Source organism: Eleutherodactylus coqui, chromosome 8, assembly GCF_035609145.1.
Source record: "Eleutherodactylus coqui strain aEleCoq1 chromosome 8, aEleCoq1.hap1, whole genome shotgun sequence".
Taxonomy (NCBI): Eukaryota; Metazoa; Chordata; class Amphibia; order Anura; family Eleutherodactylidae; genus Eleutherodactylus; species Eleutherodactylus coqui.
The window spans coordinates 157,447,801-157,519,889 of record NC_089844.1 but is presented as its reverse complement, the minus strand read 5'-3'; the positions used below and the strand labels follow the sequence as shown (position 1 = coordinate 157,519,889).

Sequence of the window (72,089 nt, the reverse complement as noted above, 5' to 3'; positions counted from 1 at the left end):
GTGGTAAAGTTCAACTTCCTCCATTTAGAGACCTACCCATACTTCTTAATTCCCTATTCATAGGGGAACATCCTGAAAGTGAACACTTTTTAAATTCAATCCGAAAATACAACAGTGCTTTCCAAATGACTTCTTTTGGAGCTAAGCAGGTTGTGGAAGGAAATTTCATGTCTACCTTGAAAGTTCAAGGACAGGTTTACCACTTAATAGGTAGCTTATTGCCATCTCCTGAACATCAGCATACGTTTTTACAAATTTATTTTGTCGCTGATGAAGAAGAACAAATTAATATAAGATGTAAAAATGCATCTGTTGTCAATCCTAATTTGATTCGACAGCTTCAAAGAATGCTTCATGACTGCAACCCATGCATTAAAGACTTTAAATCTGCAGTGGAACGTCTACCCAGTGACGACAAGGATCAGTTTCAAATAGTCATTCATGCTGAAAGAAATCCTGTAAATGCTCATAAGGGCTGTTTTAACAAACCTACAGTCAATGAAGTTGCAGTCATCATAGTAGGCCAACCATTTGAAAAAAGGGATATTGTGTTACAAGCTACAGACAGCAAACTTCATAGAATCAGTGAAATTCATCAATCATATGATGCTTTACAGTACCCATTATGTTTTGCTATGGAGAAGACGGCTATTCCATATCTCTGCCTCAGGTACATCCTACCACGAAACAGCCACTTAACAAAACAATCTCAGCTTTGAATTTTTATGCGTATCGTCTAATGATAAGACAGGATAAACAAAATCACATATTCCACTGTAGATCTTTGCTTAGCCAGTTTTTGGAGGACATGTATGCAAAAATAGAAACAGAGAGGTTAAATTTCATCCGAAATAACCAGAAAACATTGAGAGCAGAAAGTTACATTCACCTCAAAGACGCCATTGATAAAAATGATGCAGACATCAGACAGTTGGGCCAGGCTGTTATCTTGCCATCGTCATTCACAGGAGGACCACTGTACATGCACGAACGTACCCAGGATGCGATGACCTATGTGCGTCACTATGGCCGTCCAGACTTATTCATTACCTTTACGTGTAACCCAAAATGGACAGAAATTACAGAAGCTCTACTGCCCAGGCAGAAACCACAGCATCGTCATGACATCACAAGCCGAGTTTTCCATCTTAAAGTTAAAAAGATCATGAGTTTGTTAACCAAAGGGAGTCTTTTTGGAAAGCCCAGATGTTACATGTATTCTGTCGAATGGCAGAAACGTGGTCTCCCTCACATTCATATTTTGTTATGACTTGAAAATGCAATCACACCAGACCGGATTGACAATATAATTTGTGCAGAGATACCAAATCCAAAAGAAGATCCTATTCTGTACAACATTGTTAAACGTAATATGATACATGGGCCATGTGGAAACTTCAACACACATTTCCAGTGCATAAAGGATGGCAAGTGCTCCAAGAGGTACCCCAAGCCATTATTCAGTGAGACCCAGACTAGTGATGATGGGTATCCGAAGTACAGAAGAAGATCGCCAAGTGAGGGTGGGTTCACAGTAACTATTGAGAAGGCTCAAGGGACTTGGGTACTTGATAACAGCTGGGTAGTTCCTTTTAATCCTGCTCTTCTCCGCACCTTTAATGCACACATCAATGTTGAGTACTGCAATTCTGTCAAATCCATTATATATATTTGCAAGTATGTGAATAAAGGTAGTGATCAGGCCACATTTGCAGTGGAGAATGAATGTGATGAAATAAACATATACCAGACAGGTCGCTATATTAGCAGTTCTGAAGCCATTTGGCGTATTTTTTCTTTTCAAATCCATGAAAGATTCCCTTCTGTAATGCACCTTGTGGTTCATCTGGAAAATGGGCAAAGAGTCTGTTTTACTGCAGATAATGCAATAGATAAAATTAACACCCCTTCAAAAACTACTCTTATAGGATTTTTTGAACTGTGTAAGCTTGATGGCTTTGCAAGAACCCTCCTATACCACGAAGTTCCTTCCTTCTATTTATGGAAAAAAGATAGATTTGTTCGAAGAAAACAAGGAACATGGTTATCGGATATCCAGGAGTGAAAAAAGACACAGTTCTTGGTAGAGTTTATACAGTGCATCCAAATAACTCTGAATGTTACCATTTGCGACTACTACTGCATGAGGTTCGGGGCCCCACATCTTTCAGTCATCTAAATACTGTTGACGGTGTGCTTCATCTAACATTCCAGTCAGCATGTAAGTCACTCGGCTTACCTGAGGATGACAGTCATTGGAACAAAACATTGGAAGAAGCAGCTTTGTCTGATTCAGCAGTTAGGTTGAGGGAATTGTTTGCCATCATGGTGGTCTTTTGTCAGGTGTCTGAGCCATTGCTGTTGTGGGAGACTCACAAAGACAATTTCTCTGAGGATATCATGCGGCAAGTGCAGAGACATAATCAAGAAATAAACATGCAAAATAAAGATTAGAGATGAGCGAGCACCAAAATGCTCGGGTGCTCGTTACTCGGGACGAAATTATCGCGATGCTCGAGGGTTCGTTTCGAGTAACGAACCCCATTGAAGTCAATGGGCGACTCGAGCATTTTTGTATTTCGCCGATGCTCGCTAAGGTTTTCATGTGTGAAAATCTGGGCAATTCAAGAAAGTGATGGGAACGACACAGAAACGGATAGGGCAGGCGAGGGGCTACATGTTGGGCTGCATCTCAAGTTCACAGGTCCCACTATTAAGCCACAATACCGGCAAGAGTGGGCCCCCCCCCTCCCAACAACTTTTACTTCTGAAAAGCCCTCATTAGCAATGCATACCTTAGCTAAGCACCACACTACCTCCAACAAAGCACAATCACTGCCTGCATGACACTCCGCTGCCACTTCTCCTGGGTTACATGCTGCCCAACCCCCCCCCCCCCCCCCCGCACGACACAGTGTCCACAGCGCACACCAAACTGTCCCTGCCCCCTCATGCCACACCACCCTCATGTCTATGTATAAGTGCGTCTGCCACAGGAAAGGCAGGCACACACTGCAGAGGGTTGGCATGGCTAGGCAGTGACCCCCCCATAAAAGGGGCGGGGCGATAGTCCACAATGCTGTACAGAAGCAATGAGAAATCCAATCCTGTGCCACCTCCATCTGGAGCTGCACATGTGGGCATAGCAATGGGGAACCTATGTGCCACACACTATTCATTCTGTCAAGGTGTCTGCACACCCCAGTCAGACCGCGGTTTTTTATAAATAGTCACAGGCAGGTACAACTCCGCAATAGGAATTCCGTGTGCACCCACAGCATGGGTGGCTCCCTGGAACCCACCGGCGGTACATAGAAATATCCCATTGCATTGCCCAACACAGCTGAGGTAGTAATGTCGTGCTTAATGCAGGTGGGCTTCGGCCCACACTGCATGCCCCAGTCAGACTGGGGTTCCTTTCAAGTGTACAGATGTAGTAAAAACTCCGTGTGCACCTACAGCATGGGTGGGTGCCAGGAAGCCACCGGCGGTACATAGAAATATCCCATTGCATTGCCCAACACAGCTGAGGTAGTAATGTCGTGCTTAATGCAGGTGGGCTAAAAATTTATTTGATTACACTGTAGGCGAGGGCCCCCAAAAATTGCTGTATCAACAGTACTAATGTACCTGAAAAAAATTGGCCATGGCCAACCAAGAGAGCAGGTGAAACCCATTAATCGCTTTGGTTAATGTGGCTTAAGTGGTAACTAGGCCTGGAGGCAGCCCAGTTTAACAAAAAATTGGTTCAAGTTAAAGTTCCAACGCTTTTCAGAGCATTGAAACATCTAAAAATTGTTTAGAAAAATTATGAGTGAGCCTTGTGGCCCTAAGAAAAATTGCCCGTTCAGCGTGATTACGTGAGGTTTCAGGAGGAGGAGCAGGAGGAGGAGGAGGAATATTAGACACAGATTGATGAAGCAGAAATGTCCCCGTTTTGGATGGTGAGAGAGAACGATGCTTCCATCCGCGGGTGCAGCCTACGTATTGCTTACGTATCGCTGCTGTCCGCTGGTGGAGAAGAGAAGTCTGGGGAAATCCAGGCTTTGTTCATCTTGATGAGTGTAAGCCTGTCGGCACTGTCCGTTGACAGGCGGGTACGCTTATCTGTGATGATTCCCCCAGCCGCACTAAACACCCTCTCCGACAAGACGCTAGCCGCAGGACAAGCAAGCACCTCCAGGGCATACAGCGCGAGTTCAGGCCACGTGTCCAGCTTCGACACCCAGTAGTTGTAGGGGGCAGAGGCGTCACCGAGGATGGTCGTGCGATCGGCTACGTACTCCCTCACCATCCTTCTACAGTGCTCCCGCCGACTCAGCCTTGACTGGGGAGCGGTGACACAGTCTTGCTGGGGAGCCATAAAGCTGGCCAGGCCCTTAAAGACTGTTGCACTGTCTGGGCTGTACATGCTTCTCGATCTACGCACCTCCCCTGCTACCTGGCCCTCGGAACTGCGCCTTCTGCCACTAGCGCTGTCGGATGGGAATTTTACCATCAGCTTGTCCGCCAGGGTCCTGTGGTATAGCAACACTCTCGAACCCCTTTCCTCTTCGGGAATGAGACTGGGAAGGTTCTCCTTATAGCGTGGGTCGAGCAGTGTGTACACCCAGTAATCCGTAGTGGCCAGAATGCGTTGAATGCGAGGGTCACGAGAAAGGCATCCTAACATGAAGTCAGCCATGTGTGCCAGGGTACCTGTACGCAACACATGGCTGTCCGCACTAGGAAGATCACTTTCAGGATCCTCCTCCTCCTCCTCCTCCTCCTCCTCAGGCCATACACGCTGAAATGATGACAGGCAAGCAGCATGGGTACCGTCAGCAGTGGGCCAAGCTGTCTCTTCCTCCTCCTCCTCATCCTCCTCATCCTCCTCCTCCTCCTCCTGAACGCGCTGAGATATAGACAGGAGGGTGCTCTGACTATCCAGCGACATACTGTCTTCCCCCGGCTCTGTTTCCGAGCGCAAAGCGTCTGCCTTTATGGTTTGCAGGGAACTTCTCAAGATGCATAGCAGAGGAATGGTGACGCTAATGATTGCAGCATCGCCGCTCACCACCTGGGTAGACTGATCAAAGTTTCGAAGGACCTTGCAGATGTCTGCCAACCAGGCCCACTCTTCTGAAAAGAATTGAGGAGGCTGACTCCCACTGCGCCGCCCATGTTGGAGTTGGTATTCCACTATAGCTCTACGCTGCTCATAGAGCCTAGCCAACATGTGGAGCGTAGAGTTCCACCGTGTGGGCACGTCGCACAGCAGTCGGTGCACTGGCAGATTAAAGCGATGTTGCAGGGTGCGCAGGGTGGCAGCGTCCGTGTGGGACTTGCGGAAATGTGCGCAGAGCCGGCGCACCTTTACGAGCAGGTCTGACAAGCGTGGGTAGCTTTTCAGAAAGCGCTGAACCACCAAATTAAAGACGTGGGCCAGGCATGGCACGTGCGTGAGGCTGCCGAGCTGCAGAGCAGCCACCAGGTTACGGCCGTTGTCACACACGACCATGCCCGGTTGGAGGCTCAGCGGCTCAAGCCAACGGTCCGTCTGCTCTGTCAGACCCTGCAGCAATTCGTGGGCCGTGTGCCTCCTATCTCCTAAGCTGAGTAGTTTCAGCACGGCCTGCTGACGCTTGCCCACCGCTGTGCTGCCACGCCGCGCGACACCGACTGCTGGCGACGTCCTGCTGCTGCTGACACATCTAGATTGCGAGACAGAGGAGGAGGAGGAGGAGGGTGCTTTAGTGGAAGAAGCATACACCGCCGCAGATACCACCACCGAGCTGGGGCCCGCAATTCTGGGGGTGGGTAGGACGTGAGCGGTCCCAGGCTCTGACTCTGTCCCAGCCTCCACTAAATTCACCCAATGTGCCGTCAGGGAGATGTAGTGGCCCTGCCCGCCTGTGCTTGTCCACGTGTCCGTAGTTAAGTGGACCTTGCCACTAACCGCATTGGTGAGGGCGCGTACAATGTTGCGGGAGACGTGGTCGTGCAGGGCTGGGACGGCACATCGGGAAAAGTCGTGGCGACTGGGAACTGAGTAGCGCGGGGCCGCCGCCGCCATCATAGCTTTGAAGGACTCCGTTTCCACAACCCTATACGGCAGCATCTCAAGGCTGATAAATTTGGCTATGTGGACGGTTAACGATTGAGCGTGCGGGTGCGTGGTGGCGTACTTGCGCTTGCGCTTCAACACTTGCGCTAGCGACGGCTGGACTGTGCGGTGCGAGACATTGGTGGATGGGGCCGAGGACAGCGGAGGTGAGGGTGTGGGTGCAGGCCATGAGACGGTTGTGCCTGTGTTCTGAGAGGGAGGTTGGATCTCAGTGGCAGGTTGGGGCACAGGGGGAGAGGCAGCGGTGCAAACCGGAGGCGGTGAACGGCCTTCGTCCCACCTTGTGGGGTGCTTGGCCATCATATGTCTGCGCATGCTGGTGGTGGTGGCTCCCCGGCTGATCTTGGCGCGACAAAGGTTGCACACCACTGTTCGTCGGTCGTCAGGCGTCTCTGTGAAAAACTGCCAGACCTTAGAGCACCTCGGCCTCTGCAGGGTGGCATGGCGCGAGGGCGTGCTTTGGGAAACACTTGGTGGATTATTCAGTCTGGCCCTGCCTCTACCCCTGGCCACCGCACTGCCTCTTGCAACCTGCCCTGCTGATGCCCTTGCCTCCCCCTCTGAAGACCTGTCCTGAGTAGGCGTTGCACACCAGGTGGGGTCAGTCACCTCATCGTCCTGCTGCTCTTCCTCCGAATCCTCTGTGCGCTGCTCCCTTGGACTTACTGCCCTTACTACTACCTCACTGAAAGACAACTGTGTCTCATCGTCATCGTCCTCCTCACCCACAGAAAGTTCTTGAGACAGTTGGCGGAAGTCCCCAGCCTCTTCCCCCGGACCCCGGGAACTTTCGAATGGTTGGGCATCAGTGATGATAAACTCCTCTGGTGGGAGAGGAACCACTCCTGCCCAATCTAAGCAGGGGCCCGAGAACAGTTCTTGGGAGTGTTCCCGCTCCTGAGCAGGTGTCATTGTAGTGGAGTGAGGAGGCTGGGAGGAAGGAGGAGCAGCAGACAGAGGATTCGGATTTGCAGCAGTGGACGGCGCAGAACTGTGGGTGGATGATAGCTTGCTCGAAGCACTTTCTGCCATCCAGGACAGGACCTGCTCACACTGCTCATTTTCTAATAAAGGTCTCCCGCGTGGACCCATTAATTGGGCGATGAATGTGGGGACGCCAGAAACGTGCCTCTCTCCTAATCGCGCAGCAGTCGGCTGCGACACACCTGGATCAGGAGCTCGGCCTGTGCCCACACCCTCACTTGGCCCTCCGCGTCCTCGGCCACGTCCACGTCCACGTCCTCTAGGCTTACCCCTACCCCTCAGCATGCTGTATTACCAGTGATTTGATTTCCCAGGCAGGAAATAAATTGGCGCAAGCCTGCAGGCCAAATATAATGTTTTCGCTTTTTTGCAAAGGGAAGACCCCACTGCGTATATTCAATGAAAAACAATACGTTTAATATCTGTGGTGTGGCCCTCAAAAAGTGTCACACAAGTATAGTGTAGCAGAGTTATTAACTCTAGCAGAGCAGGTATTTGCCAGTCAGGAAAGACAATGGCGCAAGCCTGCAGTAAAGCGTAGCTGGTTGCGTCTGATTTTTGTACGTTGTACACGCAGCACACACGTACACGGAGACCTTAGGACTGACACAGGCAGGCCAAATATAATTTTTTTCCTTTTTAGCTTAGGGAAGCACCCACTGCGTGTATTCAATGAAAAACAATACGTTTAATATCTGTGGTGTGGCCCTCAAAAAGTGTCACACAACTTTAGTGTAGCAGAGTTATTAACTCTGGCAGAGCAGGTATTTGCCAGTCAGGAAAGACAATGGCGCAAGCCTGCAGTAAAGCGTAGCTGGTTGCGTCTGATTTTTGTACGTTGTACACGCAGCACACATGTACACGGAGACCTTAGGACTGACATAGGCAGGCCAAATATAATTTTTTTCCTTTTTAGCAAAGGGAAGACCCCACTGCGTATATTCAATGAACAATAAATGTCTTCTGGCCCTGCCTACACAATTCTATCCCTGTAGTATTAATGCCGGGTGCAATGCTCTGCACAGCCGGTTTTGAGAAAAAAAAAAAAAAATGCAACACTGCTAACAGCAGCCTGGACAGTACTGCACACGGATAGAAGTGGCCCTAGAAAGGACCGTTGGGGTTCTTGAAGCCTACACTAACTCCTAACACTCTCCCTGCCTAACCCCCACTTCTGTCCCTATTGCAGGGCGCAATGCTCTGCAGATCCAATTTTGGACAAAAAAAAAATAAAATACTGTGCTAACACAGTACTGCACACTAGTAGATGTGGCCCTGAGAAGGGCCGTTGGGGTTCTTGAAGCCTACACTGACTCCTAACGCTCTCCCTACAGCAGCACCAGCAGCAGCACTTTCCCTCAGCTAAGTCACAAGGCATGTGTGGCGAGCCGCGGGAGGGGCCGATTTTTATACTCGGGTGACATCTGATCGCCCCAGCCACTCACCGCAGGGGGGTGGTATAGGGCTTGAACGTCACAGGGGGAAGTTGTAATGCCTTTCCTGTCTTTCAATTGGCCAGAAAAGCGCGCTAACGTCTCAGAGAGGAAAGTGAAAGTAACCAGAACACCGCGTGGTACTCGTTACGAGTAACGAGCATCCCGAACACGCTAATATTCGCACGAATATCAAGCTCGGACGAGTACGTTCGCTCATCTCTAATAAAGAACATATTTATAACAAGACCTTGATTTTGCTGGAAGACATCATTCTGTCTTTGGGAGGTCGAACCTTACAAGAGTATAGCTTACCAGAATCAATACGAACTGATGACATTTTGGAAAACCGAGAATATCTGAAGCAAATTAATTACGATGTTGCAATACTGAAAGACGCAGTGACAAAACATGAAGCATGCCTTACTGATGACCAAAAGATTGTCTACCATAAAGTACTACAAAGTGTTGAGTCTAATTCCAACAAAGTCTTTTTGGATGCATCAGGAGGAACTGGAAAAACCTATTTGATAAATTTAAAGAAAATGGAATGTCAGAAAAAATCCGCGCTCAAAACGGAGTAAACTGAGGACAGATTCACATATGGGTAATGGTTTGGTATAACACTTACTTGGAAGGAGGGGGGTATGGTGTACAAATGCCCCCTCCTCAGAGTGTCCTCCACAAAGTATAGAGCTATGCTCCAAGGTGCATAATATTGATCCAGAAGTTGTAGTCAAACGAAACTTTTAATAAGGCAACGCGTTTCGGTGCAAAACAAGGCACCTTTCTCAAGCCATACATATAAAACATACAGTACATACATTTATACATGATAAAAAGAAAAAGACATACCCTTCCCATGCTTGTCAGAGCCGTGTGTCCGGCGTCCCAGGGGGTGGGCGTACATAGATGACGTCAACAGCATCATGTGATACGGGGGCGGTGCTCCATGACGTGTGTAGCGTTATCATGCATCACGATCCCTAATTGGGACTACCTTGGGGCTAAATTAAGATGATCTTGGTGAGTAAACTATAAAGATCTGCATTACTATTAAAAGGGGAACCCCCAGGTGGCAACGGCATAGTCCGGTAGCCGGGCGGTGGGGGAGGAGCCTTATGACGCGTTCAGCGTCACTGTATCACGTGATATTCAGCAATGCCGAGGGGGGGGGGGGGGGGTAAGGATTCATGACGTGTGGAGTCACCTGATCGTGAGGCAAACGCCTCCAAAGGTAATATACCTTATACATTAGTTATATTCTAACGGGATTGATGTATTTACATGTAATATGCATGCCTCAGTCGTTCGGATGTTGAAGTGGGGGCAGCGCGGCAATACTATGTGATTCAATAATGGGAACTCACATAGAAAAAAAAATATATATATATATAATGAGACATGATTTAAAAGCTGTGTTTGATCCATAACAACTGTAAAGGGTGGCTTCCTGTGTTCTAAAATAACGGCCCGCTTGTTGTTGCCGTTGGCAACTAAAATGTATTGCTATGACATCCTGTGTTTTAAACTCCCGGGCAGCTTATTGCCGGCCGTAACAAACTTCTCTAAAACTTCATTGAGGCCATTAGGTGTTAGTGTTTTCAATTTAAAGATCCAGTACATTTCTCTGGTTTTTAGATGTGTAGCTGAGCCTGTTTTTATCTTTTCCAGTGGTGTAACTCTGAGGCCTGAGGGGTCCTTATTATGTTTCTCTAGAAAATGTCTTGACACGCTATGCTTTGAGAAGCCATTGAAGATGTTACAGCGGTGCTTATTCAGACGAATACGTAGGGGGTTTGTGGTACGACCTATATACCTGAGACCACAAGGGCATTCAAGGAGGTATATAATATAAGAGCTACTACAATTCAGAAAAGAACCAATCTTATATGGGGGTTTATCCGGATTAATCAGGATTTCTCTCCTCGCATGCATGATGGACTGACAGCATTTACATCGGGAATGGCCACATTTATACGACCCCTTTAAATCGTTTATATCTAGAAATTTGGACTTTTCAATATTGAGTCCTTTCTTCCTGAATGGACAAGATGGAGCTACCATATTTTTTATAGTTCTATTTCTCCGGAAGGTGATGCATGGATTAATGGGAAGAATCTTCTGAAGGAAAGGGTCTTCCTTCAGAAGGTTCCAATGTTTATAAAGAATTTTCCGTATGGAACTGTGCTGACTATTGTACTTGGTAATGAATCTGATCATTTTACTACCTTTCTCGTCCATTTTCCCTTCCATGTTTTTCTCCTTTTTTCCATTTTTTGTTGTTTGTGCATTATATATGCAAGCTTTTTCATAGGCTGCTTCAACGAGGCTCGTTGGATATCCTTTCTCTTTAAAGCGCCTCTTCAGGATTAATGATTGTTTTTCAAAATCTTCAGTTTTCGTGCAATTTCTCTTTACCCTTATAAACTGTCCAAAGGGGATGTTATTTTTCCACATCTTGGCATGACAGCTCTTATAATCCAGATAACTGTTCATGTCGATTTTTTTGAAGTGTGTGGTCGTCTGGATTTGATCATCATTAATGGAGATGTCAATATCCAGGAACGTCGCGGAAGTTTCACTGAAGTTGGTCGTAAACTGTAAACCGCTCTCGTTATTATTTAATTGGGAAATAAACTGTACTAGGTCTAACTCATTCCCCTTCCATATGAGGATAATATCGTCTATAAAGCGTTAGTAAAACATGATGTTACGTTTGTCTATATTCTCTTCGAATGCCCCCATGAACAGATTCGCGTACGCCGGCGCGAATTTGGTACCCATCGCGGTCCCCCTTTCTTGGATATAAAACTGTCTGTTATACGTAAAATAATTATGATCTAAAATAAACTTAATACCCTCCAGAATAAAATCCTTCTGTCTGGTGGGCATTTGATCTTCTTTAGTGAGAAATGAACCTACTGCTGCCAATCCAGCCTCATGTGGGATGTTTGAATAAAGTGATGTCACGTCTAAGGTGCAGAGGATGTAACCTGGTTTCCACGAGAACTTTTTCAATTTTTCTAAAAAATCCCCCGTATCTTTCAAATAAGCGGGTAAAGCTATCACTATTTTCTGTAGTATATGATCGATGTATTCAGATAAATTGCACGTAAGGGACCCTATCCCTGATATTATGGGTCTTCCTGGTGGTCTTGTTTTGTCCTTATGCACTTTCGGTAAAAAATAAAAATAAGGCACTTCAGGTTGTTTAGTTAATAAAAAATATTTCTCATCTTTAGTCAGACATTTTCTTTCAAAAGCGTCCTCCACCAGGTTCTTTAGCTCTATTGCGAACTTCTGTGTCGGATCCACATCGAGTTTTCGATAGTATCTTCCATCACTCAAGATACGTTTTGCCTCTAAATTATAATAATCGCGGTCCATTATCACGATGAATCCCCCTTTATCTGCACTCTTTATAACGATCTCATTATTACTAGCCAATTTGTTGATGGATTCTGTGAATTTTCTTTCTCCCCACGGGGTTACTCTCTTTAGTTCGCAGATATCAGTTAGATCCCCCAAAACTTTATGATAATATGTATCTAAAAAATTACCCTTACTAGTTGTTGGGTAGAAGTTATTTTTAGGTTTAAAATTAGTGTGGATTATATCTACAGGGTCATCTATGTCTTTTTGCAAATCGATAGTGGTATCCGTACTGTTGAATTTCTTGATTTCAAAATGACGGGCTATAGTAAGTTTTCTTATGAATTGATTCAGATCGACATATAATTCAAATAATTTTGCATTGGTCATAGGGCTAAAAGAGAGACCTTTCGCTAGGGTCTCTAATTCCCTTCTGGTAAACAAATATTTGGAGATATTAAAAATCCCATGTTGTTCTTCTTCTTCCGTCGTTATTTTCTGATCAGGATGTTTCCTTTCTGTTTTTTGGCGCTGTTTTTTGCCTCCTCTCCTGCCCCTTCTCCTTTTTGTGGTCCTTTTGGGCTGATATGTTGGGTCCGAGACATCTGATAGAATTGTGTGATCCTTGTTCTCGGAACTGGGATAGGTTTTACAGTTCTGGAGACTAGACTCCTCGTTGTCATGGGGCTTGGCTGTTTGGGTGGCTCCTTGACAAATCTCTTTGGAGCCACAGTCTCCTCTACCCCTGGTGTTCGGGGAGTTACCGTCATTTGCGTCAGATCTAATCCTGGACCCAAATTGGCTGTTTGACTTATACCTATGTTGAGCCCTTCCTGGGTTGCACATATTTCCCCTATAATTTTCTGGGGGACCAGTTCGTGGGTTCGGGAGTTCTGGGGAGATACTGGTCCTTTCCCTAAAAAAGACGGTGGAGATGACCCCGTGGAAGATCCCAATAGGTTCGTCTCCAGGGTTTGGGGGGAAATAATGGAATCATTGGCGATATTATTAGTGCTTGTTGTATTTTCCATCGGCCTCTGTTTTTCTATGTTTAAATTCAACCTTACATTGGGACCTCTGGAATGGGTTCGATTGGAAAAAGTGGCCCACTCCCTCCTTCTATTGTATTGATTTTTATAATTGTTTTTATAATTGTAATATGGAGGATGAGGATAACCCCAATGGTTATTCTGAAATCTATAGGGTCTCCTTTCAGGGGCCCCATAGTTAGTACTCCTGAATCTAAACGTATTGTTGAACCTGTTCGGGTAATTCACGTTGTTCCTCATACCACCACGGGGGTTGTAGTTATTATTATTCCACCCCTGATATTGAGGGCCATTCATAAAGTCATTTTTATGCGAATAATCATTATAGTGGTGATTTCTTTCATGGCTATTTGGGAACATTCTATTGTTATAGAACGTTCTAGGTCTAAAATAGGCATTAACATTAGGCAAAATCTGTTCGCCTCGGGGATCGATTCCCTGTTGGAGTCCAGATACTTGGGGGTGTCTCTGTATATCATCCCCGGATGCTTGTTCGGGTTGACCACCCTCTGTTGATGTTTATTTGATAAATTTGTTGTTGGCCAAAGTAAAGAGCACAAAAACCATTGCAATCGCTGTAGCATCCTCAGGCATTGCTGCTACACTACTACAGGGAGGAAAAACATCACACGCCACCTTCACGCTGCCATTAAATTTAAATAGAGTTGAAGCCCCAGTCTGCAGCATTTCGAAGCAGAGTGACATTGCACGAGTACTCCAAGACTGTAAACTTATAGTGTGGGATGAATGTACAATGTCGCATAAAGCCGGAATAGAGGCAGTTGACCGCACTCTTCGAGATCTCCGTAACAGCAACAAACTTATGGGAGGAGTCACAGTGTTGTTCTCAGGAGACTTGAGGCAAACTTTACCTGTCATGCCCCGAGGTACTCGTGCTGATGAGGTCAATGCTTGCCTCAACAGTTCCTTTCTTTGGCCAAAAGTAGAAAAATCATCTCTTTGTACAAATATGAGGGTTCATCTGAGGGGTGACATCAATGCCGGCGAATTTGCTGATCTTCTGTTAAAAATAGTCAATGGAGATCTTAACATCCATAGCATCCTTAAGATCCCACCAAACCTGTGTACTACTGTCAACTCTGTAGACAGTCTCATAGCAGAAATATATCCTGACATTAAACACCTCAGACAGAAACCTGCCTCTTGGCTACGAGAAAGAGCATTGTTAACGCCTACAAACGCTTCTGCCTCTGAGTTAAATCATTGTTTGTTGGAACGTCTTGGTGGCAGTGAGACTGTTTACAAGTCGATTGACTCAGTTCTGAACAGTGATGATGCTGTCAACTATCCTGTTGAGTTTCTTAATACACTGGAGCCGCCAGGAATGCCAGCTCACCGCCTTACTCTCAAGGTTGGAGCACCCATAATGTTGTTACGGAATTTGAACCCTCCAAAACTGTGTAATGGAACAAGGCTGCAAATAAAGACATTGCGGCCGAATGTTATTGAGGCGACTGTGTTCACAGGCTGTGGTGAAGGCGAAACAGTGTTTATTCCACGGATACCTATAATCCCTTCAGACTACATTTTTGAATTTAAGCGGTTTCAATTTCCCATTAAATTATGTTTCGCCATGACTATTAACAAGTCGCAGGGGCAGTCACTGACAAAGGCAGGTATAGATGTGAGACAGGGCTGTTTCTCGCATGGACAGTTCTATGTGGAGTGTTCCCGAGTCGGCCAGCCAAGTAACCTGTTCATACTGGCTCCTGGGGGTGAAACTGCCAACATAGTATACAAAGAGGCCCTCACCACTTAATACCATTATTTGTTTTCTATTTGTAAAATTGATGAAAAATGTGAAGTTTTAAATGTTTCTTTTAAGCAAAGTTTTAACCTTACCTATGATGAGAGTTAGATTCCTAAGTTTAGTATTTTACATTCATATTTGTTATTTACAGCAAAAAACTACCTTTTTAGTTTTAACGAGGAATTATTATTTCCTTTTAAAATTCAATTGTTTTCTTATTTGTTTTTCACAAATCTTTTTAATTTTATTTTTTATTTTATATAAAGGAGACGTTGCATGGTTACCTCCACGTGGTGTTTCCTGGGTAACGCAAAGAACCATGCAAAATGGTGAACATAATTTTTTCCTCGGTATCTCTAAAGTAACCACGACTTCATAAGATTTTCCGTGTGAACACCAGATAAACACCAGTACCAAATTAACTCGGGCGAAGCCGGGTATATCAGCTAGTAATATATATAGTTAATCCAATCAATATTTTTATTAATTGTGCATCAAGGACAAAAGAATGATTCGATTCCTCCTGTAATCTGGTTTTTGACTTTAAACTCATTTGGCCTCCCCCGGGTACCCCTATTTCATCAATATAAATACCTGCATTAAAAGACCCACCTTGTAGATTACATGGCAGTCCACACAGAGATTGCCTATGTCCTGGTGGGGGTGTGATTATGTGTCCTGTCCATCCAGCTGGGCACAGATGAAAGGGGAGAAGCACTTTTGTAGGTGCGCACTTACCTTTCCAAAATTTGGGCAGGGTTGCACATATCCCACCATCACCACAAATCCACCAGACATCCTGCAGTGCAGTTAACATATTTTCAAATTAACCCTGTAATTGCTGAGGAAAGAATAGGCCTAAACGAGGTGCTGAACCAAACAGGATCTCATAAGGACTGAGACCTCTCTGTTGGGTGGGCATGTGTCTTATTGATAAGAGAGACAAGGAAAGACACTCCGGCCAAGGTTTGTTCAATCCAGTCGTTGCTTTCAAAATTTTGCTTTTTATGGTCTCATTTAGCCTTTCTATTCTCCCACTGGTTTGAGGATGGTAGGGTGTGTGGAATGCCTGTTCTATGCCTAACATCCCTGCCATCTCAGTCATGACTGCTGATGTAAAGTGAGTCCCATGGTCATTCTCAATGGTTTTTGGGACACCAAACCTACAGACCACTTCAGAAAGAAGCTTTTTGGCCTTATTTTTGGCATTAGCTGCAGAAACGGGGTAGGTCTCCAGTCAGAGAGGAGATGGGTGTGTCCAAAACTGCTGCGTCATTGACTGCTCTGAGATCCTGCACCATTCTGTATTGGGCAGGTTGTCCTTTCTCAATTTTCTTTTTGACCGGAAACAGAGGGATGTTACAAGGTGGCTCCATTGGAGTTACTGCCCCATTTTGCAGTAACTAATAGTACTGAATGCCTGGAAATAATCCAGGTTTAAAGATACTGAATTTGAATTGCCATAAGGAAAATGAACCCTTTGGTATTAATTCTAAATAAAATATAAGCCTTTATTATAACGTAGACGGACAAACCCCTATATTTAAAAACTGAGTCTGCAAAGGTCAGTCCATAAACATGGCCCCTTCTGGATTTGCTAACTTGCAAAGGGTAGATGTCATCAATGAGCACAGATACTGGATTGCCTGTTTCCTAATTGTCAGAGGAGGAAAGTCTGGGTTTGGACTGTCCATTCTGAGCCTTAGGAGGTGTCCTACACTGTCTATGCATGTGGCCCTGTTTGCCACAATTGTAGCAAGTGATAGGCTTCCGGGATTCATGATTGCCCTGGTTTACAAGTACCGTTGTACAGGAGCCTAGCTCCATACCGCGGACAACTTGGAGAAGAGCCTTAGCCTCTAGAGTACTCCATTCAGGACGGGCGGCTTCTAGTTTGTCCTGGAGCTTCTTTTTAAGACCTCCCACAAAGACTTGTGTAAGAAGTTGGGCATGTGCAAGGACATTAGGACTGTATCCCAAGTCCCTCCACGCTACCAGAATCCTAGACTAAAAATTTTCTGCTGTCTTCTCATGCCTAACATCATGCAGAGTCATTCCTTATATGCTTCGAAGCCCAGTCTTTCAGATGACGTAGGAAAGTAGCCCCCGAATCTGACACCTTAGGGTTAGGTGGTGGAATAAACTCCTCAAGGGGAAGTGGACTTATGTCTGGCCACTTCTTGTAGGTCTTTATAACAACAGTGATAAACTCTTGCTAACTGTAGGCAAGCTCTGTAGAACTGGTTACTGCTTGTTTCTCAGGATCGGGCATTTTCAGTAATATATTGTCTTTCTTATTCTGCTCTTACTGACACAATCATTTTCAATTCTTTCTTCTATCTTTCCTTTAGCGACCAGGTGGGCACATCTGTCCCAACCTTCAGCTGCCTCCAGGAGTTTAGCAGCTTAAAAACTGCCTTTATATTCTATCATTGCATTTGACCACAGATGGATACTAATCGTCCCATTTCTGGTGTCTTATTTCATGATAGACATCTAAGCATTGCATTATTTAGCTATCTCTTTACATTCCATAATCCTTACTATGTTTTTGGCCATTATCCATTCTGACTCATCTGAGGTGGCTTAGACCATCCGTTACCCATGTTTCACTGGTAATCTATATGTGTTTTTAATAACCTTTTTCCTACTTAGTAGAGGAGAGGGTAACTCCATCTGAGGATATTATGTGAACTATGACAAGAGATTTTTGTCACAAGTCAGACACTTGTCCTACAGACGATATACAGTACAGGTGTTCCCGCTGTGTGACCTAAAAACTCAGGCTTCACAGTGCAGGACCCACCTAAACCATCGATCCCTCGTCAGGGATCCAGAACAAGTTACCAGTAGATTAGGGAACTTTAGATCATAGAATAGCCACACTAGGACAATTAACCAACCTATTGATACTATTATGGCCTTCAAACACACTGAGTTACACATTCATTCAAACCTAGACAACAAGTCAGCTAATTTGACAGGGTTCTTTGTCATAAAATGGACCCAGTTTAGACCTTAAATGAACTACTCAATATAAGTGAACGCACGTACCCAAGGAAATAGCTGCAATTGGGGTATTATCTCATCATGGTTTTATTTCTGTTCACTAACTATGTCTTTAGCTCAATACAGTTTAGTATTGCTAATTTTTCTGTTGGTTTCTCTTATCTTATGATCCTTGATTCTGGTACTACAAAGCATAGGTTTAGTCTTCTATATAAGGGTCAATAGTCCAATCAGATAAGAAATACATACACTTATTGCATTCTAAAACCTAACAGTTTATGTGCCATGACAATGCCACTTCTGAAAAATAATATCAAACCATAGCTTCCTTATGGATTAGTAGTCCTGCCACGTCTTGAGTGTCACTGACCGGGACAACAGCTGATAGTTCAGTCCCATATCAGACCCCAAAGATGAACTGGACATTCCGCGCCCATTAGGTCTCCAAATGTTGCTGCTTTCCAAAACCACTGCATTTGTGTACTAGAGAAAGTGTCAGCGATCACGTTTCTACATCCGCTCACATGTGTCGCCCTCAACAAAATGTTCAACTGAAGGTATACGAATACAACTTTATAACCAGATCACATTTCGTAGACAAACAATTGATTGCAAAAACGACCCCCTTGTTATCAGTCTTTAAAAATATCTGTATTTTCGCAGATGATTGACCCCAAAGAAGCACATGCACCACAACTGGAATAATTCCAACGACACTTATTTCCTCATAAAACTTTTTAATACCCAGGAAATGCGTGACGGCTCTGCTGACCAATGCCCATCCCAGTAAACACCATAACCGCAAGAACCTAATGCATCAGAAGCTTCAACAAAATCAGCTTGCCACAGCGAATCACCAATAAAATCAGTTGAAAACCCCAACCAAATCGCTAAATCCTCCTTCAGACTCCAGATCAGCCTCACATGTGAGAATGGGTATTGAAGACCCTTCGTGGCACTAAACAACCTCCTGGAAAAAATGGGACCCACTGGGACAGCTCTTGTGGCAAAAACTAACTGCCCTGGGAGAGACTGCAACTTCTTCAGCATTACTTTCCTGCAATGCAAAACCATGTTCAACACACTACATGATCGCAACAACCTTCCTTGTGTCAAACGAAACTCTATTAAGCAACTATCAATCGTAATTAGAGATGAGCGAGCAACAAAATGCTCGGGTGCTCGTTACTCGAGTCGAACTTCCCGCGATGCTCGAGGGTTCGTTTCGAGTAACGAACCCTATTGAAGTCAATGGGCGACCCGAGCATTTTTGTATATCGCCAATGCTCGCTAAGGTTGTCATTTGTGAAAATCTGGGAAATTCAAGAAAGTGATGGGAACGGCACAGAAACGGATAGGGCAGGCGAGGGGCTACATGTTGGACTGCATCTCAAGTTCCCAGGTCCCACTATTAAGCCACAATAGCGGCAAGAGTGGGCCACCCCCCAACAATTTTTACTTCTGAAAAACCCTCATTAGCAAGGCATACCTTAGCTAAGCACCACACTACCTCCAACAAAGCACAATCACTGCCTGCATGACACTCCGCTGCCACTTCTCCTGGGTTACATGCTGCCCAACCCCCCTGCACGACCCAGTGTCCACAGCGCACACCAAATTGTCCCTGCGCAGCCTTCAGCTGCCCTCATGCTACGCGCTGGCCTCATAGCCACACCACCCTCATGTCTATTTATAAGTGCGTCTGCCATGAGGAGAAACCGGAGGCACACGCTGCAGAGGGTTGGCAGGGCCAGGCAGCGACCCTCTTTAAAAGGGGCGGGGCGATAGCCCACAATGCTGTACAGAAGCAATGAGAACTCCAATCCTGTGCCACCTCCGTCAGGAGCTGCAAACGTGGGCATAGCAATGGGGAATCCATGTGCCACACAGTATTCATTCTGTCAAGGTGTCGCATAGCTCAATCCCCACTGCAAGGGGAAAGCCGTCAGCGCTCTGCTCCCTACCCAAGTCAGTCAGTGCCTTTGTGCCAGACAGGTCAAACACCGCAATGGGAACTAAGTTTGCACCAACAGCATAGGGGGGGTCCTAGGAAGCCCAAGACATGAACCAAAAATTGATCTGAGCGGCCAAACATGGCAGACTTGCACCGTGCCCACAGCATAGGCCTCAGCCCACAGATTCAGCAATCCTAGGCTGGAAGCGGACTTTCACTGCACCCAGGACATAGGCCTCTGCACAAACCCTCAGCAATCGCGTGCCTACAGCGGACTCCAATGCTAGCGTAGCTGTGCACGTCTCATTAGCGCTGTATTGCTCCTGTAGTTTGTCCCAATGCAGTGCCCCGGATAGTAGAGCTAACGTCAGATTAAATGCAGGTGGGCTTCGGCCCACACTGCATGCCCCAGTCTGACTGGGGTTTTTAATACATAGACACTGGCAGGTACAAATCCATAATGTGAATTCCCTGTGGACCCACAGCATGGGTGGCTCCCTGGAACCCACCGGCGGTACAGAAATGTATCCCATAGCAGTGCCCTGCTCAGCAGAGCTAACGTCAGATACAATACAGGTGGGCTTCGGCTACCAGTCAGAGTGGTAATATGTACCTTAACAGTAACTGCGTTGGTAGGAATGTGGTCGCGACTGCGGACCTAGTAGCGCGGTTTTATTTATTTGGTTTTCGGAATGTGGACAGGATTAAGTGGGCCGTGGCGGGGGGATGTTGGGGGGGGCTCTCTTGTTGTGTCGTTAAAGGTGAAATTCTTGGACTGCCACCAGACGGACCAATGCAAAGGTATTTGCCAAGAATGTTTTCATTGTTGGAGGAGGAGGGGGATGTTTTTGAGGCACTACGTGTCCTCTCCATGTGTCCGTGGTTATATGCACCTTAACAGTAACCGCGTTGGTGGGAAATGGCCTCACCACCATCATGTCTTTGGGAAGCCTCCGTTTCCACACCCCAGTGACATAGCATTAGCAGCGGTATAGGCAGAGCCCAGAATTAGTAACATTTCAGCGGTAGCATTAGGGACAGGCCCCAGTAACATATTACTAGCAGCAGTATAGGGGGAGCACAGTATTAGTTCCATTTCAGTAGTAGTAGCAGTCTGGACAGGCCCCAGTAACATATCACTAGCAGCAGTATAGGGGGAGCACAGTATTAGTTCCATTTCAGTAATAGTAGCAGTCAAGACAGGCCCCAGTAACATATCACTAGCAGCAGTATAGGGGGAGCACAGTATTAGTTCCATTTCAGTAGTAGTTGCAGTCTAGACAGGCCCCAGTAACATATCACTAGCAGCAGTATAGGGGGAGCACGTCCTGTAGGCCTACCCCTACCCTTCTGCATGGTGTATTACGAGTAGAGCAGAAACAGAACGCTGTAATTAAAGGTGCCGCTTATTGGCCTGTGGTTGCAGGCTGACTTCGCTTACGGAGCGCACAGCAGAGCCAGGAAACAATTATGCGCAAGCCTGTAGTGAGACGTAGGTGCGTATGACTGAGCTACTGAAATTCACAGGGCAGAACCAGTCAAGTGGCCAAAGGCCAGTGGTAGGCCTTAAGTATTTTGCTTCAAATGTTTAAAATGGTGAGGTGAAAAACCAGACAGACACCGTATGTAGCGTATATGTGTATACTGTTTCCTTCTGGCGGGATGGCGGCGATCATGTAACGGACACAGCAGAGCCAGGAAACAATTATGCGCAAGCCTGTAGTGAGACCTAGGTGCGTATGACTGAGCTACTGTAATTCACAGCGCAGAACCAGTCAAGTGGCCAAAGGCCAGTGGTAGGCCTTAAGTATTTTGCTTCAATTTTTTAAAATGGTGAGGTGAAAAACCAGACAGACACCGTATGCAGCGTATATATTGTATACTGTTTCCCTGTGGCGGGATGACGGCGATCATGTAACGGACACAGCAGAGCCAGGAAACAATTATGCGCAAGCCTGCTGTAACGCTTAGCTGGGTAATAATGAGCGACTACTAGTACCCCCAGCAGACACGCAGTAAACTGAAGACGGTCACAGGCAGCCCAAATATTGTATTTTTTTTCCAATTTTGGGGAAAAAGCCCACTGCCTATATAGCCTATATATGGATTTCCCTGTTGGAGGATGACTGTGGTTATTGAAAGCACAGTGCAGCCAGAAAAAAATATGCGCAAGGCTGCAGTAACACCTAGCTGGGTAATAGTGAGCGACTACTACCCCCAGCAGACATGCAGTAAACTGAAGACGGTCACAGGCAGCCCAAAGTTTTTTTTTGCAATTTTTTTGAAAAAGCCCACTGCCTATATAGGCAGTATACCTCTTTCCCTGTACAACTGTCCCTGCCTCACCAGTACTGCCCCTATACTCTGTAAAATGACTGCAGACTGAGGACACTATGGTCTGCACGCCCGATATACAAAAAAAAAAATTTGCAAAACTGCTAAAAGCAGCCTCAACAGTACTGCACACGGTCAGATGTGGCCCTAAGAAGGACCGTTGGGGTTCTTGAAGACGAATATAACAGCCTAACACTCTCCCTATAGCAGCTACAGCAAGACGGCATTTTCCCTAATGTACGGCAGAAGTACGCTAGGGGACTGAGGCCTCATGGAATCTGGGGGCGGAAAGGGTTAATAACTTTAATAAAAGGTAGATGGATATGGTTTGAGTTGGGGATGGGGGGGGGTTCTAACCTGTTTTTATTAAGTCACTCTAGGGTCAGCTATAATATGAGGAGTCTGCTATGGAAGCTGGGAAGCCTGGCGACAGAGAATGATTGGCCAAGAAGATAATGGCAGTGACCTATCAGGAGAGAACGTCTCTGTGAGGCAAAGGCCTAGCAACAGGCTGTGATTGGTGGAGGTTTGAGCGGGAAGAAGAGAGGAGATATCATTAGGAAAAGCTGCAGAATCCTGTCACAGTTTTCCTTACAGCATCCAAGGTTGCCCCGCCCACCTGCCCAATGTTTTTTCGTGATGTGAATGCTTTGTCGCGGCAATTTAAATGGGGGATGTCGCCCGCCTCCTGCGGGTGGACAGAAAGGTTATTAAAAGGACTTTGGTGCTGTAGACTGGAGTATGCAAGACTAAGTCTACAGGTTATATTTAGAGATGAGCGAACGTACTCGGCCACGCCCCTTTTTCGCCCGAGCGCTGCGATTTTCGAGTACTTCCGTACTCGGGTGAAAAGATTCGGGGGGCGCCGTGGGTGAGTGGGGGGTTGCAGCGGGGAGTGGGGGGGAGAGGGAGAGAGAGAGGGCTCCCCCCTGTTCACCGTTGCTACCCCCCGCTCCGCCACGCCTCTCCCCGAATCTTTTCACCTGAGTACGGAAGTACTCGAAAATCGCGGTGCTCGATCAAGTAATTACTCGAAACGAGTAGGTTCGCTCATCTCTAGTTATATTATATTTGATTTATTATATTTGGTAGACTTGAGGTGGACGGACTAAGTCTACATTTTATATATTTTATGAGATTTAATATGTTTTAACCCAGTTTAAATAAATGCCGCGGCCTTTTAATCCAGATTCAGATTTTTGTGTATGTTATTTTCTTGGTAAGATAAAAGATATTTGTAGCCTAAGATTCCATGTCTCTCAGCGTGCATCTGTGGCGAGCCGCGGTCGGCCCCAGTTTATATACTCGGGTGTCACCTGATCTCGCCAGCCACTCACTGCAGGGGGGTGGGATAGGGCTGGAATGTCACAGGAGAAAGTTGTAAGCCTTCCCTGTGTTACTATTGGCCAGAAAACGGCGCAAAATGTTCTGGGAAGAAAATGGAAGTGACTCGAACACCGCGTGGTGTTCGTCTCGAGTAACGAGCATCTCGAGTACCCTAATACTCGAACGAGTATCAAGCTCGGACGAGTACGCTCGCTCATCTCTAATCGTAATGCGTAAAACCTCAAGACAAGTACATGGCATAACAGTTCCTCATTCGCTAGCGAAGCCCAAAAAAACTCAGCAAACTTACAAGAGCCTTGACACATTCTGCAATATCTGAATGACCAAAGAAAAGGAAGTCACATACATAATGCATTACACCAGATAAGGAAATTTCCTGTGATACTGCCCATTCCAAAAATGATGAAAATGCCTCAAAATAATAACCCCAAGGAGTTAAAAGCGGAAGGCAAAACACACACCTTTCCGAAAGTTGCCTGATATTCAGCACCAGAAGACTAAGATTTAATATTGGACTGTGGCCTTTGGGGAAGCATGAGGTTTAACCACTGGCTGCATCTGTCACACCCCATTTAACATTGGGATGCACATTAAATGTTTTACAAAACATCGTCACATGAGAATGAGGACAGCCCGCTGAAGTGACATTGTGCCTCCAAGAAGACCAGAAGTGCTGACCGGCGCCGCTTCACAAAGCGTATTTTAGAAAAAAATGTAAAAGTGGCTTGCAGCCAAACATTGCTGTTTTTTTCCACCTTGTCCTCTGTTTTCTTGTCAGGCTTAGACAGATATTCCTTTGCCAATAGCAGCAAAGATAGCAAATCTACAAATTCTCCCTTCCATATCTTCCCCTTTGTACTCTAAGGGAGATGCAAACTGAAAGGGACATCTCACAAGTAAGTAACCCTTTCATACACACCTGACTGCTGCTCCCCTCTCCAAGCTAGGACTGCCAGTAACCATGTACTCCCACATTGGACCAAGTCCCACACCGTCACATCAGGTTCACTAACCCTAACAGCTGCGGCACTACCAGACCCCATATCTGCACTCCCTTGCATCAACCTAGACAACAATAACAAAATATTATTCGAGGCTGTAACATCTACATTACTGTTATGAAACACAGGATTATGCACAGTGTTGTCAGAAGCAGAGACTGACTCTGACCGCCAGGACTCTCACTCTCCTGGTGCTGTTCACCCGGTCCATGCTGCCACAGCACAATCGGCCCTCTTGTGCTACTCAGCCACCATTGGTGAGGACTTCTGCTCCACTCCTGCCTGGGATAGGAGGTGGGGAGTAGCATCCATTTACATCCTCTTGCCCGGGCACACTGTACTCTACTCAACTTCCTGTTCCAGACCCATATTGGTTTTCCTGTGGTGTCGCTGGTCCTCCCGGCACCAGCTTCAGTAACTTCCTGTGTCTACAACAATAGGGAAAGCTCTGCCAAATACCGCCGCTGCCACTCCTCTCTGCCACTCTGTTCCACTCGGAAAATCAACTGCCTTAGAAAATGCTCTATGATGGTGGTTGCTGCTCCGTGTTCACATACAGCTGAATGCTGAAGTCCTGCTCAGCCTCTTTTTATCACCTTTCTGGCTTCCCACCAGCCGATGATCAGATAATCCAATGCTATCCCCAAGCCACCTGATGATCCAGAAGACTTTCTAGAACCTAGTTGTGGACTCTCCACAGCTGACCCTATAATAATTTCCACAAGCACATGAGATACTACAAACCCCCGGTAAGACAGAAACATGTACCATTAAGCCTTTTAATACCAGAATCCCATGTGGCCCCTTTTTCTTTGGGTCCTGTTGGCCTTACAGGGGGTCTGAATTTAGGGGGTTTATTACTTATCTTGTACTGATGCCAAGATATGTACATGCAGTTCAGTTCCAGGTGTACATGGGGTGAAAGGAGCATCTGGAGAAGAGTCATATTATTCCCCTTGTCTACATCTTCCACACACAGAGCATATTTACTGGAATTACCCAGAGTCCCCCTAAGTCTCAAGCATTTGCCCAGGTTTATATGGTGATGAGGATGCCCCCTGTATGTGTCCATATGTATTACAGGATTAATATACCTACATAGTGATAGGATATATACTGTAGTCTAATATTTAGGCTGGTTGCTTAAATGAAGTGATGCAGATCCAGGAGGCCATTGAGCGCCCTGAATGTAACATCTGTGTCAAGTGTGTTATCTCTTAACCTTTGGTCACAACTGACACACCTACATCTGTACTTTATACTGAACTTTGATTAAATTTTATTTCCTTCTTCTCTACAATGGCGTCTGCTGACTTGCGTGACGAGCTGAACTGCTCCATCTGCCTGAGCCTCTATACAGATCCCGTATCCCTGAGATGTGGACACAACTTCTGCCGCTCGTGTATTGTGAGTGCGCTGGATGCACAGGAGGCAGCTGGAGTGTATTCCTGTCCTGACTGCAGAGAAGAATCCCCGCAGCGTCCGACCCTGGAGAAGAACAGGAAGCTGGCGAATATAGTGGAGCGTTTCTTATCTCGTCCGCCTGATATGGAGAGCAGAATCTTCTGTACTTACTGTATAAAGTCTCCTGTCCCGGCTGTGAGGACATGTCTGCTCTGTAAGGCTTCATTCTGTGAAGAGCACTTACCTAGACACAGTAAGTCACCAGAACATACTCTAGTTGGACCCACTGTTACCCTGGAGGAGAGAAAATGCTCCACACACCATGAGGCCCTGAAATACTATTGTCCTGTAGATGGCGCCTGCATCTGTGTGTCCTGCTGGGTGGCCGGAGATCACAAGGGACATGATGTGCAGCTACTGGATGTGGCCTGCGAGAAGGAGAAAGAGAAGCTCAAAACTGTCTTAGAGGAGCTGAAGTCTGAGAGAGAAGAAGCTGGAAGAAGAGTCCAGAATCTAAAGGATCATGAGACAAAACAAAGAGAGACATCAGCCGCACTCACTGAGAGAGTCTCTGGTCTGTTCACTGATATCAGGGAGAAGCTGGATGGTCTGGAAAAGAGAATCCAGGATGAGATTACCGGACAGCAGGATCAGGTGTCACTCTCAGTGTCTGATCTGGTCAGACAGGTGGAGCTACACAAGGATGAGCTGACCAAAAAGATTACTCAACTTGAGGGATTATGTAATATCTCTGATCCATCGATCTTACTACAAGAAGATTGTGGTGACATCAGTGGTAGGAGCTGTGATGTCATCAGTGAGGTAGGAGATACCCAGTGTCTGGATGAAGATGTAGTCTCACTGCTATTACACAGCGGACTGTTATACTTTGCCGATAGTCTGATTGATATGAAGATAAAAAGAAAGTTCTCAGTGATGGAAAAGTCTAACATCTTACTGGATATAGACACGGCTAATAATAACATTATTATATCAGAGGATCTCAGATCGGCTTCTTATACCGCTACATCACAGAACAGACCTGCTGGGTCCAAGAGGTTCACATCTCGTCATGTGTTCAGTTCCCGCAGCTTCTCCTCCGGGAGACATTACTGGGAGGTGGATGTGAGTCAGGCGGAGAGATGGCTGATAGGAGTGGCTGGGGAAAGTCTGGAGAGGAAGTGGGTGGGTAACAAATCTTTTATTGGTTATAATAACAAGTCTTGGGCTCTATCTGTGAATGGTGGTTTTAGAGCAAGTCACAACAATGTTGAGCAGCATGTGGTATCGGACTCTCCTGTGCAGACTGTCGGCATCTATCTGGATTATGAGGTCGGACGTCTGTCCTTCTACCAGCTGTGTGACCCCATCAGACACTTACACACCTTCACCGCCTCCTTTACCGAGCCGCTTTATGCCGCCTTCTATCTGTATGCAGATTCGAGCATCAGAATTATGAAATAATTACAACTAAATGACGACTCAAAAGCCTTAAAGTGAAACTTTTTACAATTGTTAAATTTTTTGGTCTAAAATTTTGAGCTGATTTTTTTTTTTTGCATATCTTTCCAGTGATTTTCTGATGCAGAGCGAGGAATCCCCCACAGACACAGATGTAAATGATATAATTATATCTACCTGCAACGACAGCTAGGGGGAGCTGTCTGCATAATGTCTTATAACTGACTGCACATGCCTGAAGGGGTGGAGCCCCGAGACGTTGCTGTGTTTGGCAGGGATGTGTGTTTTACTCCGCTGCCTCTGACATGATCCCCGGCTTGTTATGGAAGACTTGGTGCCCTTGGGTGACATGCAGGTATGATGTTATATAAACCAAACCAGCTAATGAGTCCCAGCGGCCGGCGATCCTGCCTGCTTGTAATTACAGGTGCTGGCCGCTCACATCCCTGACAGACAGCGGATCCCACTGGTCAGTGCTTGTAATTACAGGTGCCGGCCGCTCACATCCCTGACAGACGGTGGATCCCAGTGGTCAGTGCTTGTAATTACAGGTGCCGGCCGCTCACATCCCTGACAGATGGCGGATCCCACTGGTCAGTGTTTGTAATTGCAGGTGCTGGCTGCTCACATCCCTGACAGATGGCGGATCCCAGTGGCCAGTGCTTGTAATTACAGGTGCCGGCCGCTCACATCCCTGACAGATGGCGGATTCCAGTGGTCAGTGCTTGTAATTACAGGTGCCGTCTGCTCACATCCCTGACAGACGGTGGATCCCAGTGGCCAGTGCTTGTAATTACAGGTGCCGGCCGCTCACATCCCTGACAGATGGCGGATTCCAGTGGTCAGTGCTTGTAATTACAGGTGCCGGCTGCTCACATCCCTGACAACGGCGGATCCCAGTGGCCAGTGCTTGTAATTGCAGGTGCTGGCCACTCACATCCCTGACAGACAGCGAGTCCCAGTGGCCAGCGCTTGTAATTACAGGTGCCAGCCACTCACATCCTGACAGTTGGCGGATCCAAGTGGCCAGTGCTTGTAATTACAGGTGTGGGTCGCTCACATCCCTGACAGACGGCGGATCCCAGTGGCCAGTGCTTGTAATTACAGGCATTGGCCTCTCACATCCCTGACAGACAGTGGATCCCAGTGGCCAGCGCTTGTAATTACAGGTGCCGCCGCTCACATGCCTGACAGACGACAGATCCCAGTGGCCAGCGCTTGTAATTACAGGTGCCGGCCACTCACATCCCTGACAGACAGCGGATCCCAGTGGTCAGTGCTTGTAATTACAGGTGCCGGCCGCTCACATCCCTGACAGACGGCGGATCCCAGTGGTTAGTGCTTGCAATTACAGGTGCTGACCACTCACATCCCTGATAAATGGTGGATCCCTGTGGCTAGCGCTTGTAATTACAGGTGCCAACCGCTCACATACCTGACAGATGGCGGATCCCAGTGGTCAGTGCTTGTAATTACAGGTGCCGGCCGCTCACATCCCTGACAGATGGCGGATCCAAGTGGCCAGTGCTTGTAATTACAGGTGTTGGCTGCTCACATCCCTGACAGATGGCGGATCCAAGTGGCCAGTGCTTGTAATTACAGGTGTTGGTCGCTCACATCCCTGATAAACGGCGGATCCCAGTGGCCAGTGCTTGTAATTACAGATGCCGCCGCTCACATGCATGACAGACAGCAGATCCCAGGGGCCAGCGCTTGTAATTACAGGTGCCGGCCACTCACATCCCTGACAGATGGCGGATCCCAGTGGTCAGTGCTTGTAATTTCAGGTGCCGGCCGCTCACATCCCTGACAGATGGCGGATCCCAGTGGTTAGTGCTTGTAATTACAGGTGCCGACCGCTCACATCCCTGATAAATGGTGGATCCCTGTGGCCAGCGCTTGTAATTACAGGTGCCGACCAGTCACATCCCTGACAGATGGCGGATCCCAGTGGTCAGTGCTTGTAATTACAGGTGCCGGCCGCTCACATCCCTGACAGACGGCGGATCCCAGTGGTCAGTGCTTGTAATTACAGGTGCTGGCTGCTCACATCCCTGACAGATGGCGGATCCCAGTGGCCAGTGCTTGTAATTACAGGTGCCGGCCGCTCACATCCCTGACAGACAGCGGATCCCAGTGGCCAGTGCTTGTAATTACTGGTGCCGGACGCTCACATGCATGACAGACAGCGGATACCAGTGGCAAGTGCTTGTAATTACAGGTGCCGGACGCTCACATTCCTGACAGACGGCGGGTCCCAGTGGTCAGTGCTTGTAATTACAAGCAGACTCCGTAGACACAGAACATACCCCTCACTGCAGAACCTGCTCGTCAGACCAATGGGTTTTGGAACTACAGGAAGAAAATGAATAAAAAAATTTAATTTATGCAAAGTACAAAACTTTTGCGTAAAAATACATTGATTTATTTAAAAAAAAAAAATGAATGAAGGCATCCGGGGTCTTTATATCTGTTGTTGCAAGGAATTCAGTAAAACAGCTTTGTCTGCTATAATGATATATTACGCTATTAAACCCTTCAGCCTGGGCTCACACGGCCGTATGTGGAAATTATATATACATATATTTTTGTTTTCAAGATATATATATTTTCTTATATAGTATCACAAAACCCCTAAAATACATGTGGAATGGTTGTGATTGTACTGAGCCACAGAGCAGGATGTCATACCAGTTTGGCATCAGTGTGCACGCCGTAAAGTCCATACTCCCCCCCCCCCTCCATACAAGATGGCAGATTGCTTTCTTTTATTTCACTCCACTTAGACATTATTAGAAGTTCTTCAGTACATTAAAAAAACCGCTGAAAAATACAACTCCTGCCCCAAAAAACAGCCCTCACATATAGTGACGGAAAATTAAGAAAGTTATGATTTTTTTGAAAGTCGGGAGCAGAAAAGTCAAAAGAAATGAAAACAGGTAAAAAATTCTGGGCTTTTTTCCTTTGATTTTTCTGCTCCCGACTTTCAAAAAAATCAAAAGAAAAAAAGCCCAGAATTTTTTACCTGTTTACATTAACCTGTACCGCGCCGGCACACATGCTCAGTACAGATTATGAGGCGCTGTTGCTTGGCAATGACGCAGATCCTGCAACCTTTCCGCAATGATGATTGGAAGCCATCTGCACGGAAGCCGCAAAGAATCGCAGCATGCTACAATTTTCCTCCGTGAGCGGAAAATCGCAATCGATTTCCACTCCTGGGCAGGAAATCACGTTTTGTCATAGTATGCTATGGGCGATATTTGCTGTGGGATCCGGAGGCATACGCCCGCTCCAGATTCTGCAATGCAAATCAACCCGTGTGCAGGCGGCCTATATTGTACTAGTTGGGAATAGCTGATTAAAAAGTCCCTATATTTGTGTATACAGCTCTTGTGCAGACATGTGTTTCCATGGTAGCAGACAGTAAACGAACCATGTGTAGTCTGACCCTGCAGTCACTCCCCTCCATCTGTCTCTTCTTGCTGATGGATCTAACGTAGAGTAGCAATAATCAGAGGACAGATGGAAGGGAGTGACTGCAGGATCAGACCACACAGGGGGCTCTAAATGTCTGTTACCATGGAGATACATAGGTTTGTATAGGAGCTGTGCACACAAAACAACAGACTCTTAATCAAGATTTATTGTTTAGATGGTTTGGGGACAATAACAAATATTTTGTAGTGAAGGTGAAAACAGGATTTATTGTCTAACAGCTGAAATAATTTACAAAATGTACTTTATATTCTGAAATTTCAAGAAAATCTGATGATCCAGAACTGCAATAAAATGTGTCTCACAAGATGAGAAGTAGAACCAATGAGGAACTCTGGTCTAAAGAGATGAGTTATATAGATTTCTGTGTCCATCCGATAATCCAGAATATGTTCTCATCTGGTCCCGGATTGCAGGAATGTTATTATCTATATGCTATAATTACGGGGAGGCTTCAGCCGGATCTGACTGATGGATATCTACTTTGTATCATGTGATTACTTTTCTCCTTCACTGCTAATAAAAGATAAGACGCTGATCTGTCCGTTTGTTTCTGGAGACGACCAATGAAATCCGATCGCTGGAACTGCTGATGACCCTTCACGGAACTCCCCCTCATGTCAACAGTGAGTGACGGGACACGTGCAGAGATGTCACCCCAGAGCCCTTCACGGGGGGATATTAGAGCAGCGGGTTGTGACAAAATGGGAGTGGCCTTTCCAAGGGGTGTGGCTCATATAAAAGGCTGCAGACCCTACATTAATTTTAGACCTCAGACCAAACCCTTAAAGGGGTTCTCTGGGGACATAATATTCTGTTAAACCTCTCAGCCTGCAGTATTATAATAGATTACATACTCACCCTGCCATGCTTCCCCGCCGCTGCTGTCTCTCTGGTCCATGCTGAACTTCACTTCCTGAAGACAACCCAACACCAGGTCATGTAATCGCCGCAGCTATTCACCAGCTGAAAGGAGCCAGTGATTGGCTGCAGCAGTCACATGGCCCTCTTGCCGGGATCATAATCGGCGGTTCCATGCACTTGGTAGTGTAGAACAGCAGCGACCAGAGAGCTGGCTAGAGACGGCAGAGGAGCACGGAAGGGTGAGTATGTAATCTGTTATAATACTGCAAGCTGTGAGGTTTTACAGAATATTATGTCCTCAGAGAAAACCTCTAACTTTATTTATACCCAACATAACCCCCATAAATAGTATTCAGCCCCAGACCGGACTATATACTTACCGTCCTCGCTCTCGGCTCTTGTACAGCCCTGGGCACTACAGTACTGGGTCCTGACGCCGTCCAGTATCAAGATGTTGCCTCTGGATACTGGTTGGTGTCGGTGCCCAGTGCTGTAGTGCCAGGACCAAAATAAGGGGGAGTAAAAATACGGGCAGCTAATGGGCTAATCCAATACATAATGGCTGATATTATTTTCTGTTTTTGTTGTTTTGCTGCATCAGCGCCTATTTTTACCTCCCAACAACAGGGTGAAAATCATTTATTACAGGGGGACTGAGGGAGGCTGAAAATAGGGTGACTCTATGTAAAACCAGGTGAGTTGTCATGTCTGTGTGAGAGTCTAGGGTCGTCCCCAGTGATTCAGGGTGGACTGAATGCCTACGTCACTTCCTGCTCTGGTTGTATCAGGGGTTCCCTGGGTGGCTCTGTGTGTGGGGGTCGTGGTGGTCCGTGCAGGGGGTGGGATCTATCTGATGGCACTGTGTGTGTGAGGGTCACAGGGGTTCATGCAGGGGGTGGGATTTATCTGATGGCACTGTGTGTGTGGGGGTCATGGTGGTCCGTGCAGGGGGTGAGATTTATCTGATGGCACTGTGTGTGTGGGGGTCATGGTGGTCCGTGCAGGGGGTGGGATTTATCTGATGGCACTGTGTGTGTGGGGGTCATGGTGGTCCGTGCAGGGGGTGGTATTTATCTGATGGCATTGTGTGTGTGGGGGTCATGGTGGTCCGTGCAGGGGGTGGGATTTATCTGATGGCACTGTGTGTGTGGGGGTCATGGTGGTCCGTGCAGGGGGTGGGATTTATCTGATGGCACTGTGTGTGTGGGGGTCATGGTGGTCCGTGCAGGGGGTGGGATTTATCTGATGGCACTGTGTGTGTGGGGGTCACGGTGGTCCGTGCAAGGGGTGGGATTTATCTGATGGCACTGTGTGCCAAGGTCTCAGCATCAGGACGTTCTCAGTTGTGGCAATCCAGATGGTTTAGAGGACGGCAAGCTGCAGAAACGAGGAGAGGTAAGCCGCTGTAGGGTCTCATCCGGTGTCTGAATTTATTTAACAGGCTTTCACGCGGAATGGAATTGTCCGCAGGACGCAGCGCAGATTTTGTCACCTGGTGAGGATTTTGTTGCGTTTATATTGAATGTGTTCTGCAGAACATTTGCAGAATTTCGTGCCTTTTTTCCTGCAGACTTGAATTGCAGAATTCCATCTCCTGTAAACTAGAAATCCACAATAACAATTTCACAAAACATCGTTAAATCTGCAGCAGGAAGCTTTTCCACCTCGCAATCTAATCTCGCTGTATTAATAAGGACACAGATTTTAACAGGCGCAGAATTCAAGCCCCACAGGGTTAATATTGTGACGCAGAGAGGTCCATGTGGACTAATTCCACCCCAAGTGAAAGGTCCCTGAGGGGTCTCCTCTGGGTGTGAATTTAGGGGGTTTATTAGGTGGGGTTCACATGGGGTGGATTTGCTGCAGAATATCCATCCGGCATTTACAGTAGCAGCAGAGTGGATGAGATTGTGAAAACCTCATCCACAAACTGCGGAAATGCAGTGCGGAATTCAATTCCGCATTATGGCAATTTTATTGCCATTTATGCAGAATCCACCTCTTCTCTATGAGGGGGTGTATTTTGCATGGGAATTTGTGATAAAACCTGCATCAAATGGTGTGAGTTTGGAGTCAGGCTCTCCGCGCCTAATCTGCAACAGAATGCTCGTTGCGGACACTCCACTACAAATCAGCCCTGTGTGACCAGCCTTACTCATCTCGTAGTGATGCTGAGATATGTACCTTCGGTGTTGGCTTCGGATGTATGTGTGATGAGAGGAGCGGGGACAGAAACATATTGTACCCTGTTAACACTGAAATTACCCAGAGTCCCCCTAATCCATGAAGCTTAGGCGTTGGTGCAGTTTGCGTGGTGATGACATGTGCTGTATGTGTCCACATGTATTACAGGGTTAATATAACTTTGTAGTGATAGAATATAAATGGGGAACTTTATCGACCGGGTTTTGGCACCAAAAAGTCACACACTGATCTGTAGCTTATTTATGCAGGGCAGGCAAAATCAATCTACACGCTGCAGCTCTGACTGTCACCGGAGCTCCTGGCCGGCGTGTCTGTGCTCTGTCCTTAGCGGCGTAGCTGTGCTAGGTTGCGCGCCGCTTCTGTCTGACGTGTCCCGGCTGCTCAGTCCATGCTGCCGCCTCTCTGTTGCGTCACACCCACTGCCCCACTCACACTTTCTGTCCATGCGTCAAAGCCACAGATGCTCCTGGTGCCACAGTCCTCAGAATAGCACTTCGTGGATGAAACACTCCCCCAGCCAATCACAAGCTAGGGGCGTTAACATTTTTGACTCTGCTGTATTATGTCACCACCCCTAACTTCCGGTGGGGACATAATATAACAATACCTCTAATGCATCATGGTATAGATGTGAGACTGAAAGTAAAAACTCTCAGCATCAGATGGTGGCTGATAAGCATCAGACATGGGGCTGCACTGCATGGAAGTGACTGCAATACACAGAGGTAACCTCCAGAGTGTGATGGGTCATCAGTGAGGGGGGCAGGGATGAAGAAATGTGTTTTCACCAGAGTGGCCCTTGAAGATCAGCATTTCATATAAATGTCCCCCATAGTGTATTGTATAGGGGACATTTCAGACTCCGGCTTAGTATAATATCCCCTAGTGCAGCACAGACCCCGTCATGTATTCAGCGCTTCCCGGCACCTCCATGCACCTTCTTAGAAATGTAAGACACGTCCGACCTGCTGTACATTCCTGGCAGTTTCTGGCGTAAATTATACATAAAGCTGTCATGGTGGCCACGCCACCTCCTGACCAGCCCCACCCACTTCTTAGGAAACAGAAGCTAAAAAGTCACACATTTTTGTACAAATACCTACCAGAAACGGGCATAACACGCTTATGTTCCTCATAGACTGTTTGACTGATACAGACCCATGATGTGTAACATCATCTGTCATATGTTATCTCTTCACCTTTGGTCACATCTGACACAACTGCTTCTGTACTTTATACTGAACTTTGCTAAGAGTTTCTTTACTTCTCCTCCATGTTGGCGCCTGCTGACCTGTGGGACGAGCTGGACTGCTGCATCTGCCTGAGCCTCTATACAGATCCCATATCCCTGAGAGGTGGACACAACTGCAGAGTCCACAATGTGACTTCAGTCTGTCAGCGGGGCAAATTCACTTGCATCACAAGATGATTTGAAGGATCTGCACTGTATGAATGCTGCATGGATCTGCACAGCATTCAGAAGCTTGTTAAAGCGGTGCAGATTCCATCATGTGAATGAGATATAACACGTTACCAATATACAGATTTATATAGGTAGTCAGAAGACTGCGGCGTCCAACTAAACCAAAAACAATGCAATTGACAGACAGCAGGTAATGGAACTCCCCCCTCCGGTCCCTGGAGAGGATTTCGTCCCAGGACTACAGGGTTGCTTTAAAACAGTATGCAGTAAGCTCCCCCTAGTGGTGGCTGAAAAGAATCAGAATATTAACCCCAGGGTGTTTTGGGCCTACAGGACCAAATACTTTTTAGCGATTTTACTCATGTGGTTGCTTTACTGCCTTATCTTCTTTCTTTAGCTATAAAAAATTTTTCAGCTTTTTTTTTCTGTGACATATAGGGCTATTTTTTTGTATCTGTTTTCACTGACTGTTTTTCCTTTTATTAGCTTTATTAGAGAGAAAAAGCTAAAAAAAAGTATAGTTTTTAATTTACACTTAAAAAAAAAATAAATTAGCATATTTACGCTAAAATAAAGTATGTATATATTTTTATCTTATTCTGCAGTTTTTTTTACTGTTGTAACTATTTTTTTTAACATCCCTGTCCCCCATGTTGTCATATAAGATTTCTGGGGGTCAATCACATTGTCTTTTTTTGTTTGTTTTAATTTCACATTTTTCCTCTACAACAGAGGCATCCAGGGGAGCTCCAGTTACAGAGAAAAACATCCCCTTGTAGTGACAATAGTCACTAACAGAGCTGACCCTGCCACTCTGCTGTGACAGGGAAACCTGGCAGTCACTTGATTGATGGGCCAAATAGCAAACTAACTTCACTTTCTCTCTTTAGTACATAGCACTCATTGAGCACTATGTAGCCTCTAGAGGAGAAGGCAGAAGTTGGTCAAAACCGCTTCTCCCTACTCTTTCATATCCTTGGCTATGTCTGACAGCCGAGGACCCTACCATTTCCTGCTTGATTGCTATCAGACAAGAATAAAGCTCAGGGCTGTATATGGCCTTGCCGTGGCCCATCAGCTTATGTGTTTTGCCCAAAATGCAAATCTAACACCCGCATTTATCATTATTTTTTGCATGTATTTTGCTATAGATTTTGGGGGAGCCCAGGATGTCAGCCAGTGTGGCGCTCTGTGGTGATACAGGGGAATTCATTGCTTTGCCAGTGGTTGTTGCAATTCTGTATGGTGTGGCGCACCTATCTGTGGCTGGCATCCTCAGTTCACATGTGCAGACTATGTTTCTTAGTCGTCACCCCTTCCCAATCTGGGCTGGGTTGAGGTGAGTAACTGCACATTAGTCTGCACGGAACAAGTAGCTCCTGTATATCATAAGCTGGCTCTCTGCATTCTTCTAGGGTTTATGGCAATTAAGATTGCCCTGCAGTCTATCAGGTGGTGCATTATTGGCTCCTTTTTCAGTAAGCAATGAGATCCAGTACCAATAGATCTTGAAGATTGGAGAAGCTGTTGTCATCAATGACCGTAATATCATTACGCTGAAGAAAGAGCCTCTTCAGATTCGAGAGGCCCAAGAGCATGTGAGGCTTTATTCTACTGATACAATTGTTGTCCACATGCAAACTATGAAGCTTTTCAAGACCTCGGAAGGAATGATCGTAGCGTGTCTTGAGGCAGTTCCCGGACAAGTTCATCACTGCCATGCTGAAAAGTCCTGTGAACGCTCCCGGACGGATCTCCTGAATGTTGTTGTTATTTAAAGACAAAAATTCAAGTTGTCCAAGGCCTTCAACGAGAGTCTGAAGCTTTTGTAGCTCCTCTAGAAACTGTAGATCATTGAACACTCTAGGTTTTAAGCTGGTAAGAGAATTGTAGGACAATCTAAGAACGTGGAGACATAGTAAACCAGAAATGGCAGTCAGACGGTTTTGTGACAGATCCAAGCATCGGAGGGACTTCATGCCAAAGAAAGCTCTAGAAGCAACGGCGGAGATAATGTTGTGGTTCAGATACAACTTCTGAAGTTTGTGTAATTTGAGGAAAATGTTAGCTTTCAACCCCCATAACATATTCCGACTGAGGTCTAGTTTTTAAAGGTCCACCAAGCTGACAAACAGCGCAGAATGGATATAAGGCAGATTGCTGCTGGCCAAAATAAGCTCTCTCGGTTAGGTAGGTTGTGAAACAGTGTCTGGCAGGGCCAACAGTGAGTTCCAGCCCAAGTTTAGGTACCAAAGATTTGAAAGGTCTGCAAATAAGCCATCTTCAATTTTTGTTAAGTGATTGTTGTTGAGTCTCAAGGAAACTAAGTTCTGGGTATGAAGGAATGTGTTAGGCGCCAAGAATTTCAACGTGTTTTTTTCAAAGTGCAAGTGATTTAAAGCCTTGAGGCCATGGAGAGCGTGCAGCTCCAGACTAGTCAGGTGACTGCTCTGCAGGTTAAGGAAGTCAAGCAGGGATATGTTTTTGAAAGCTTCGATGGGCACGGTACTGAGTTTATTGCCATCCAACCATAAGGCTCGAGCATTTGTTGGCAGCAGATCTGGAATACGAGAGAGATTCCGCAAGCTGCAGAAGACACTGTAGTCTTCATTGTAGTCATAGCTGCAGAGACAAGATGTTGGACACTTGGGTTCTGGAGATGATGGAATTGTGTCTCCTTCGGAAGCTCGAGACTTAGAGGCCACACTATTTGTTGTCACGAAACTGCAGAGAAGGATCACAGCTGCAACCTCTGTGGAGGAAGAAAATAGGAAATGAAATAAGACAAGTAAGTGTCCCTCCTCTATGCTGTACACTGCAGCAGTGGTGTAGCGAGGTCAGGTGGTACCCGGTGCAGAAAAGTTTTTCATTACACCCCCCAATTTGGAAATTATTAAAAGAAGGAAAAACAAGATACTTACAGCTGCAAGTGTAATTCTATGGTGTATTTACTTAACATTGTGGGCATAATTTTGTCTTCTAATTTTGTTCTGTGCAAATTTTGAAATCACATCATCAAAATCAATTAGTTTTGCTACTTTGTTGTCAATTGACAAGATGGCTAAAGGCCCACTTATACACAACAATTATCGCTCAAGCGATCATCGTTGGGTATAAATGTGCCCATCTTTCAGTTTTCTGTCGAACGATGATTTTCAGTTCTGCTTGAACGGCTGATAAGCAGAACCGCACGCTGTGTTCTGCCCAGGGACCGCTGATAACAGCTGATTACATTCTCTCAGCTGTCAGACCCATGGCAGATCAAAGGGAATATAATCAGGGAACAGTGGGAGGTCTGTTCCCTGATTACAACACCCAGTGGCTCACAGGCTACTAATTGCTACTATTAGGCATTAGTACCAAGTAGTAGTTTATGTAAAATGATCACTCAAAAGCCATCTTTCCTTAAGGTGCAGTGTAAATGCACCTAAAGCCAGAGAGCCGAGCCTGACTCATAGTGGACCTAAGATCACTCTTAAATAGAGATGAGCGAACGTACTCGTCCGAGCTTGATACTCGTTCGAGTATTATTGTGTTCGAGATGCTCGTTATTAGAAACGAGCACCACGCGATGTTTGGGTTACTTTCACTTTCATCTCTGAGACGTTAGCGCGCTTTTCTGGCCAATTGAAAGACAGGGAAGGCATTACAACTTCCCCCTGCGACGTTCAAGCCCTATACCACCCCCCTGCAGTGAGTGGCTGGCGAGATCAGGTGTCACCCGAGTATAAAAATCGGCCCCACCCGCGGCTCGCCACAGATGCGTTCTGACAGAGATCAGGGAAAGTGCTATCTTGTTGGAGCTGCTATAGGGAGAGTGTTAGGAGTTATTTTAGGCTTCAAGAACCCCAACGGTCCTTCTTAGGGCCACATCTAACCGTGTGCAGTACTGTGGAGGCTGCTTTTTGCAGTGTTGCACATTTTTTTTTGGTATATCGGCCGTGCAGAGCATTGCGCCCTGCAGTAATTAGATATAGTGCAGGGCCAGTAGTGGTGAGGCAGGGACAGAAGACATATATTGTGAGGCAGGGACAGAACACATATATTGGGAGGCAGGGACAGAAGACATATTGATTGAATATAGGCAGTGGGCCTTTGCGAAAATATTTGGGGAAAAAATCTATTTGGGCTGCCTGTGAGTGTCCTGAGTGTTCTGGGTCTGTGCTGGGTGTAGTAGTTCTCCAAATTCATACGCAGCCAGCTAAGTTACAGCAGGCTTGCGCAAAATTATTTCCTGGCGTTCCGTAAACGAAGTCAGCCTCCAACCACAGGCCAATAAGCGGCACATTTAATTACAGCGTTCTGTTTCTGCACTACTGGTAATACAGCATGCTGAGGGGTAGGGGTAGGCCTAGAGGACGTGGACGCGGGCGAGGATGCGGAGGCCCAAGTCAGGGTGTGGGCACAGGCCGAGCCAGTGCGGTGGCCAGGGGTAGAGGCAGGGCCAGACCGAATAATCCAACAACTGTTTCCCAAAGCGCCCCCTCGCGCCATGCCACCCTGCAGAGGTCAAGGTGCTCTACGGTGTGGCAGTTTTTCACAGAGACGCCTGACGACCGACGAACAGTGGTGTGCAACCTTTGTCGCGCCAAGATCAGCTGGGGAGGCACCACCACCAGCATGCGCAGGCATATGATGGCCAAGCACCCCACAAGGTGGGACGAAGGCCGTTCACCGCCTCCGGTTTGCACCACTGCCTCTCCCCCTGTGCCCCAACCTGCCACTGAGATCCAACCCCCCTCTGAGGACACAGGCACTACCGTCTCCTGGCCTGCACCCACACCCTCACCTCCGCTGTTCTCGGCCCCATCCAGCAATGTCTCTCAGCGCAGCGTCCAGACGTCGCTAGCGCCACTGTTTGAGCGCGAGCGCAAGTACGCCGCCACGCACCCGCACGCTCAAGCGTTAAACGTGCACATTGCCAAATTGATCAGCCTGGAGATGCTGCCGTATAGGCTTGTGGAAACGGAGGCTTTCAAAAGCATGATGGCGTCGGCGGCCCCACGCTACTCGGTTCCCAGTCGCCACTACTTTTCCCGATGTGCCGTCCCAGGCCTGCACGACCACGTCTCCCGCAACATTGTACGCGCCCTCACCAACGCGGTTACTGCCAAGGTCCACTTAACAACAGACACGTGGACAAGCACAGGCGGGCAGGGCCACTATATCTCCCTGACGGCACATTGGGTGAATTTAGTGCAGGCTGGGACAGAGTCAGAGCCTGGGACCGCTCACGTCCTACCCACCCCCAAATTGCGTGCCCCAGCTCGGTGGTGGTATCTGCGGCGGTGTATGCTTCCTCCACTAAACCACCCTCCTCCTACGCAACCTCTGTCTCGCAATCAAGATGTGTCAGCAGCAGCACATCGCCAGCAGTCGGTGTCGCGCGGCGCGGCAGCACAGCGGTGGGCAAGCGTCAGCAGGCCGTGCTGAAACTACTCAGCTTAGGAGAGAAGAGTCAGACGGCCCACGAACTGCTGCAGGGTCTGACAGAGCAGACCGACCGCTGGCTTGCGCCGCTGAGCCTCCAACCGGGCATGGTCGTGTGTGACAACGGCCGTAACCTGGTGGCGGCTCTGCAGCTCGGCAGCCTCACGCACGAGCCATGCCTGGCCCATGTCTTTAATTTGGTGGTTCAGCGCTTTCTGAAAAGCTACCCACACTTGTCAGACCTGCTCAGAAAGGTGCGCCAGCTCTGCGCACATTTCCGCAAGTCCCACACGGACGCTGCCACCCTGCGGACCCTGCAACATCGGTTTAATCTGCCAGTGCACCAACTGCTGTGCGACGTGCCCACACAGTGGAACTCTACGCTCCACATGCTGGCCAGGCTCTATGAGCAGCGTAGAGCTATAGTGGAATACCAACTCCAACATGGGCGGCGTAGTGGGAGTCAGCCTCCTCAATGATTTACAGAACAGTGGGCCTGGTTGGCAGCCATCTGCCAGGTCCTTGGAAACTTTGAGGAGTCTACCCAGATGCTGAGCGGGGATGCTGCAATCATTAGCGTCACCATTCCTCTGCTATGCCTCTTGAGAAGTTCCCTGCAAAGCATAAAGGCAGACGCTTTGCAATCGGAAACGGAGGCGGGGGAAGACAGTATGTCGCTGGATAGTCAGAGCACCCTCATGTCTATATCTCAGCGCGTTGAGGAGGAGGAGGAGGAGCATGAGGAGGAGGGGGAAGAGACAGCTTGGCCCACTGCTGAGGGTACACATGCTGCTTGCCTGTCATCCTTTCAGCATGTATGGCCAGAGGAGGAGGAGGAGGAGGAGGAGGGGGAGGAGCATGAGGAGGAGGGGGAAGAGACAGCTTGGCCCACTGCTGAGGGTACAGATGCTGCTTGCCTGTCATCCTTTCAGCGTGTATGGCCAGAGGAGGAGGAGGAGGAGGATCCTGAAAGTGATCTTCCGAGTGAGGACAGCCATGTGTTGCGTACAGGTACCCTGTACTGGGTGTACACACTGCTCGACCCACAGTATAAGGAGAGCCTTTCCACTCTCATTCCCGAAGAGGAAAGGGGTTCGAGAATGATGCTATACCACAGGGCGCTGGTGGACAAACTGATGGTAAACTTCCCATCCGACAGCGCTAGTGGCCGAAGGCGCATTTCCGCGGCCCAGGTAGCAGGGGAGGCGCAGAGATCAGGCAGCATGTACAGCGCAGGCAGGGGAACATTATCCAAGGCCTTTGCCAGCTTTATGGCTCCCCAGCAAGACTGTGCCACCGGTCCCCAGTCAAGGCTGAGTTGGCGGTAGCACTGTAAAAGGATGGTGAGGGAGTACGTAGCCGATCACACGAACGTCCTCGGTGACGCCTCTGCCCCCTACAACTACTGGGTGTCGAAGCTGGACATGTGGCCTGAACTCGCGCTGTATGCCCAGGGGGTGCTTGCTTGTCCTGCGGCTAGCGTCTTGTCAGAGAGTGTGTTTAGTGTGGCTGGGGGAATCATCACGGATAAGCGTACCCACCTGTCAACCGACAGTGCCGACAGGCTTACACTCATCAAGATGAACAAAGCCTGGATTTCCCCAGACTTCTCTTCTCCACCAGCGGACAGCAGCGATACCTAAGCAATACGTAGGCTGCACCCGCGGATGGAAGCATCGTTCTCTATCACCATCCAAAACGAGGACCTTTTTGCTTCATCAATCTGTGTATAATATTCATCCTCCTCCGCCTGCTCCTCCTCCTGAAACCTCACATAATCACGCCGAACGGGCAATTTTTCTTAGGCCCACAAGGCTCAGTCATATAATTTTTCTAAACAATTTTTATACGTTTCAATGCTCATTAAAGCGTTGAAACTTTCACCTCAACCAATTTTTATTTTTACTGGGCTGCCTCCAGGCCTAGTTACCAATTAAGCCACATTAACCAAAGCGATTAATGGGTTTCACCTGCCCTCTTGGTTGGGCATGGACAATTTTTCTGGCGTACATTAGTACTGTTGGTACACCAATTTTTGGGGGCCCTCGCCTACAGTGTAATCCAATTAATTTTTAGCCCACCTGCATTACAGCTGACGTAACATCAGCTGTGTTGGGCACTGCAATGGGATATAATTATGTACCGCCGGTGGGTTCCAGGGAGCCACCCATGCTGTGGGTCCACAGGGAGTTGTAACTGCATCTGTCCACTTCTAAAGAACCCCAGTCTGACTGGGGCATGCAGTGTGGGCCGAAGCCCACCTGCATTAAACATGACATTATTACCTCAGCTGTGATGGGCAATGCAATGGGATATATTTATGTACTGCCGGTGGCTTCCTGGCACCCGCACATGCTGTAGGTCCACAGGGAGTTGTAACTGCATGTGTCCACTTCTAAAGAACCCCAGTCTGACTGGGGCATGCAGTGTGGGCCGAAGCCCACCTGCATTAAACATGACATTATTACCTCAGCTGTGATGGGCAATGCAATGGGATATATTTATGTACCGCCGGTGGCTTCCTGGCACCCACCCATGCTGTGGGTCCACAGGGAGTTGTAACTGCATGTGTCCACTTCTAAAGAACCCCAGTCTGACTGGGGCATGCAGTGTGGGCCGAAGCCCACCTGCATTAAACATGACATTACCTCAGCAGTGATGGGCAATGCAATGGGATATATTTATGTACCGCCGGTGGGTTCCAGGGAGCCACCCATGCTGTGGGTCCACAGGGAGTTGTAACTGCATGTGTCCACTTCTAAAGAACCCCAGTCTGACTGGGGCATGCAGTGTGGGCCGAAGCCCACCTGCATTAAACATGACATTATTACCTCAGCTGTGATGGGCAATGCAATGGGATATATTTATGTACCGCCAGTGGCTTCCTGGCACCCACCCATGCTGTGGGTCCACAGGGAGTTGTAACTGCATGTGTCCACTTCTAAAGAACCCCAGTCTGACTGGGGCATGCAGTGTGGGCCGAAGCCCACCTGCATTAAACATGACATTACCTTAGCTGTGATGGGCAATGCAATGGGATATATTTATGTACCGCCGATGGCTTCCTGGCACCCACCCATGCTGTGGGTCCACAGGGAGTTGTAACTGCATGTGTCCACTTCTAAAGAACCCCAGTCTGACTGGGGCATGCAGTGTGGGCCGAAGCCCACCTGCATTAAACATGACATTACCTCAGCTGTGATGGGCAATGCAATGGGATATATTTATGTACCGCCGGTAGGTTCCAGTGAGCCACCCATGCTGTGGGTCCACAGGGAGTTGTAACTGCATCTGTCCACTTCTAAAGAACCCCAGTCTGACTGGGGCATGCAGTGTGGGCCGTAGCCCACCTGCATTAAACATAACATTATTACCTCAGCTGTGATGGGCAATGCAATGGGATATATTTATGTACCGCCAGTGGCTTCCTGGCACCCACCCATGCTGTCGGTCCACAGGGACTTCACAATAGGGAGTTGTACCTGCCTGTGTCTATGAATTAAAAACCCTGGTCCGGTTGGGGCATGCAGTGTGGGCCGAAGCCCACCTGCATTTAATCTAACGTTAGCTCTGCTTTCCAGGGCACTGCAATGGGATACATTTATGTACAGCCGGTGGGTTCCAGGGAGCCACCTATGCTGTGGGTGCACACGGAATTCCCATTGCGGAGTTGTACCTGCCTGTGACTATTTATAAAAAAACGCGGTCTGACTGGGGCATGCAGACACCTTGACAGAATTAATAGTGTGTGGCACATAGGTTCCCCATTGCTATGCCCACGTGTGCAGCTCCAGATGGAGGTGGCACAGGATTGGATTTCTCATTGCTTATGTACAGCATTGTGGACTATCGCCCCGCCCCTTTTAAAGAGGGTCGCTGCCTAGCCGTGCCAACCCTCTGCAGTGTGTGCCTGCAGTTCCTCTGGCAGACGCACTTATAAATAGACATGAGGGTGGCGTGGCATGAGGGCAGCTGAAGGCTGGGCAGGGACAGTTTGGTGTGCGCTGTGGACACTGGGTCGTGGGGGGGGGGTTGGGCAGCATGTTACCCTGGAGAAGTGGCAGCGGAGTGTCATGCAGGCAGTGATTGTGCTTTGTTGGAGGTAGTGTGGTGCTTAGCTAAGGTATGCATTGCTAATGAGGGCTTTTCAGAAGTAAAAGTTGTTGGGGGGGGGGGGGCACTCTTGCCGCTATTGTGGCTTAATAGTGGGACCTGGGAACTTGAGATGCAGCCCAACATGTAGCCCCTCGCCTGCCCTATCCGTTGCTGCGTCGTTCCCATCACTTTCTTGAATTGCCCAGATTTTCACAAACGAAAACCTTAGCGAGCATCGGCGATATGCAAAAATGCTCGGGTCGCCCATTGACTTCAATGGGGTTCGTTATTCGAAACGAAACCTCGAGCATCGCGAAAAGTTCGTCTCGAGTAACGAGCACCCGAGCATTTTGGTGCTCGCTCATCTCTACTCTTAAATAATTTTAGTTTTGAAAAACTCCTTTCACACGATGCTACTGAAACACAAGCCATTGATTTCAATGGGTGCATTCACACGAGCGTATTGTGCACACCCATTTAGTTTGCGCTAAGAAATAGACAACATGCTCTTCTTTAGTGCATACTACGCATAACAATAACACATATTAACCCCTTAGTGACGAAGCCTGTTTGCGCCTTAGTGACGGAGCCAAATTTTGGAAATCTGACGTGTCGTTCAACATAGCATAACTCCGTAAAGGTTTTGCATATCCAAGTGATTCTGATATTGTTTTTTTGCTACATGTTGTACTTCATTTCGGTGGAAAAAATAGACCAATATAATTTGTGTATATTTATTAAAATTGCCAAAATTGGGAAAATTTTGAAAAAAATTGTCATTTTTTCACATTTTCAACTGTAATATCTCAGATATGTGCTAACATACTGTACAAATTTTTGATAGGATATATATTTCCATCTGTTTACTTTATTCTAAATGCACATTTTTAAGTATTTAGGAGACGTACAAATTTAACATTACTTTTCAGCATTTTGATGAACACTTTTCCTGCACCAAGCCAAGTTTGCAAAGGCTCATAGGTGTCAGAATGATAGATACCCCCACAAATGATCCCTTTTTAAAAACTACACCCCTTAATGTATCCACTGAGGGGTGTCATGAGTATTTTGCCCCCCCCCCCCCCCCCACAGTTTGTTTTCCAGGAATTAATTCAATTTAGAGGAGAAAAAGTAAAAATTCATATTTTTGCAAATATGTCATTTTAAAGACCTATTTTTTTTCTATAGCGCACATGAAAATGAGGATTGACACCCCAAAATGGATCCCCCTGTTTGTCCTGTGTTCAGAAGCATACCCATTGTGGCCCTAATCTTATGTCTGAATGCACAACGGGTCCAAAACGAAAGGAGTAGTCAGTGTCTTTCAGAACATATATTTTGCTTGAAGGCATTTTAGGCCCCATAGAACTCTTGTTGAGCTCTTGAGCGGCCAAAACCAAAGAGAACCCCCACAAGTGACCCCATTTTGAAAACTAGACTCCTTAACGAATTTATCTTGGGGTGTACTGCATCACAGAAGGGGAAATCAAGAATTAAAAACAATCACAGAAAATGGCCGTTACTTACTGACTGAGAAGTGCATATAGATGCATCCTCCTCTCACCATGCAGGTAGCTGACCACCAAATGGAGGAGCCAATAACACCTGTGCAGGACACCGATAAGACAGCCACTCACACTGCCTCTTGATAATGAGGGGGGTGGATGCTTGGTGTATACTCCCACACATAGTGGATACAGGGTGCCAGACCATTCTGATATATGTAGTTCACCATGCAGACCAGCAACCTATTAATGACGCCATGATAATTCGGCGGGTTGCCCTGCATATCCATCAGTGAACCACATTGGCACTGCCCATTTAGACCCCACAGTTTTTGAATGAATTCAAGCAAAGCAAAAGAAAAAAAATGTGATTTTCATTTTTTTGGCAATTCTGTCATTTTAAAACAGCTTTTTTTGTACAGCACACACATGAGTAAAGCCTTGCACCCCAAAATGGATACCCCTGTTTGTCCTGTGTTTAGAGACATACCCATTGTGGCCCTAATCTTATGTCTGGATGCACAATGGGGCCCAAAATGAAAGGAGTAGTCGGTGGCTTTCAGAACAGGAATTTTGCTTGAGGGCCTTTTAGGCCCATTGCCCACTTGTAGAGCCCTTGAGCGTCCAAAACCATAGAGAACCCCCACAAGTGACCCCATTTTGAAAACAAGACCCCTTTACTAATTTATCTAGGGGTGTACTGCCCATTTTGACCCTTTAGTTTTTGAATGAATTTAAGCAAAGCAAAAGGAAAAAATTGTGATTTTCATTTTTTTTGGCAATTCTGTCATTTTAAAAACAGCTTTTTTTGTACAGCACACATATGAAGGAAGACTTGCACCCCAAAATGGATACCTCTGTTTGTCCCGTGTTCAGAGACATACTCATTGTGGCCCTAATCCTATGTCTGGTTGCACAATGGGGCCCAAAATGTAAGGAGTAGTCGGTGGCTTTCAGAGCAGAAATTTAGCATGAAGGTGATTTAGGTCCCATTGCCCACTTGTAGAGCCCTTGAGCGGCCAAAACGACAGATAACACCAACAAATGACCCCATTTTGAAAACTAGACCCCTTAATGAATTCATCTAGGGGTGTACTGCGTATTTTGACCCTACAGTATTTGAATGAATCTAAGCAAAGCAGAAGGAAAAAATTACGATTTTCATTTTCTGGGAATTTTGTCAATTTAAAAACAGTTTTTTTCGTACAGTGTACATAGGAATGAAGACCTTCACCCCAAAATGGATCCCCCCCATTTGTCCCGTGTTCAAAAACATTCCCATTGTGGCCCTAATCTACTTATAGGACACATGGCTCGGCCTGTAATAGAGGGAACACCTGTTGGATTGCAGGACACAACTGAATAAATTCCAGGCCCCATTGCTTACTTGTAAGGAATAAAAATTGACACGCGTATTACCGCGGATCAGACGCATGCCGAATCCGTAATTCCTATCCAGTCATGTGAGACCGGCCTAAGGTAGATTGCTACTAGAGATGAGCGAACGTACTCGGTAAGGGCGATTTCGCAATCGAGCACCGCGATTTTCGAGTACTTCACTACTCGGGTGAAAAGTACTCGGGTGCGCCGGGGGTGAGCGGGGGGTTGCAGAGGGGAGTGGGGGGGGGAGAGGGAGAGAGAGAGGGCTCTCCCCTGTTCCCTGCTGCTACCCCCCGCTCCGCCGCACCCCCCCCCCTGCCCCCCCGGCGCACCCGAGTAGTGAAGTACTCGAAAATCGCGGTACTCGATTGCAAAATCGCCCTTAACGAGTACGTTCGCTCATCTCTAATTGCTACCTTTTTATCACGTGACTGGGGACCGCTCAACAAGGTCACTGCTGCAGGCTCTCGGCGACCATTGGTTGCTTGGAGCAAGGAGATTTTAAGTTTCCTGGGCTCCCCGACTTCTGCACATGTGTCCAGTGTTTTGCCAGTGGTCGCATGTGCAGAATCCGGGAAAGTTCATGGAGAAAGATCGCCTCAGGGTGCAAATACGGAGCCTCCGGTAAAAAGTTTCATCTCCTCTCACCGATCGCATCGGTGTGGGGAGATGAAGCTTCACCTTTTTTTTTACTTTCACGTGATCGCCATTATCAATTGTATAACGGCGAACACGTGATCAGGAACCGCTCACCGCGGCCCCCCGTGAAATCTCCAGGCTCTCGGCTAAGTTTTGTAGCCAGGAGCAGAGAGATTTTGAATTTCCCGGGCAATCTTTGACTTATGCGAATGCGTCAGCCATTTTGGTGACGGACGCGTGTGCAGAAGCTGGGGTAAGGTCCGCGGATGAATCCCGGGGCCTTACGTACGTCATTTTATCCTCCCTCATGGATATGATCCGTGGGGGGAGATGAAACGTAAGTTTTTTTAACTTTTTTTTTTTTACTTTACATGATCAGTGTTATCCATTGGATAACAGTGATCACATCCTGGATTACATCCCTCTGCTCCTGGCTAAACATGGCAGCCAGGAGCAGAGGGATTTTGAATTTCCCGGGGCTCGAGTCCCTCTGTGCACGCGCCCGATGATTGACATCGAGCGCGCATGCGCAAAGGGGGACTTCGGGTCCCACAACACCAGGGACATCGCGGAAGACCCGAGGTGAGTATTTTCACCTCCCCTCCAGGATCGGATCCATGAGGGGAGGTGAAACTGGAACTTTTAAAAAACTTTTTAAAACTTTTTTGCGATTGCCGCTATCCACTATTCAGGAGCCAGGAGCCAGGAGATTTAGAATTTGCCAGGGCTCCCGGCCTTCTGCGCATGACGTCATACGCCTGCCGCGCATGCGCAGAAGAGCGGCGACGGGTCCCGGGGGACCCATTCACCGCGGGACACTTCGATCAAGGCGGGTGTGTATGTTCAGCTGCCCTGATGGATCCGATACATCAGGGCAGCTGATTATCTAACTTTTTTACCACTTTTGTTTACTTTATTGCGATCGGCGCTATCCATTAGATAGCGCAGATCGCAATGCTGGGGGGGACTGCCCGCAGCCCGGGATGACAGTTCCATGCTGTCGGGTACCTGCGGGCACCGACAGCATGGAGCTGTCACGTTCTCAGCCAAGTGGGCATTAATTCTAAGAGGACGCATATTTCTACGTCCTCTAGGATTAAAGCCCACTTACTGAGGACATAGAATCCCGATGGGGCTGTCACTAAGGGGTTACAGTAATTAAACTTAATTGCCCATTGAAATCAATGGGAGCTTGATTGCTTTTTTTGGGCATGCAAATACGCAGGGCATGTGTGTGCAAAAAATGCAGAAAAACACAACGCCCATAGCGCATATATATGCGTAAATATGCCCTCACCTGTGGGAATATGCCCTAAAGGCGAAAGTGCATTTTAATTGCATAAATATGCTGCGTGTTTACGTAACTGAAAATCGCTTACGTTCATGTATGTTGCTCGCTCTGACGTGCGAGGACACCGCACATTTTACCGATACGCAACAAAAATACACTGGTGTGAACGAGCCCTAAATGTATCAACTGGGAACACCTCTTACAAAGCTCACATAACTATTAGCACCCGGCTGTACCCAGGCTTCTGATTGGCAAATCTGCTTTGTTATGTGGCTATACATAATCCTATATATATCCCCGTATATAGTGGCTCATGACTACTGGGGAAGTTGGGTGACAACCTGCAGCAGCTGCAGTGGAGGTCATAATGGTTGTCAGAAAACTGTTTTATTGATAGAACTTGAGTGTCACAGCTACTGGCGTAACTATAAGGGATGCAGGGGATGCGGTTGCACCCAGGCCCTGGAGCCTTAAGGGGCCCATAAGTCCTCTCTTCTTCATATAGGGAGCCCAGTACTATGAATAAAGCATTATGTGATAGACATGTTGATTATTTTGGTATAAAATGTCTATCGATTTTATATAACCCAAATGTATTTTGCTGTTGTAATGACTTTTAGCTCTGGAGTTTGATCGACACACAATCTAATCATAGTATTTGCTAGACAATGGATGTCTGATGTAATGTTAGTTAAGTACATAGAAGTTACACAAGTTGCACAACCAGCCTCTAAGAGTTAAAGGGCCATAGTGTCGTGTATATCCTGTGTTTAATACTGAGTGTTTACCTAGGCCCCCTTCCACTCCTTCCCCCAAGCTAGTTAAACAATGATTCATCACTACACGGAGCTGACTTCAGCTAGGACAAAAGTCCATACTATGGCGGACGTGAGGGAGGGTGGGCAGAGAGGCGGGAGATGCTATATGATCCGACGAATGAGAATCTTATATGTTACTGATGTAATCTGTTGCACGCCCATAAAGGGCGGTTGTCATGTGTTATAATAAAAGGCTTGAGCCTCTATACATTGTAGAGACTCTCCCAGTTTTAGACCAGCACTTGTGTCTGATCTGGTTCGATGATGTGTGCACACGATATAATTCGGAAGCGACAAAATACCCCAAAGCCTGCTGGAGAAAATCATAATCCAGAACAGTGGAGTCCCTGGGTGAGCGAGTGGATCTGTGAGGTCGCAGCCTGGAACGTACAGAGATCGGCAGATGGCACGCAGAACTCAGGGGCCCGAAAATCTACAGAACACGGTAAGATTGCTTTATGTAAATCTACCGATGTGAGCTGGGTTCTGACTGCTTTTCTGCCTGTTCCTGATCCAGACTGGACCTTCACTGAAAGACAGGTAATAACTAGTTCTGTCCACTCGGAAAATCACCATGTTACCTGTCTAGGGGTATTTTGTACGCTGTGTCTGCTATGTCTGAGACGGTTAAAAATTGTGTATGCAAGACCAAGAGACAAATTCTGTGAGGGTTAATGTGTCGGGAGGGCGGACTCGGCTGTTTACGTCTGAGGGAACACGCCAGTGACACTTTCTCCTAGGTAAAACTAGTGTGAGGTTAGGAAGATTTATGATACGTATACTTACCTTTATGATTGAGCGTGTTATGTTCTCATATGTGAAAAGGTATATACGTGTGAAGTATAGCCGTGCTTTGTGACGGCTGATGTCTCCAGAAAACTCTTGGTCATTGAAAATAATCGTCAGTCTCTGTGTATAGCTAAAATGTCCTGTCTAGATCGTGTACAAGAAGTGCTCTTGGGGATTACTAGAGGTTGGTTGTTATAAAGGTAGATGAGATATATACCTTGAGCCGTTGTGGGTATTCTCCAGTAATCCCGTCTGTCTGGTATTATAGAAAGAATGTGCAGTGTTTATTATCAGGGGGGAGGGCTGCTGATAAGAGTGAACTGAAAGTTTTTTCCAATTAACCCTTTCTGTTTACTTTGTCTTTCCCTGTGTCTTGTAGAATTAATGTGCATTGTAATCTGAGTGGGAAAGAGAGGTTATATTGGAAGGATTTGAAGAAAGCAGATTTTACAAGAGGAACACTATTGTGTCCAGAAACTTCGAATAGAATAGAATAAGCAGGTTGTTTAGAGAATGGGGAGCAAAGTGAGCAAGGACAAAGGTCATAGAGCTTGTGATTTGGTTGCTGATGGGAAAGGACCAGGAAAAGTTGCAGAAAGAAATGTTAGGTCATGGACAGGTAAGATAAGTTGTAGAAAGTTTTCAGAAGATGAGCAGGAAGCCTAGCAGAAAGAAAGGTGTTTTTAGATTGCTAGGAGGAGGTATAACGTAGTTAAGAGATTGAAGAGGGGAAAGCATGTAGTGGGGTATGTGTATTGCTAATGAACAATGTAATGCCTTTGTGTTGACTACAGCCCCTCCCTGTAATGGCGGCCGTGCTTGCAATGTTTACAATCCAACATAGTGTGACTCTGCAGTAAATGTAGTGAGGCCTGCCCCCACCCTGAAGTTACTTCCCCCCATGTGCTCACTTTCAGGGTGTGTGATGTTACTTCCGGTCCCTCCCCATCCGGGACAGGACCTGACCCCGCCCGGTCCTCCGGCAGCCATTTTGCCTCACCTGGGAGTGCTGCTGCCCCTGGCCCCGCCCCTTCTTCCGGCAGCCATTTTGCCTCACCTGGGAGATCTGTAGCCCCGCCCCTTTCTGCCTCTGGCGGCCATTTTGCTGCATTTGGGAGGCCTATATTCCCCAATGCCACTGTATCCAGTGCTAACATCATGATTGTCTGAAGTAAGGTTTTGTTTGACCAGACTTTGTTACGCTCCAAGATGTGGCCACTTTGGATGTGTGATAAGTTCAGGGAAACAAACCTTTGTGAAGATGCAGCTTGGGACATAGTAGACGACTAAGCTGGTTTATAGTGTATGGAAGATTGGAGTTGATGCATGGGGGGCAGAGACCAGGAATACATGACAGGGGACGCTCTTTCATGTTCCCAGGGGCTCTGTTTTCCACTGCCCGCTTCTCCAATGGATGCTCAGACAGATGATGTTACGGAAGGCTCCTACAGATGAAATAATTTCACTATAGTCACCCAGCAAACTTTTTCATGCAATTTGGTGAAGTAATTTTACTTTTTATGTGAAGAAAGAGGGACTGAATTGCCCAGAGTAGGATGTTAAGTCATCCGTATTCTTTAGTTTTTCTTTAAGTCTTTTGTATATTCTAGTGTCAGTCTACACTGAAGCTATAATTATATTCCGACAGGAGAGTAAAAGCTAAACGCTGGCCATACCCTGAAATACTATTACACTGGGTGACGTAAAATTTGAATCGTGTGGTGCCCCCTTGTGTTAAAAAATGCTAACTGCGACCTGAAAGGAAAAAAAAAATTTTTTTTTAAGGAGATTTTCGCTCAGACTTCGCTGCATACAATGTCACCTTGACCTACAAAGTGCTTGTTTTTGTGCCTCTTGGTTTACTAGTTTGAACGCAATGACTCTTTTTCCATTGAGTATTCCGGTTCAAAAGGGGGGAGGCATAGGTGATCTGGGTCATAGATGATCTAGGTGTTGTAGATCAGCTATTGGGTTTGAAAAAAAATAAATAAATGATTTTGTGCTACAAGATTCCGAGCCATGTGAAATAGAACATCAACGTGATTATTTAGTACTTATTCGGTAAGAAACTGCAGGTATGCAAACAGTTACCAGAACCCCTGTTGATAATGCATATGTTGAGCTTTTTGCAGATGGTACCAGGGTGAGGATTGATGACTCCACATCGGATATGCAGTGGTCACACAACAAGATGTCCTAGAAGCAGAAGCTCTGCCTCCGCATGTCACAGTACAAGAAGCGGAATTGAAGGCCCTCACTGAGGCGAGTAGAGTGGTGAGAGGTAAGACGGCAACCATTTACACTGACTCCTGGTATGCATCTGGCATAGCTCATGATTACGGCCCAATATGGAAGGCCAGACAGTTTTTTTTACCTTAGCAGGACAACCAATTGAGAATGGTGCAGCGGTACAGAGTCGCATGGAGGCCCTACTTCTACCTGACAAAGTTGAGAGTTTGCACCGATTCCTACACTGGAGAGGCGAGAGACGACACCCTCGCTGACAGCGCAGCAAAGGCAGCGGCCCTCAAGCCGTGGAAGAAAGAAGAAAGATACTGACAGCATGAGTCAGTGGTAAAAAACTTTGGACATTGACAAAATTTGGACTTTGATATGCTAAAAGACTTTTACAGTTACAAGCCAGCAAGGAAGAAAAGAATAAATGGACTAATATGGGAGCAGCAGAAACAGGACAGCGTGTGGTGAACGGTCAACAGCACTTGCCCACCACAGTTCCTGTATCCCATGATGGCCCAGCTGATGGATGGAAAGACCCACCTAGTAAAGCAGTAATGACGACGACGCTTGAAAGAGGTTGGGCGACTTCTAGGTTCTCTGTAGCTGCTGCATCATTTGTCCAGTTTAGCATGATCTATGCCATGGGTGAGTTAGGGCAGAAGTAAATTTGCCACATCACACTTGCCGGGACCACTCTACCCATTTCAGGGATTGCAAATTGACTACGTTCAGCTCCCACTTGTTGGGAAGTATGAATACGTGCTTGTTGTTGTTGATGTCTTTGCAGGTTGGAGGCTGACCCTGTTACCAAGGCAAACAAGTAGGTAACCGCAAAGAAGCTCATGAACGAGGTAAACTGTGAATATGGGGTACCAGAGGTGATTCAGAGTCAGACAGAGGTATAAATTTCGCAGGTAAATGTAACATGTCATGTCTGCTCTGGGTGTATCCCAGGCCTTTTACATACTCTACCATCTTTAGAGTAGTGGAAAGGTGGAGAGACGTAGTGGCACGCTAAAAGTAAGATACTTAAAAATGACGCCACTTTGGAAAGGCTGTCATCCAATAGCCTTATACAGTGTTAGATATGAACCCAGGGGGGATCATGCATTATCTCCCTACGAGATTGTTTGGGCTAGCCCCAAGACTAGGTCGTTACTATCCTCAGTGGTTACAATTACAATCTGATGTGTTGACTGAGTATGTGATTTCCGTTGTTAAAGAACTAACCAAAGCCTATGCACAGGTGTTCTCTTCCAGACTCAGAGGCAGACACTGGGACACATATCTTGCAGCCTGGGGATTGGGTGTGCGTCAAGAGGTTCCCCAGGAAGCACCCTCTTGAGCCCCGATTTGATGGCCCCTACCAGGTGCTTCTGACTACTGCCACAGCTGCGAAACTAGCCGAAAGACTTACATGGATCCATGCTTCATACTGTAAGAAAGCTTCAGATCCGGGAGACCAGTCTTAGTTGTGCCAAAGACATTACTCTGGTTAGGGCTAGTGAGAGAGGAGGGTGGCAACTGGAATCCTTAGTCGGAAGAATATGGGGGTATGGTTACCTTCTGGTATAACTCGTTCAATGCTCAAGTAGCCGCATATTCCTTCGACTATTGTACTGTGGTCCCGTGTCTAGGCGCAAGATCCCACCGCAGGCCAGATTTAGCTCAGTCCAGCTGGTTATATGACTTATATACCCGGGGAATACAATATGTTTGCGCCACTAATAACGTCTGGGGAGAAGACTGCCGTTATTGGGGATTAGTGGGATGGAACGCAGGAACAGACTAGTCCTATAAACCGCGAAGTGCCTTAAATAAGAAAGATAAGAGCGGGAAATCCCTAATTAGTCGTATAACCCTCCTTGAGAATAATAAAGGACAGCAGGTATTGGAAGGCTGAACTTAGTATGTTGCTTGGTTTTAATGCGGTTTTTACATTAACCATGGGAGATCCAAGCCGGGGGGGCGGGGAGACTTATAGTCTGGGGACATACCGGTACGGGAGGACAGATCCCTTAGGGAAGTTTAAAATAAGGGGTATGGTAGATGCAGCCGAATGGAAGCCTTCACTTAGTCCCGTGCCCATAATTAACCCCCTCCGCCGTAAGATAAAGACCTTGACGAACATGATGATCATAGCCGACCCTACCTTTGAGGACACCTTGACAGTAGCGACCGGCTACTCTGACCAGAATCTCTGGTTGGAGTTGATGAGGTACAATGCTAACAGGAGCAACAAGTCTAACTGTTGCGTGTGCGGTAGTGCCCGACTACACTCGGGGATGGTCCCCCTAAATCTCCCTGTAGATGCTTAGTCTCTTCACGAACATTTCCACTAATTACACTGTCCGTGAGAAATGGAAGAAGGAATACTCTATAACTACTTAAGTGTTTTGCACCGGAGAGAGTATTACTGACTACCCTGGAAACTACACCTGCCAGGCAATTAAGCAGGGTAGAGGGAGATTTTTGGGGAACTCACCAATATTTCCCTTGTTTAAAAAAGATGAAGAGCCAGTTCCGATAATGCCAACCACATACGCTACCAAAGAAAAGGAGAAATGTACTAGTACTGTGCCTGCCCCGATCTCCTAAGATGGATTGTCAGTGGAATTCCCATTTGCCAAGGGATAGTGCAGAAGACCTTAGGTTCCGGCGAGGGCACACCCTGTGGGGTGTTAACTTGTACAGATAGAGGGTATGGATGCCCGGAAATGAGCCCAGGGAATCCATGGCCTCCCTCTGAGGTGAGGTAGGGATCCCCCCCTCCTAGGAGTAGGGACTTATGGGCAGTGGGAAAACCCTGACGCAAGGGTGAGGCGACCTGGACGTGTTCACCATTAGGACTATCTCCAGGAGGGACATTGGTGTGGGTGAAGATTAGGGAGTCCCACGCCGTGCGTACCTGTGCACGCTACTAGTATTGTAACATTATACTAGAGCGAGAAGAGAGACCCCTGGTGGTAGTTTTGATCTACACGTGTACATTGACGTCATAGGATAGCCAAGGGGGGTACCTGACAAGTTTTAAAAATTAGAGACCAAGTTAAAACTAGATTCGAGTCCATTTTCCTGATCATTAGGGTAAATAAATGTTGACTGGATTAATTATGTTTATTATAATTAGCAGTGGTTTATAAATTATACTAGAGACGCCTTATAGGGACTAGTCGACCAATAGGACCTACCTCGACTATGACTTTTTTAAAAATAGAGTGACCTTAGATATGACTTTAGCTAAAAAGGGGAGTGTCTGTAAAGATGATAGGGGAGACTTGTTGTACCTACATCCTAGACGACACGTGACCCGCGGGTAAAGACGCAGTTGCCATTAAGAAGCTGACCGCACTAACTAAAAAGAGCTAACTTTTGGGACCAGCACTCGCCATGGATGAGCGGGTGGTAAAGGATCCTGGCACAGACGGGCGTCGCTGTTGTATGTGAACTGATGGTTACCTTTTCTGTTCTAGTCTGCTGTGTTATCCTCTGTGTCAGAGAGACCTGTGAAACTGATGCTGAATGCATCCCCAGAAGGAGGGGACAAGTCCTACACCCCCTTGAAGACCCTAAAACGAACCTTCAACGTGCTCCAGTTATAGGCTCATGCGCAGAGAACTGTGAAAATTAGATAGAGAATTAGAGGATAGACATTTTAAGGGGGGATTGTGATAGACATGTTGATTATTTTGGTATAAAATGTCTAGCGATTTTATATAACCCAAATGTATTTTGCTGTTGTAGTGACTTTTAGCTCTGGAGTTTGATCGACACACAATCTAATCATAGTATTTGCTAGACAATGGATGTCTGATGTAATGTTAGTTAAGTACATAGAAGTTACACAAGTTGCACAACCAGCCTCTAAGAGTTAATGGGCCATAGTGTCGTGTATATCCTGTGTTTAATACTGAGTGTTTACCTAGGCCCCCTTCCACTCCTTCCCCCAAGCTAGTTAAACAATGATTCATCACTACACGGAGCTGACTTCAGCTAGGACAAAAGTCCATACTATGGCGGACGTGAGGGAGGGTGGGCAGAGAGGCGGGAGATGCTATATGATCCGACGAATGAGAATCTTATATGTTACTGATGTAATCTGTTGCACGCCCATAAAGGGCGGTTGTCATGTGTTATAATAAAAGGCTTGAGCCTCTATACATTGTAGAGACTCTCCCAGTTTTAGACCAGCACTTGTGTCTGATCTGGTTCGATGATGTGTGCACACGATATAATTCGGAAGCGACAAAATACCCCAAAGCCTGCTGGAGAAAATCATAATCCAGAACACTATAGTTGGGGGCCCTGTTACAGATTTTGCATTGGGCCCAGGAGCTCAAAGTTACACTTCTGGTCACAGCCCTGTCAGGACACAATGCCGGATTCTCTCAGGGGCATGCGCCATCATTTCTGCTGCCCTGCACTGTGTGTCTGGCTCTTGCCAGTGGCAGTGAAAGAGATGAGAACCGTTAGGGAGAAAGTGATGGTGTGGTGACTTGCAATGAGAAGATGGCAATCACTGCCGTAGCAATGGACGCACACAGGCAGACAAATGGTAGGGGCCGGCACCCCTTCCTCCTCTCCAGATAAAGTCGGTGCAGTGGCTGCAGAAGGTCAGCTGCTTGAAGAAGCGCACAGTGAACTTGTGGTCTTTCACCTCATGGATGTTCTCCCTGGGCGCACTGCAGGCGCACTACATACAGCATCACCGGGACACGCCCCCTCATCTGCATGACCACGCCTCTCTGAAATAGAAGCAATGACCACAGATGTGTGACGTTCTTCAGCAGTGTGAATCAGGCAGCACAGCGGTATGCAGCGCAGGAGGGGTGTGCGGGGACGGGGGAAGAGTTTGAGTGACATGAGAACTGTGAGAGGCTCTGAGTGTCATCGCCCTCAGTGATGGTACCTTAGGCGACCCGCACCTGCCGCACACCCCTTCCCCACTACACTGCAGCTCTGCTTGTTCATTTTGGATTAGGTCAATAAGCACAAACATAGTATTTAGTCAGCACAGAGAGAGCTGATTTCTAATAGAGATTGTAAATTACACTCATCTTAGACACCAGGTACCTGCTGCATTTAGACTGAGGGGAGGAGTCATAATAAAGGGGAGGAGCCTGAAGATAATCTCGCAACTTTGCAGCATTAAATAGGCCACGGGTTTAACCTGCAATTAAAGAAGGTGAAGGGTCTGATGGCTCTATCAAAAGCAGACTGGGTTCTCAGTCCTGGAAACCTCAAGTCCAAGGCCTTTTCACATAGGCTGGCTTCAGCTGCAGCTGTTCAAACGAGTGCCAATCAATAAGATCAATCCTGATGCTGGCTGTATTGGATACATACAATTGTTCGTCCCCAGAACAGTATCGTCATTGTCAGCTGCGCATCCCTGTTCACATGGGAAGAAGTGCGGCCAATGATGATACATTTTTCTGCAGCATAAACAAGTCAATCAACTCATTTGTTCATTTGTACTTTCACACGGCTTAATGATCAGGCTATCTGAGCGTTAGGGTGCATTCAGACAACCGCATAGCGGCCAGGTATTCACGCCGGCCGATATACGGCGTCTCTCTCTGCAGGGGGAGGAGGCTGGAAGAGCCAGAAGCAGTGCTTTGAGCTCCCGCACCCTCTCTGCCTCCTCTCCACCCCCTCTCCGCCCCTCTGCACTATTTGCAATGAGAGGAGGCGGGACGGGGACAGGGCTAAGTTCCGGGAATTAGCTCCGCCCTCGTCCTGCCTCTCCTCATTGAAAAAATAGAGCAGGGAGGTGGAGAGCAGGCAGAGAGGGGGCGGGAGCTCAGAGCACTGCTCCCGACTCTTCCAGCCTCCTCGCCCTGCAGAGAGAGATGCAGTATATCGGACGGCGTGAATACCTGACCGATATACGGTCATCTGAATGCGCCCTCAAACTGATACTTAAGGGTACTTTTACATTAATTAACGTCTCCCAGATCGACGGGATCAGCACTCATTTATTTGGTCCTCATATAGGACGATTCAGACTCTATTGTTCTTATAATAGTTTATTATCATGGAGTTCCATGACTGCCTGCAGCACCTCCCCCGCTCACATGGGGAGATGTGCTGCCGACTATGATGATATTTTGGGCCACAAAACGATGTGATCAGCTAATGAACGAATATTTACTGGTTCCTTGGTGATTGGCGACACCTTGATGTGGCCTGATGATCCAGAAAATGAATTATCGGGCCGTGTAGAATGACCTTAATACTACCAAACAGGACAACATGGAAATCATTCCAATCAGCGCCCCTCCCCCGCAGTCCTGCCCCCTCCTGTACACTGGAGGGAGGAGGTGTATGTACGTACTGATAAGTGTGCAGGGGAGCAAAATCCAAAATAGTTCCCGACTTACCCTCATGTGTAACATCATCTAATATCCTACTCAGTCTTATCTCTTCCCGGGAAAGCTGGGTCATGACCAATGTGGCCGCTATTATAACCTCCCTAGGCTGTCACCCAGCTTTCTCATAGCCATGACTGGTAACTCTGTCAGTGATACACCCCAACCCCAGTACCACTGAATAAGTGACTAGACTTGATGGTCTCACCAGCTGGATATATATATATATATATATATATATATATATCCATCCAACGCGCAGAACGTACCCTTTATAATATTACTAGAGATGAGTGAGCACCAAAATGCTCGGGTGATCGTTGCTTGAGTCGAACTTTCCGCGATGCTCGAGGGTTGGTTTCGAGTAACGAACCCCATTGAAGTCAATGGGCGACCCGAGCATTTTTGTATATCGCCGATGCTCGCTAAGGTTTTCACTTGTGAAAATCTGGGAAATTCAAGAAAGTGATGGGAACGACACAGCAACGGATAGGGCAGGCGAGGGGCTACATGTTGGGCTGCATCTCTAGTTCACAGGTCCCACTATTAAGCCACAATAGCGGCAAGAGTGGGCCCCCCCCCCTCCCAACAACTTTTACTTCTGAAAAGCCCTCATTAGCAATGCATACCTTAGCTAAGCACCACACTACCTCCAACAAAGCACAATCACTGCCTGCATGACACTCCACTGCCACTTCTCCTGGGTAACATGCTGCCCAACCCCCCCGCACGACCCAGTGTCCACAGCGCCCTCATGCCACACGCTGGCCTCACAGCCACATCACTCTCATGTCTATTTATTAGTGCGTCTGCCATGAGGAGGAACCGCAGGCACACACTGCAGAGGGTTGGCAGGGCCAGGCTGCGACCCTCTTTAAAAGGGGCGGGGCGATAGCCCACAATGCTGTACAGAAGCAATGAGAAATATAATCCTGTGCCACCGCCATCAGGAGCTGCACACGTGGGCATAGCAATGGGGAACCTATGTGCCACACACTATTCATTCTGTCAAGGTGTCTGCATAGCTCAATCCACACTGCAAGGGGAAAGCCGTCAGCGCTCTGCCCCCTACCTAAGTCAGTCAGTGTCTTTGTGCCAGACAGGTCAAACACTGCGATGGGAACTAAGCGGGCACCAACAGCATAGGTGGGTCCTAGGCAACCCAAGACATGAACAATAAATAAATCAGAGCGGCCAAACATGGCAGACTTGCACCGCACCCACGACATAGGCCTCGGCCCACAGCTTCAGCAATCCTAGGCTGGAAGCGGACTTTCACTGCACCCAGGACATAGGCCTCTGCACAAACCCTCAGCAATCGCGGGCCTACAGCGGACTCCAATGCTAGCGTAGCTGTGCACGTCTCATTAGCGCTGTATTGCTCCTGTAGTTTGTCCCAACGCAGTGCCCCGGATAGTAGAGCTAACATCAGGTTAAATACAGGTGGGCTTCGGCCCAAACTGCATGCCCCAGTCTGACCAGGGTTTTTTATAAATAGTCACAGGCAGGTACAACGCCGCAATGGGAATTCCGTGTGAACCCACAGCATGGGTGGCTCCCTGGAACCCACTGGCGGTACATAAATATATCCCATTGCAGTGCCCTGGACAGCAGAGCTAACGTCAGATTAAATGCAGGTGGGCTTCGGCCCACACTGCATGCCCTTGTCAGACTGCGGTTCATTATAAGTAGACACAGGCAGGTAAAACTCTGTGTGGACCGACAGCATGGGTGGGTCCCTGGAACCCACCGGCGGTACATAAATATATCCCATTGCAGTGCCCTGGACAGCAGAGCTAACATCAGATTAAATGCAGGTGGGCTTTGGCCCACACTGCATGCCCCAGTCAGACTGGTTTTTTTTATAAGTATACACAGGCAGGTACAACTCCCTAATGTGAAGTCCATGTGGACCCACAGCACGGGTGGGTCCCAGGAAGTCACCGGCGGTACATAAATATATCCCATTGCAGTGCCCTGGACAGCAGAGCTAACGTCAGGTTACATACAGGTGGGCTTTGGCCCACACTGCATGCCCAAGTCAGACTGGGTAAATGTTTTTTGGGCCATGTACATGGAACACCACGATGGGAACATTAGTGCACCCATAGTATGCACCGACCCCTGTAATACTCCTGTAGCTAAGGTATACGCACACCCCACTAACAGTTATTTTCCAGAAGTCTAGGGAGACCCTATTAACACTTCTGTAGTTACAGTATAGACGGACCCCAGTTACATTTCAGTAGCTGCAGTATAGGCAGAGCACAGTATCAGTTACATTTCAGTAGTAACGGTATCGACAGACCCCTCTAACATTTCCGTAACAGCAGGATAGGTATAGCCCAGTATTAGTGGGATTTCAGTAGTAACAGTATAGACAGATTGACAACACCTATGTGGAAAAGCTAGTATTTTCTAAGACAAGAGAGGGGCATTTGATTGCAATGAAAAGGATACTCAAGGTACTGAAAGTCTGCACTCCTTCTCATCTCAAGCTGGAAAATGGAAAGGCTACATTCCTATGGTTTCCGTTGTCCATTTCATTTACAGAAGTATTGACAAACCCCAGTAACATTTCAGTTCCAGCAGTGCAGACAGAGCCCAGTAACATTTCAGTAGTATCATTAGGGACAGGCCCCAGTAACATTTCTGTAGCATCAGTATAGACAGACCCCAGTAACATTTCATTTACAGCAGTATTGACAGACCCCAAAAACATTTCAGGGTGGCAGCGTCCATGTTGGACTTGGGAAATGTGCGCTGACCCGGCGCACCTTGCCGAGGAGGTCTGACAAGTGTGGGTAGCCTTTCAGAAACCACTGAACCACCAAATTAAAGAAGTGGGCCAGGCATGGCATGTGCGTGAGGCTGCCGAGCTGCAGAGCCGCCACCAGGTTACGGCCGTTGTCACACACGACCATGCCCGGTTGGAGGCTCAGTGGCGAAAGCCAGCGGTCGGTCTGCTCTGTCAGACCGTGCAACAGTTCGTGGGCCGTGTGCCTCTTCTCTCCTAAGCTGAGTAGTTTCAGCATGGCCTGCTGATGCTTGCCCACCGCTGTGCTGCCGCGCCGCGCGACACCGACTGCTGGCGACGTGCTGCTGCTGACAAGTCTTGATTGCGAGTTAGAGGTTGCGTTGGAGGAGGAGGAGGAAGGTTTAGTTGAGGTGGCATACACTGCCGCAGATACCAGCACCGATCTGGGGCCCGCAATTCTGGGGGCGGGTAGTACATGAGCGGTCCCAGGCTCTGACTTGGTCCCAGCCTCCACTAAATTCACCCAATGTGCCGTCAGGGAGATATAGTGGCCCTGCCCGCCTGTGCTTGTCCACGTGTCCGTTGTTAAGTGGACCTTGCCAGTAACTGAGTTGGTGAGGGCAAGTACAATGTTGTGTGAGACGTGGTCATGCAGGGCTGGGACAGCACACCGTGAAAAATAGTGGCGACTGGGGACAGAGTAGCGTGGGGCTGTTGCCGCCATCATGTTTTTGAACGCCTCAGTTTCCACCAGTCTGTAGGGGAGCATCTTCAGGCTGATCAATTTGGCTATGTGGACATTTAAAGCTTAAGCGTGTGGGTGCGTGGCGGTGTATTTGCGCTTTTGCTCAAACGATTCTCTTAGTGACAGCTGGACACTGCACTGAGAGACATTGCTGGATGGGGCCAGTGGAGGTGAGGGTATGGGTCCAGGCCAGGAGACGGTCTTGCCTGTGTTGTGTTGGGGCCCAGGGGGAGAGGCAGTGGCGCAAGCTGGAGGCGGTGAACGGCCTTCGTCCCACCTTGTGGGGTGCTTGGCCATCATATGCCTGCGCATGCTGGTGGTGGTGGCTCCCCGGCTGATCTTGGCGCGACAAAGGTTGCACACCACTGTTCGTCGGTCGTCTGCTGTCTCAGTGAAAAACTGCCACAAATTAGAGCACCTTGGCCTCTGCACGGTGGCTTGGCGCGAGGGGGTGCTTTGGGAAACAGCTGGTGGATTATTCGCTCTTGCCCTACCTCTACCCCTGGCCACCCCACTGCCTCTTCCAACCTGTCCTGCGGCTGTAATTGCCTCCCCCTCTGAGGACCTGTCCTCAGTTGGCTTATCACACCAGGTGGGGTCAGTCACCTCATCGTCCAGCGGTTCTTCCTCCGAATCCTCTGTGCGCTCCTCCCTCGGACTTACTGCCCTTACTACTACCTCACTCATAGACAACTGAGTCTCATCGTCATCGTCCTCCTCACCCACTGAAAGCTCTTGAGACAGTTGCTGGAAGTCCCCAGCCTCAACCCCCGGACCCCGGGAACTTTCCAAAGGTTGGGCATCGGTCACGACAAACTCCTCCGGTGGGAGAGGAACCATTGCTGCCCAATCTGGGCAGGGGCCCGAGAACTGTTCCTGGGAGTCTGCCTGCTCCTCAGAATGTGTCATTTTCATGGAGTGAGGAGGCTGGGAGGAAGAAGGAGCAGCAGCTAGAGGATTCAGAGTTGCAGCAGTGGACAGCGTAGAAGACTGGGTGGTCGATAGATTGCTGGATGCACTTTCTGCCATCTACGACAGGACCTGCTCACACTGCTCGGTTTTTAATAAAGGTCTACGACGTGGACCCAAAAATTGTGATATGAAGCGGGGACCCCAGAAACTGTCCTCTCTTCTTCTCCCACAGCAGCCGGCTGTGATTCACCTGGACCAGGAACTCGGCCTATGCCCACACCCTCACTTGGGACTCCGCATCCTCGACCGCGACCGCGTCCACGTCCTCTACCCCTACTGCTGGATTAAGAATCGAGCAGAGACAGAGCGGTGTAAAAATGTTTGTGAATTATTGCCGCGCAGTTGGTGGCTGCCAGCGGTAATATAACGCAAACTGAAGCCAGAGATAAATTATAAGGAAGGCTGCACTTAGTCCTTGCTGTGCACTATGCAGTTTGGATGGACGTGAAGTCCCACAGGCCACGCAGGCAAATGCACTGGGTCACCGGTAGCCGTAAAAAGGATTTCTTTTTTAAATCTCCTTTTTTTTCTATGCAATGCAGGCTGAGGCTATGTAGTGTGTATTGCACTTTCAATCTCTGGGTGTTTGACACACCGTGCACTTGTCAGACAGCACGCGTATAACACAGAGCGGTGTAAAAAATTTGAGGATTCTTGGCGTACACTTAGAGACAGACAGAGCTGACGTAACGCAAAGTGCGGACAGAAAAATATTTAAATGAAGGCTGCACTTAGGCCTAGCTGTGAACTATGCAGCTAGGATGGACGTGAAGTCCCACAGGCCACGCAGGCAAATGCACTGGGTCACCGGCAGCCGTAAAAAGGAATTTTTAAAAAAATCTCCTTATTTTTCTATGCAATGCAGGCTGAGGCTATGCAGTGTGTATTGCACTTTCAATCTATGGGCGTCAGGCAGACCGTGCACTTGTGAGACAGCACACGTATAACACAGAGCGTTGTAGAAAATGTGTGGTTTCTTGGCGTACACTTAGAGTCACACTGTAGTGAGGCAACGCAAAGTGCGGACAGAAATATGTTTAAATGAAGGCTGCACGCAGGCTCTGCTGTGCAATACAGAGGTACTACAACTCCCAGCAACCACGGAGTTAAATGCACACGGTCACAGGTTGCCCTAAGAAGAACCGTTGGGGTTCTTGTAGACAGGATTCTACACTACCACTGTCCCTGCCTGACCAATACTGCCCCTATACTCAAGTACAGACTGCAGCCTGAGAACGCTATAGCCTGCACGCCCGATATACATTAAAAAAAAAAAGTGCAAAACTGCTCCCAGCAGCCACAACAGTAATGCACTAGGTGAGCTGTGGCCCAAAGATGGGCCGTTGTGGTTCTTGAAGACGCTAACACTGTCCCTATAGCAGCAGCAGCACTTTCCCTGATCTCTGTCAGAATGCATCTGTGGCGAGCCGCGGGAGGGCCCGATTTATATACTCGGGTGTCACCTGATCTCCCCAGCCACTCACTACAGGGGGGTGGGATAGGGCTGGAACGTCATAGGAGGAAGTTGTAATGCCTTCCCTGTGTTTCTATTGGCCAGAAAAGGGCGCAAATTTCTCAGGGAAGGAAATTTAATGGAGTCGAGCACCGCGTGGTGCTCGTCTCGAGTAACGAGCATCTCGAACACCCTAATACTCGAACGAGTATCAAGCTCGGACGAGTGCGCTCGCTCATCTCTAAATATTATAATATAGGACAAGATTCACTACTCACTCCTGAAGTTTAGTCAGGTGTCAAGGACCTCTGGCATCATGCCGCCCGCTCCTGACTCAGCAGTCATGTGAGCCCGCAGGAGGGAATATTTGGGAGGGCGGACCTGTGGAATTATATTAACCCTTCAAGGTTGCCTATTAATTCTGGGCTGAAATATGGAGCATCCTAATGGGCAAAGAATGTGACTTTTCACTTTCCTCTGGAGCATCTCCTATGGGGTGATCTTCCAGGTAAACCCTAAGGGACCGTTCACACGGGACGGAATAGGCGGCACCGCAGGCTGTTGTAAATTCTGCACCAAGATTCGCAGGCTTCCTGGAGATTTTGATGCGGAATTGACATTGGCTCCAAACATGTCTGCAATTCTGCATCAAATTCTGGAGTCTGATAATCCAGAACTGCAATAAAATGTGTATCACAAGCCGAGACATGGACACAATGAGAAACGTTCTTTAATGAATGGGCTTTATAGGTCTTTCTCTGACTGTCAGGTCATCCAGAATATATGATCACCCCTCCTGGATTACAGGAATGTCACTGTCCATAAGACCCCCAACTTATGTATTACAACGGGGGAGGAGGGACGGCTTCATTCTGATGTGAGAATGTAGCGAGCGGCGGTAATGGGGGATCAGCTTGGGTTCATGGTGGATATGTATTCGGACTCCCATCCGCTATGCTACAAGTAATAGTAGATGATGGTGGTTGTAGTTCGTGATGTCAGTTTGTAGTAGGCCGGAGTGAGGGGCAGCTCTATCATTCTACAAAGTTTCTGGATGATGGGGGTTGTGGTCCCTGCAGGCAGTGCAGCATATTATGTAGTGCAAATGTTCCCTGGTGGGAAGGAGCTCCAGGAGTCGGGGAACGGGGAAACAGGAAAACTCACTTTTATTGCAGTTGCAGATAAACAAGGCAACGTCTAATACAGTTCACTTCCCGTTCACCAGAATCCGGAGTATGGTGACTGGAGATACCGCTCTCAGTATAATGCCCTATCTGCCACCTTACCTCCTCTTCCCTCAGACTTAGGGTGACTACCCACTACAGTTCTTTTTCACTGCGAAATTCGCAGCGTTTTTTTTCTCCAGACGTCTATGGGACTTGTTAATGTTAAAATCGCATTGCGCAAAATCGCGATTTTGCAGTAAATTGCGATTTTGCCGCGATGCGTTTTTAAGATTAGAAAGCCCCATAGACACCTGGAAAAAAAACGCAGGAAATTCGCAAACGCTAGTGGGTAGTCACCCTTGGGGATAATAAACTGTCTGGTCATCCTTTATCCAGCATTCTTCCTCTTTTAGTTTTCCTTATTCTACTTGCTGCACCTCTCCTTCACCCGCGGCACTATTACTGGCTGTCATTGCACTCTACCCACCAGCACTCACTATTACTGACTGTCACTGCACTCTACTCACCAACACTCATTATTACTGACTGTCACTGCACTCTACTCACCAGCACTCACTATTACTGACTGTCACTGCACTCTACTCACCAACACTCATTATTACTGACTGTCACTGCACTCTACTCACCAACACTCACTATTACCGAATGTCTCTGCACTCTACTCACCAGCACTCACTATTACTGACTGTCACTATACTCTACCCACCAGCACTCACTATTACTGACTGTCACTGCACTCTACTCACCAGCACTCACTATTACTGACTGTCACTGCACTCTAATCACCAGCACTATTACTGACTGTCACTGCACTCTACTCACCAGCACTCACTATTACTGACTGTCATTGCACTCTACTCACTAGCACTCACTATTACTGACGGTCACTGCACTCTACTCACCAGCACTCACTATTACTGACTGTCACTGCACTCTACTCACTAGCACCCACTATTACTGACTGTCACTGCACTCTACTCACCAGCACTCACTATTACTGACTGTCTCTGCACTCTGCTCACCAGCACTCACTATTACTGACTGTCATTGCACTCTACTCATCAGCACTCACTATTACTGACTGTCACTGCACTCTATACACCAGCACTCACTATTACTGACTGTCACTGCACTCTACTCACCAGCACTCACTATTACTGACTGTCACTGCACTCTACTCACCAACAATCACTATTACTGACTGTCTCTGCACTCTACTCACCAACACTAACTATTACTGACTGTCTCTGCACTGTACTCACCAGCACTCACTATTACTAACTGTCTCTGCACTCTACTCACCAACAATCACTATTACTGACTGTCTCTGCACTCTACTCACCAACACTAACTATTACTGACTGTCTCTGCACTGTACTCACCAGCACTCACTATTACTGACTGTCTCTGCACTCTACTCACCAACACTAACTATTACTGACTGTCTCTGCACTCTACTCACCAGCACTCACTATTACTAACTGTCTCTGCACTCTACCCACCCACACTCACTAGAACTGTTCTCCTTCTACTGAACCCTCCAGAACTGGGTGGGGCTATTTTTGGACTATGAGTCCTCCCAGGAGCATAGAGCTCAGGGGGTAGACAGGGGTCTAGTCTGCCCTCTGCTTTACACTTGATGGTCCTCAAAAAAATCACAGGGGCAGAGGGAACTACCTTATAAAGCCCTAGTCACAGAAGAACCCTAAAATAATCTTTATTGATATACGTTAAAATCGTTGGGCTTAGAAAAATTCACAATTAGTGAAGACAAAATGCACACAAACAGACAAGATACGTGTGCTCTTCCTTAGCACAGTATTACGAAAAGGTGGTTGAAATGATGATTGCAGATGTACAGTATATCAGAAACCGATTTTTTTCTGTAAGAACCTCCCACAAAGAATAAATAAAAATAGGGGATTGGAGGGTCTTCACTATCTAAATTCGAACCTTGCATAGGCAATACAGGACGCCAGTGTCTGGCGTCCTGTTGCCATGGTGACAGGCCGGGCTCTCGCGATGACATCGCGAGTTCCGGCCGGAGACACGGAGGGAGTCCGCTCCCTCTGTGAACTCTTTCCCTGCCGCGATCTACTTAGATCGCGGCAGGGAAGGGGTTAACAGCCGGGGGCGCATCTCCGATGTCCCCCCGCTGTTGCAGCGGGACCCCGGCTGTGACTGACAGCCGGTTCCCGCTGCGAGAGAGCGCAGGATCTTATGTGATCCCGCGCTATCTCCAGGAAGTAAGTTTACGCCCTGTTGCGGGAAGTACCCCGCTGCCAGGACGTAAACTTACGCCCTGCAGCGGGAAGGGGTTAATGAGGTAGGTCTCTTGCAGACTTATGATATGTGGGTTAATTTGCCTGATATATGAGAAAACCGCTCTCCGCTTAAGCGCGGTGCCGAGACCCCGGACGTTCCAGCTAAGACATTTTAAAGACATTACTGGCTATGTGGACATATAATTTAAGTATTACCTCTGTGCCCATGGGGTGGGGATGAGGGGGAAGGATTGACGAGTGTAGGGAAGGGAATTGTGTCAGTACAGACTTGTTGAAGATGTTATTAGAGAGCAGATTACAACAACTTAAACATTTAACCTTTGACATCTTGCTTAATTTCGGCGTAAATGTCAAAAACAACATGTAGAAAATAAAAACAGTTTAGCTACAATCTATTCGGAAGTAGCAGATGTTACACCAGTAGGGGGGGAATATCCTGATGGCCTATAGAGGGTTATGGGCGCCCGCTAAGTCCCAATGGCAATTCAAAGATGTCGCCACCCCACGTTTCACCGTCTATAGGTCAGAGGGGTATCAGTTGCATGGATTGTGACTGGGTTTAAAGTCCTGCCGTAGGTGCGGCGGGGTCAGTCGTCCTTCGGTGTCTCCGGGTGCATGTCCAACCACTCCAAGGCCTCGGTGGGAGATTGGAGGAAAACCACCTTTCCTTGGGTTACAATGCGCAGGCGGGCTGGATATGCCATTGAATAAAGAATATTTCTTTCTTTAAATTTTCTCTTTGCTTCTATGAAGGTGGCTCTTTGCTTTTGTAGCTCAGCGGAAAAGTCCGGGAATATAGAGATTGTTGCATTGTTCTGTTTTAATGGGCCCTTTAGTCTAGCTTGACGAAGCGCAGCGTCGCGATCTCTGCAATTCAAGATCCTTACTAGGAAGGGGCGCGGGGGGGCTCCCGGCTGTGGCGGCTTTGCTGGGACCCGGTCGGCTCTTTCCACTGTGAAATGCATAGAGAAGGCTTCGTCACTCAGTAAAGACTTCAGCCAGGTTTCAGCGAATGTTTCTGGGTGGGAGCCTTCAGATTTTTCGGGTAAGCCTATTATGCGCAGGTTATTGCGGCGCGACCGGTTTTCCAGATCATCCGTCTTGGACTGGCAAAATTCTGCTACCCGTATGGCTTTTTTAACCGCCAAAGAAAGCAGGCGTAGGGAGTCTTCTGCATTGGAGATGCGGCCTTCCATTTCCTGCATTCTGCCTGTCATGTTCCGTAAGTCTTGCCTTAGCAACGAAACCTCAGACTTTATCTCTTCTATTTTGTTGGTGAGAGAGGATGTGCAGATGTTGATTGCCTCTAGGAGCTGTCGCATGGTTGTTTCCGGGGGTTGCCCCATTTCGTCTTCGGGCTCTCTCATCTGGGTAGGTCGCGTCGCTCGCGGGGTGCGATCCGGGGTTTCAGTGCGGGCGAACTCTTATAGCTTTTCCGCTGCCGAGCCGCTTTTGGCTCGTGTGCTCATGACAAGGGATGTTGGTTAGTATAGTGGTTTATGGGAGTAAATGGCTTTACTTCTTTTCCCGCCTGAGATTTTAGGTGTTGTTGTCTGTAAAGTCTTAATAATTATGCGTTACAGTAAGTGTTAAGGAGTAGAGGTCTTCGTCTTTTCCCGTTTAGTACAATGTAATATACAAGGTATCAAGAGCAGTTGATTGTGAGATATGCCGAATAGCGGTTCCAGCGGTTTGATGCACCTCTTACAGAATTTAGATGTTATTGGCTATAGAGTCCTTGTAGTTATGCGGTTGCAGTGGCTGTTAGAGAGTAAAGGTCTTTGCCTTTTCCCGCTTGGTGTAGTGTGATATAAAAGGTATCAAGGCTGTTGCTTGTGGCAGAGGCCAAGCAGCGGATCCAGCGGTTTGGTGCGACTTTTATGGGGTTTAGATGTTATAGACTATCGAGTCCTTGTAATTATGTGGTTACAGTAACTGTTAGAGGGTAGAGGTCCCGCGGCCCAGGTTGCAATTGTACAGGATTTATCCAGACCTGAGACTGGTTGTGGTAGAAAGGTAGGAGGCGACGCCGACCCCACGCCGCGGCACTATCTATTGCGGGCAGAAGCACAGTTTAAGGTACAGGGAGCATTTTGTTTCCTGTGAGTTCAGCTGCTTGTCGGATAAATGGAGTATGTATTAAGGCAGTCTGTCTCTCGCGCACTCTCCAAGGTGCTGTTATATAGGGGCGTAGGCAGCTAAGGGTGCTTCCCAAGGGGTGGTGAGGAGTCTATCGTTGTGGGCTGTTTGCCCAGTGTACAGTCCCAGGGGGGTCAGTGTCTCTTGGCAAGTGTGTTGTCCCCCAGCCCCCACTGGTTACTCACAATTTTGCTGCCGGCTCCGCAGAGCAGGATCTTGCGGTACAGAGTCCCTGGGGCCGTTGGATGTCACGAAGCAGGTCACAGGTGGGTGACCGGTGATGCGGTCGGGCCGACTGTGGCTCCAGGCAGGTTTATGGCTGTTTTATCCGGCAACTATACAGGATGGAGGGACACCCAGGCCGCCGGCTCCCGGGGCTGAAGTCAGCGTTCTGTGAGGTGTCTGGCGCCGCTGACAGGCAGCGGCAGGAGGTTGTGAGGCGTCCGGACGGCCGGGTGAGCTGCAGTTTCTGCCCAGCCCTCACAGCGGAGAAAGGATTCCGGAGGCTAGGAGTTGAGCAGTTCCCCCCGTCCGGGAAGGGGTTAACCTCTTGTCGGCTGCGGAGGACGTCCAGGTGCATGGGAGACGGATGTCAGAGCAGACCGCAGTCTCGGTCGGGGTCCCGCAGCAGGTATTCATTGTCGGGGATTGCAGAGCGGGCTTTCCAGCCCGGGGGGGGGGGGGGGGGCAGCTCCAGTGCGGCCCGTCCCGGAGTATGGGACGCCGCAGGCAAGCAGCGGCAGGGGTCTTGAGACGGTGGGGCGGCCGGAGCGGCTTGC

General features: G+C 47.6%; 1 protein-coding gene and 1 pseudogene across 1 annotated transcript; one reads left to right on the top strand and one right to left on the bottom strand.

Annotated features, from left to right (window-relative positions):
* The first annotated feature begins 25,662 nt into the window (after positions 1-25,662).
* LOC136577635 (E3 ubiquitin-protein ligase TRIM7-like) lies at positions 25,663-27,267 on the top strand. Its single transcript, XM_066577546.1, has one exon. The coding sequence runs from the start codon at positions 25,663-25,665 to the stop codon at positions 27,229-27,231; it is 1,569 nt and encodes a 522-aa protein (XP_066433643.1). The 3' UTR covers positions 27,232-27,267.
* Positions 27,268-35,798: 8,531 nt separating this feature from the next.
* Positions 35,799-59,847, bottom strand: LOC136577402 (insulin-like growth factor-binding protein complex acid labile subunit; annotated as a pseudogene).
* Positions 59,848-72,089: the final 12,242 nt, after the last annotated feature.

Coding starts and splice junctions, on each gene's coding strand:
- LOC136577635 (XM_066577546.1), top strand. CDS start 25,663: ATGGCGTCTGCTGACTTGCGTGACGAGCTGAACTGCTCCATCTGCCTG.